The sequence below is a fragment of the Trichomycterus rosablanca genome, chromosome 20 (genome assembly GCF_030014385.1).
Source record: "Trichomycterus rosablanca isolate fTriRos1 chromosome 20, fTriRos1.hap1, whole genome shotgun sequence".
Classification (NCBI taxonomy): Eukaryota; Metazoa; Chordata; class Actinopteri; order Siluriformes; family Trichomycteridae; genus Trichomycterus; species Trichomycterus rosablanca.
Window position 1 is genome coordinate 2091723 of NC_086007.1, and position 60948 is coordinate 2152670.

The 60948-nt window shown below is 43.4% G+C and overlaps 4 protein-coding genes across 7 annotated transcripts in view; all 4 read right to left on the reverse strand.

Annotated features, from left to right (window-relative positions):
- Positions 1-15420, reverse strand: part of ptbp2b (polypyrimidine tract binding protein 2b) — an 18585-nt gene extending 3165 nt beyond the window's left edge. Inside the window, exons 1-11 of the mRNA XM_063016954.1 lie at positions 15336-15420; positions 13800-13830; positions 13165-13225; positions 12893-13065; positions 12583-12726; positions 11456-11617; positions 11234-11344; positions 10010-10208; positions 8764-8823; positions 5812-5927; positions 841-874 (exon numbers count right to left, since the gene is read on the reverse strand). Coding sequence (XP_062873024.1) covers positions 841-874; positions 5812-5927; positions 8764-8823; positions 10010-10208; positions 11234-11344; positions 11456-11617; positions 12583-12726; positions 12893-13065; positions 13165-13225; positions 13800-13830; positions 15336-15343 — 1099 coding nt within the window. The 5' untranslated portion in view covers positions 15344-15420. The remainder of the gene's footprint in view (positions 1-840; positions 875-5811; positions 5928-8763; positions 8824-10009; positions 10209-11233; positions 11345-11455; positions 11618-12582; positions 12727-12892; positions 13066-13164; positions 13226-13799; positions 13831-15335) is intronic.
- A 19484-nt stretch (positions 15421-34904) lies between these two features.
- rwdd3 (RWD domain containing 3) lies at positions 34905-49803 on the reverse strand. 4 transcript variants are annotated; one of them, XR_010015499.1, is made up of 6 exons: positions 49678-49803; positions 47890-48356; positions 47622-47737; positions 41959-42062; positions 36276-36460; positions 34905-35423 (listed from the first exon to the last, which is right to left on the reverse strand). XR_010015499.1 is itself a non-coding variant. In XM_063016948.1 (5 exons), the coding sequence occupies exons 1-5, from the start codon at positions 49760-49762 to the stop codon at positions 36408-36410; spliced, it is 825 nt and encodes a 274-aa protein (XP_062873018.1). In that variant the 5' UTR covers positions 49763-49803; the 3' UTR covers positions 35950-36407. The 4 variants fall into 4 exon arrangements, 3 of the variants coding, with proteins under 3 accessions (XP_062873018.1, XP_062873020.1, XP_062873019.1); XM_063016948.1 differs by lacking the exon at positions 34905-35423 and having other exon boundaries at positions 35950-36460; XM_063016950.1 differs by lacking the exons at positions 34905-35423; positions 41959-42062 and having other exon boundaries at positions 35950-36460; positions 49678-49801.
- A 1205-nt stretch (positions 49804-51008) lies between these two features.
- LOC134334580 (holocytochrome c-type synthase) lies at positions 51009-55749 on the reverse strand. Its single transcript, XM_063016951.1, has 7 exons — positions 55641-55749; positions 54397-54563; positions 54067-54218; positions 52685-52833; positions 51567-51686; positions 51382-51468; positions 51009-51301 (listed from the first exon to the last, which is right to left on the reverse strand). Exons 2-7 carry the CDS (start codon positions 54497-54499, stop codon positions 51103-51105), a joined length of 810 nt encoding a protein of 269 aa, XP_062873021.1. The 5' UTR covers positions 54500-54563; positions 55641-55749; the 3' UTR covers positions 51009-51102.
- A 1377-nt stretch (positions 55750-57126) lies between these two features.
- On the reverse strand, positions 57127-60727 carry si:dkey-10f21.4 (Transmembrane protein 56-B-like). The gene is made up of 6 exons (XM_063016953.1): positions 60573-60727; positions 59653-59742; positions 59515-59573; positions 58583-58677; positions 58401-58474; positions 57127-57721 (listed from the first exon to the last, which is right to left on the reverse strand). The coding sequence occupies exons 1-6, from the start codon at positions 60725-60727 to the stop codon at positions 57418-57420; spliced, it is 777 nt and encodes a 258-aa protein (XP_062873023.1). The 3' UTR covers positions 57127-57417.
- Positions 60728-60948: the final 221 nt, after the last annotated feature.

Consider the following 60948-nt stretch of genomic DNA (forward strand, 5'->3'; position numbering starts at 1 on the left):
TGCGCTGTCATGGCATTTGCTTTTTTTTTTAGCTTGCCAGTGGCAACTAAACACCTACAGGCGATGATGACGCTGCCAGTGTAAACACAGATCGATGAGCAATCAGTGATTTGGGCAACAAGAGATAAAAACGTCGCTGTCGGCGTGAACGCAGGGTTAGTAGTGCTACCAGCTGAGCGGTGTCTAGACAGACATGATTGGCTGATGATGTCTGAGGAGGAGATGTATAGGTGGCCAAAGAACTGCGTTAGATTGGCACCCTGTTTAGGGTGTTCCTGCTTTGCGCCCAGTGTTACCTATCGCGACCCTGACCAGAATAAGTCGGCTGATGATGATGAAATAACACTAACTACACTAACTATTGTAATGATAGCTATGGGGGTATAAGGGGGTACACCCTCATGTTCTGAATGACTGGAGGCCCATTTGCTGTGGAGCGGTTATGAAACCGTGCCCTTCTGCACTGCTGATCAAGGCCAACAGAGGGGGCGTGGAGGAGCGGGTGACTGATGTGTTAATTCCTCCTAACAATGAATGAACAGGAGCAGGTGGAAAGAACTTGAAGTACCTGAACTATACCTCAAGTCCTCAACACAATGACCTGAGGAAAGGTTCGAACCCAGGTCCACGGGACATGTGCTGCTGTAATGTTCAGGTTCTACTCAGACCCTGCTGAGAATCGGCTGCACCAGATATGTTTCATTCATTAAGACGAGATTATTAATGAAATGTTAAACCTAATCCGTGATTTGTCCACCCCAAAAACTGAAAATCATCAAAAAGTAACTTAAAAGACAAAGAATAAATGAAAAAGGAGGTAGATTGCCAACGATAACATACCGAAGAGGGTAAAGAGACTTTGGGGCGTAACCATCTTTAGAAGGAAGAGAAGAGCAAGCAGCGTAAGACAGGAAGAGAGAAGAGTCGAGGTAGAGCGGAGATGAACAGATCATCCATAACGGAGGGTGGTTTCCCGCACGATGGTGAGGTGACCATGGAGCATGGGGTCGGGGAGGTTAATTAGGGCGGGGTTGGTCCGAGGAGGAACATTTGAATCGGATTTTATAGATTTGCGTGTTTTGTTCGGGCACAAAGCATGACGGGGCGGGAGGGCAGGGTGAGCGGGCGTTCGAGAGAGGAGAGAGAGAGAGAAAGAGAGAGAGTTGGTTTGGTTGAGGTAAAGGGTAAAAAGCAAAAAATAAATAAATAAATACACAGATCAGCCATAACATTAAAACCACCTCCTTGTTTCTGCACTCACTGTCTATTTTATCAGCTCCACTTACCATATAGAAGCACTTTGTAGTTCTACAATTACTGACTGTAGTCCATCTGTTTCTCTATATGCTTTGTTTCCCCCTTTCACCCTGTTCTTCAATGGTCAGGACCCCCACAGAGCAGGTATTATTTAGGTGGTGGATCCTTTTTAGCACTGAAGTGACACTGACATGGTGGTGGTGTGTTAGTGTGTGTTGTGCTGGTATGAGTGGATTTTTAAACACCTCACTGTCACTGCTGGACTGAGAATAGTCCACCAACCAAAAATATCCAGCCAACAGCGCCCCGTGGGCAGCGTCCTGTGACCACTGATGAAGGTCTAGAAGATGACCGACTCAAACAGCAGCAATAGATGAGCGATCGTCTCTGACTTTACATCTACAAGGTGGACCGACTAGGTAGGAGTGTCTGATAGAGTGGACAGTGAGTGGACACGGTATTTAAAAACTCCAGCAGCGCTGCTGGGTCTGATCCACTCATACCAGCACAACACACACTAACACACCACCACCATGTCAGTGTCACTGCAGTGCTGAGAATGATCCAGCACCTAAATAATACCTGCTCTGTGGTGGTCCTGTGGGGGTCCTGACCACTGAAGAACAGCATGAAAGCAGGTTAAAAAGGTATGTAGAGAAACAGATGGACTACAGTCAGTAATTGTAGAACTACAAAGTGCTTCTATATGGTAAGTGGAGCTGATAAAATAGACAGTGAGAGTAGAAACAAGGAGGTGGTTTTAATGTTATGGCTGATCAGTGTAAGTCGAAGGGGACAGAAATAATAATAATAATAATAATAATAATATACAGGTCAGTACACAGGAAATGCAGGTCAGAAATGGTAGGGCTGTCCATTTTATTCCAAATGTAGTCTCCAGAGACCAAACATTGAGCCGTTAAGATACATTATCATCAACAGAGAGAGAAAAAAGCGCATGCACAGGATGAGAGAATGAAATGAGGCTGGCTTTGATTAGAAAGGGACGCCGGGCTCTCTCCAAATTTTGTTTAGAGCTGACCAGGCCATGCAGTGGGCACGAAAACCACCTTGAAGAGTTATGGGCATCAAATAGACAAAAAAACACACAAACACACACACACACACACACAAACCCTCAGGATTGTGGAAACGAAAACGTGATGGGAGAAAGAAGACATTACTGGGAATTTTTGAAGGAAAAGAGAAAGAGAGAGAGAGAGAGAGAGTAGAGAGGGTGAGAGAGAGGGGTGAGGCATCAGGTGGTGCTACCACATTTCATACCGACTCTGAATAGCTTAGAGAGAGGCAGTGGAGCGTCAGGAGAGGAAGAGAGGAGGTACAGCTTAGAGAGAAAAGACAGTTAGATATCATTTTAAGGAAGAGCCATATAGAGAGAGAGACACAGCGAGAGAGGAGAGAGAGAGAGAAGAGAGAGCGAGACACTGATCATAAATACAGAACGTAGAGAGAGACTGCACAGCCTCTGTTTTGACATGAGCTTCATCAGAAATGCTTTCAGTATATTTATTCTGTACAGAAACACAGAAAGTCGATGGAACTGCTTCCCCCGTGAACTCGTTTTAAATATACTGAAACATCATTCAGACACAGAAAACAACAAAGACGCTGGAAAACAGACGGATGTGCGAACGCTAAATCAGTGGTGGAGCTGGGAGAGGGGCTGGAAGACGGATTGGGAAATTGATGTTCCGTCAAAGTTCGTAGAAATAACGTATGGGGCGCTCAGTGCTGGGAACTCGAGAAGTTATACCTGGTTCACACTACACGATTTTCGCCCTGATTTTCGGCGCTAGATTTGCCGGCTCGGAAGCGACTCGGCGTTCGCTCGGCGATCGAAACTCGACTCTCGATCGCCATGTTACCCCTTTTCCACCGACGCGGCACGGAGCCCGTTCCGGTTCCCGAACTTGATTTGGAACCGGTTCCGCGTGTTTCCACCGGAAAAAAGAGGTTCCAGACAGCGAACTAGCGGGCCGATCTGGCCCCACAGAATACTGGGTTTTTCAGCCCGAACCGTGACGTCCGTCTGTGGGCGTGTCATGTTGTACAGCATAGCGCGTTAGCAACAACGGCGTCCGCTGGAGTCTCGTATGGAGCTGAACGCTGCATTTTTATCTTTTAAACTTCACCTGATTACATTTTGAACCAGTTTGCCGCTTATATTTTCAAAACGCCTTTAAAAAGGTGAACTGTGTGATATTACGTGATAAAAGTGACCCGGACAGAACGAAACACGCTTAACGCGAAAGATAAAGCGTGAAGCTTTTTCAGCTCCCCGAGCTGCATAAACACACGAGAAGTAAATCCAGCTAAACACAGATACATGTTTTATTTTAGAGTGGATTTGATGTTTATTTCACACAAACGCTCGCACATAATCCACACGCTCCGCCATGTTATTACTTCTCTTAACTCTTAGTAAGTAAAGCCCACCGATGATGACGCTGCTTGGTTCTCAAAAACTGGTGGAAACGCGCGTCGGTTCTCTACAGAACACCAAGGTTCAGAGAAACCTGAACAGAACCGGTTCAAGAACCACGTTTTTTTTTTGGTGGAAAAAGGGGTATCAGTGAACTACTCAACAACTCGATGCGAGCGTAGAAGGTATTTAATGTTTGAGGATTTTCTACATAAAAGCTCAAAAAGATTCTGACCAAAACTATGTAAACACCCCTCCCAATTCTCTAGCGTGTATGAAATCAATGACTTAACGACAATTTCCTCTTCCAGCATGATAGTAGCCCTTCATCATCCCTCCCCCCATCCTTTTTTTGCCCCCTAATTTAATCCTGCCTGATTGGATCTTAATTCCCTATGATCGTTTCCGCCACCCCACCCCCAGTCAAAGGGGTCGAGACTGTCACGCCCTCTCAGTCACACGCTGGCATTCGCGATCAGCCGCCCCCCTGCAGCACCTGCGACGGAAAAACGTTTCCGCACTTTTTAAAACTCTATTTATTTAACATCTGGGCGGCACGGTGGCTCGACCCGGGTCCTTTCTGTGTGGAGTTTGCATGTTCTCCCCGTGTCCGCGTGGGTTTCCTCCGGGAGCTCCGGTTTCCTCCCACAGTCCAAAAACGTGCAAGTGAGGTGAACTGGAGATACCCAATTGTCCATGACTGTGTTCGATATTAAACTTGTGAACTGATGAATCTTGTGTAACGAGTAACTACCGTACAAAGTGTAAAACATGATGTTAAAATCCTAATAAACAACCAAAACACTTAACATCTCTTTTCTACAGTCACCTTCCGAGCGTCGTCCAAACTCTTTAATGGTTGAGCGTATAGCCGCTGCTCTCACATCATCATCACATGAGAATCTTCTTCCCCTTAAAGCTTCTCTGAGCTCATATAAAACAGGGCAGGTGAAATGAAGCGATCAGCTGTGTGTGTGTGTTTAAGAGGGCGTGACAGCCTCGACCCTCTCGATCGAGGGTGGGGTGGCGACAACGATGAGAGAGAAATAAGTTCCAATTAGTCAGGATTTAATTAGGGTGCAAAAGGGGGGGGGGGTCATCTTTTGGTCGGTCAGGTATCCGAATAATTTTGGCCATATAGTGTAGCTGTAATAAACGGTGTCTGAATTCCCAGCTCTACACAGGTGCAATACATTTATCCCGTTCCGTTTGGATATATCCTGGAACGTTTAGGGGGGGTCTGACGTGTGAGCAGCTCCACTCTGGTTGGGACGGATGCATTTATGAGGAATCAAGATGTTCTACCACTTCTCAGCATCGATATCAGCACAAGCAACTGATGTCCAGTGATCTGCTTACAAAAGTGCACCAAGAGAACAGCACAGGTCTGAATGCTCGAGTCCTAAAATGAAATGAATGTTCACTTGGGTGGATTTGGATGGATTTCACATGTTCCTTTACCGCGAGGTTGGGCGCATTTCGCCTGAGGGGTCAGTCTGTGAGGGTTAAAAGGTTCATAGTGACCAGATCTTATTATGTTCAGTGCTCTGATTACATGTGAGTGAGTGCGTGCATGTGTGGCGTGCACCAAGAGAACAGTACAGGCCTGATTGATCGACTCCTGTAAGAAAATAGTTGGGATGGAGTCTCCTATGTGTGGATGGCAAACTTTTTGGCATGTTTTTTTTTTTTTTGTCCTCTTGGTGTGGAGTACACCAAGAGAACAGCACAGGCCTGAATGATCGACTCCTGTAATTGTTTAATGTTGTTTTATTCATTATTTGCCAAATGAAGCTGTTCTGGCACATAAACCTGTGCTGACCACTCGTCTGTCTCAACACTGACCATTTATAACACTGACACTGATCATTTATTACAAAACGTATAAAAACATTCATATTAACACTCCAAAACGCTGTCCGTACGTCTGGATATAGAAATACGGCGCTGAAAAATGGTAGAAGATCTTAATTAAATACAAAATGAACCTGATGATGAGAGAACGACTCCGCTGAAGTCCTGACTGATCAGAGAACAGAGAGAGAGTGGGTGAAGAGGTGTGTGTGTGTGTGTGTGTGTGTGTGTGTGTGTGTGTGTGTGGACACACTGACCTCCTCATTAAGATTGCTGGTCAGCAGCACGCCGCCGCTCACCAGGTGTCCCGACAGAGCCACCCGACCCGCCGCCGCTGCAGCCGCCGCCGCCGCGCTCAGAGGACTGATGGAGCCTACGGCACACAGACGGGAAGAGACAGACAGACAGACAGACAGACAGACAGACAGACAGACAGAACAAAAAGGAAGAGAAGGAGACGAAGGGACGGAGAAAACTTCACGTCAATCAAGCTGTCATCACGACCAGCCAAAACGACAACGGCATGACAACTCGCAGCGCGAAAGCCTTCAGTCCGGCTCACACACACACACACACACACACACACACACACACACACACACACACACACACACACACACACACACAGCCAAGACTCCATACAGCCATCAAACAGCTTTTATTAACGATTCAAACCCGTAATCATTCCTTTGTTTCGATTCTTAATAATATAAGCACATAATACAGTTTCCTTTCGGCTCTGTGAACATGCACATGCGTTTGTTATTAATTTTTACATTATATTCCCTATTTTCCCTCCCAATCTAGTAGTAGCCCACTGGAGCAGCTTGTGACCACTGTGGCTTCGGTTGCAGCCCAATAATGAAAGCATAAAATATTTAATCCATTACAGTATTAATATTAATATTTATGCACTGGTGCATGGGGTGGGGGTGGCGGTGGGGGGGTTTGTCCTGAGGCCTCGCGGTGGATCGGCGTCCTGTGATTCCAGGGAAACCAAACCCACTGCAACCCTGACCGGGATAATGATGTGTTTTAACATGAAAATGAAATGAATACGGCACTTTGTTCAAGTTATTAATACAGATGTAATCAGACAAAATAATTCACAATTTTATACAAATAATCACGTCTGATCCACAATATCATTCTTCGATAAACAAACCTAAAAAATGTGTTTATTATTAAATTTACTCATTTATTTCATTTAAATCATTTATTTAAGTGTTGTGGCCTAGTGGTTAATGTACTAGACTAGTAATCAAACTAAATGTAAAATATTTAAATCATTATTTAATTGCAACACATCTGCAATGTTATAATGGACGAAGTTGATGGATGCAGAGACTCGATTAGCCTTTATCCTTCCAATTAGGGGTGGGCGATATGGCCCTAAAATAATATCACGATATTTCAGGTTATTTTTGCGATAACAATATTTTTGTTTTATTTCGAGAAAACACTATTGCAAAAAAAAAAAATAATGTTCAGTTTTTATTTAGAATTAATATAAGTTAACAATTCGTAAAAAATGTAAGACGTATGTAAGAATTACGTAAGAATTTTCTGTATTTTGTCTTTCCAGTAAAAATAATGTAACATAATGTAATGGCGGAGTCAGACAATTTCCATAGGGGTGGCCAGACTGAGACCATTGCTCACACAGAGGTCGCACAGAGACTGATACCTTTTTTTATGTGGTCACTCACTCATTTACCTATACAGGCAGTGAGAGCCATGTAGAATTACATCACGAAGACCCGCATACTACTAATAAGCTTTTTTTCTCTTCATTTTCCCTGACAAGTAAAAAAAAGCAAAATATAGCCTATAACCTTAACATTATGAGGAAGAATTTCAAATATATTCCTTTGCAATACTTTATAATTTGGCTGCCAACTTGTGTGTAATGATGACACTCAATTGAACCCCAGAACATGCCAGTGTGAATGAATGGAAAACCAATTTTAATTTTCTTTTAACAATATGATACAGACTGACCAACACTATTAAGCCAAATCAGCATTGAAAATTGACTTTACTTTTAATAACCTTCTTCAATGCTGGAGCTTTTTAAAACGGAATATTTTCTTTAAAATAGAAGTGTTATTTAACTGCTATTAAATTGTTTCCCATAACCGCCCAATCTGGCAACACTGGAATGCGCAGAGCCCGGTGGCGCCTTTACTCGAACTACTACTAAGTACAGTAGTAGTAGTACTAAGTAATAGTAGTACTACTTCTGTGTTGGTGGTTGACATTAATGTTAAGAGTATCCCTGAACTGTTTGGTGGAGGTGCGCTGGCAAAGCGGTGGTTGGGGTTTGGGTTGCCAAAGATTAATTTATGGTGGACTTGGAGTCTTTGGAACGAGCTCCTCCACCGCAGAGCCGCTTTCCGCCATACTCGTTGCTGTGCCCAAATGACTCACGTATCGAACGTACGCCATTTCCGTAGCTGTGTGACGTCATTAGGTAAACAATGCAGAATATCGCTATTATTACGATATGGGATTTTTTGTATCGTTTTAAAAATTATACCGGTATTATCGTGAACGATACGATATAGCACACCCCTACTTCCAATAAGAATGTTATGCCCGCCCACAGAAATCCTAAAAGCTACAGGAAGGACAAACGTCTGTAGACGTCTTTTGCGTTCCCGACTGGTATGAACCAGCAGCAGTGGCTGATGGATAACTCCCTCCACCCCCCTTCCACACACAAAGAAAAAAAAACGCGACCACATTTTGGTCTGGGCCAGCGGTTCATAGTGGCATGGCAGGTGGACATGATACTGTAATACACGCCCCCTGCTGGTATTAATGGCAGAAAATAGAAAATACACTTAACTAAACAGGTTGCTTTTTTTGTATAAGGACACATACACAATCACACTGGGGTGAATTAGAGTAGCCAGCTCACCTACTGCATGTTTAAGCGTAATTAAGAATCAACCTGCTGACCACAGGAACCCTGTTGCTGTTTCATCGACGTCGGAAAACGAGCGAGCAACGCAAACCAGCGCATTTCCTGACAGATGCCAAGAACGTCCACGTGAACGCAGGCTTAGCGTCTCCTAACAAGTGCCAACCTCGCCAGCGCTGGCACAGCACTGTTTTTTTTATTTGTTTGTTTTATTTCCAAGAGCCTCAAAGACACAGAACGACGGTTATAAAAAGAAAGTGAGAAACAGACGGTTAGTAGGTACCTAGAGAAGCTGTAACTGTTCCAGCACTAGAGTAGGAGGCTACAGTTCCAGATGGAGAACCTACAGAGGGGGTGAAACAGTCGAAACCTATTAAATAATTGGATGAATAAACTGAATTCTTTCACACATGATTGTAAACCGGGCACAGGAACATGTCACAGATCATTTTTGTATTTATTTATGTCATCTGTAGTACTCAGTAGATGTCTATTATGCTATCTCACGCTTAGTCTGGTAAGGAGGGTGTTTGCGGCATGATGGAACTATAAAAAATAATGATACCACGTCTACGCAGGAGAAGCTTTGTTAACAGAGCCCTTTATATACACCGATCAGGCATAACATTATGACCACCTTCCTAATATTGTGTTGGTCCCCCTTTTGTACGCAACAAACTGTGCTGCTCTGTGTATTCTGACACCTTCCTATCAGAACCAGCATGAACTACATCAGCAGTTTGAGCTACAGGAGCTCGTCTGTTGGATCGGACCACGCGTGCATCAATGAGCCTTGGCCGCCCATGACCCTGTCGCTGGTTTACCACTGTTCCTTCCTTGGAGCACTTTTGATAGATACTGACCACTGCAGACCGGGGACAGCCCACAAGAGCTGCAGTTTTGGAGATGCTCTGACCCAGTCGTCTAGCCATCACAATTTGGCCCTCAGATCCTCACGCTCGCCAATTTTTCCTGCTTCTAACATCGACTTTGAGGATAAAATGTTCACCTGCTGCCTGATATATCCCCCCCACTAACAGGTGCCGTGATGAAGCGATAATCAGTGTTATTCACTTCACCCGTCAGTGGTCATAATGTTATGCCTAGTCGGTGTATTTATTTTTAATACAATACCTACACCAAAGCTTGAAATATCAGCCACTACCAATACTAGACTTAATTAAGCAGCTTTAACCTTTTGCTGGGTTTTTATTCTTTCACCTCTCCAAACAATGACGTTGCAAAGCGTTTCTGTATAAACCAAAACCATTTTAGTGTAAATAAACCGTCAATACGGCCAGTTAATATCAATGGTCGATAGCGTTTCTTATTTCAAGCTTGCCGCTCGGTGGCGCGATTGCAAACATCAAGAACCAATGAATTAAAGTACAAATTATTTCATTAATTATTATTATTAATTTACAGACCGGCTGTGTCTGAGGGGGAGGTTGTCCGAGGGCCCGTGATGGATCGACATCCTGTGATCCTACCATTAGTCTATGGAGCATCTATGAGTGTGAAATCCTCACCCAGCAGAGACGTGGAGTCCTTTCCGAGCGCGGCGGCCATGACGGGATCTACGGCGGGCTGTCCGTCCGCTGCCGGAAGCTCGGGCCTGGTGTAATCCCGACTCTTGTCGTTGTTGTACTTGACGTTCAGGTTGACCAGTTTGGAGAAGTCGATCCGCAGCGTGCAGCAGGAGTTATAGATGTTCTGTCCGTCCAGAGACTGGAGAGAAGAGAGGATCGATTAAGGAATGAAACAGGCTCAGGCGTACTTGATAGGCTCAGGCCTCACTCAGCAGGCTCAAATTCCCACAGACACACTCCACTCCAAGAGTGGAGACGGGTGCAGCCAGTTCGCACTTTATTTCGCTCTCCCGTCTTCTACCAGTATCCCAGACCCTCCCACGCAGTAAAATACAGGTAATACTTCGCAAAATAACAAATAATCTTCCTTCATGACGTCTCGATTGCTTTCCTTGAGTCCTAACTGCTCTAGGATGTAAGGAAACGTCTCCGAATACGACGTCTTTGCTTTGTAAGTGCAGCCATTATTGATAATGTGCTACCAGCTCTGCTGCATTAGAATCATTCACTTTGTTTTTATGTTTTACCACTTCTTTAACCTGGTCAGGGTTGTGGTGGGGCCGGTTTCCCTGGAATTACTAAGCGCAATGCAGTAACGCAACCCGGACAGAATGCCAATCCATCATCCACCCTTAGACATAGACGCCTGACTGGCTGATGAGCTTTTTTACACCCTACTGTCTCAAGTCTATTTAAAAAAAATGAGACACGGGCTAACAGATGTAGGAGTAAAAAATTTGGGAGGGGTCTTACACCGTGCATCTTAAATACTATGTCGATTTGCTCATTAGGCTAAATAATGCCTTTATAACCAGTTCTTTTGGGCACAATTGTATTTCCATTAACGACTTTATCATGGTCAGGGTCCAGATGGACTGCTTCAGCTGGAAACACTGGACATAAGGCAAGGCAGGAATGCCATGGACAGAGCGCCAATCCATTACAGAGCTTCAGACCCCATCCCACCCCCACTTTTCCCAAAACAAAGCCAATCTGTGTAAACTGCTATGATTCAAACCCGAATCAGTGGATCTCAACAGTGATGGGTTTGCATAACAAACCGCTGGGCCACTCAAGCCCTAAAAAAACCGCTGGATCCACCGTGATCCTGACCAGGATCTATAAGAACCACAGACATGACGCGCTCCCTCCCAGTTGACTTACCAGCTTGGCTTGCTGTGCGTTTACAGGATCGCTGAACTGAAGCAGAGCCTGGAACTGGTTGTTTTTGGTGAACGTGATGATCTTCATGACGGTTCCGAACTTGGAGAAGATCTGGAATAAAGCAAACGCACACAGAGCCAGCGATGAGTCGGGTTCTGCCGACCGGACCGTACAGCTCTGGTTCTGTCGCCGTGTGTGTGTGTGTGTGTGGTGGGCGCTGACCTGCTGCAGTACGTCCAGCGTGACCGGGTAGAACATGTTATCGATGATGATGCGCAGGACCGGACTCGGGGCGGGTATCAACACGCTCTCTGCGGCCGAATCTAAGCTCGGTGAGCCGCCCTCCTGGACGGCGCACACGGCCTGCAGGACGGCCTGGGCACGCTGGACGAGCGGATGGAGGAAAAACAGACAGAGTTCTTTTAGAAGTACAACCAATACAAAGTAGATGGAACAGTTGTCCAGGGTGGCCCTGTCACCTCACAGCAAGAAGGGCCCTTGATTCCCTTTCTGTGGAGTTTGCATGTTCTCCCTGTGTCTGTGTGGGTTTCCTCTGGGTCCAAGGTCCAAAGACATGCAGTCAGGTTAAATGAAGTTACTGAATATTACCCTAAATTTGTGTGTGTGTGTGTGTGTGTTTGTGTGGCCTAGCCCCATTTATATGGGCACAGAGAAGTCAGTCATAATCACTAACTCAAAAGTAAGATTCCATGCTTACTCACTCAATTTCTTATGGGGGGGGGGGCTTTTCAATGGGCGCAAGGCACACAGTAACACCCTGGACGGGGCGCCAGTCCATCGCAGGGCAGACACACACACACACACCCATTCACATATAGGGCAATTCAGTGTTTTCAACTGACCTGACTGCATGTTTTTGGACTGTGGGAGGAAACCCACGCAGACACGGGGAGAACATGCAAACTCCACACAGAAAGGACTCGGACGGCCCCGCCTGGGGATCAAACCCAGGACCTTGGATTCCATGCTGCAAAGCCTAATTATAGATATAGAGTTGTTCGTGTGTATTTTTACTGTTTTTATCAACCACTTTATCCTGATCAGGGTCACAGTGGGTCCGGTTTCAATATCTGTGAAGGATTTTTGGACAATATACATTAGCACAAATCAATAAAGTCCAAGGTGGACCCTCGGGTGGCACAGGGGTCTGTTACGCTAGTCCAACACTGACAGGCTGGCTGGCACCCTGTGCATGGTATATTCCAGCCTTCTGCCTTCAGTATTTCCAGGACACTCACAGAGACCCTGACCAGGACAAAGCGTTGGTAGAAATCAATCAAAAACATCATCTGCTTCAGGATCGGGTATATAAAGCTCAATGTGCTGACCTGATTGAGAGCGCTGTCCGTTTTGAGCTCTTTGTGGTTGGAGTACTGGATGCACACGGGAACGTTTCTCACTTGAGGCGTCACTGCTGTGTAGTAGGTAACCATGGTGATCGCCGCTTCCTCCGTCCCCAGTTCCAAAAACGCCTGAGGTTGAGGAATGAAATCTAACGGTAAGCTTAAACAACAGAAACTCTAACCTACAGCAGTCATCATCATGGTTCCATTTCCGCTGCCAGCCATTAGTGGCACAGCAGATAAAAATGATTCTGTGATCCCAACCCCCTGCCAGACAATTCTGACTCCTACACACCTGATTTTTTCCTTTCAGCATGAGGATATTGGTGACTTTTCCAAAGGGCAGCCCAAGAGCGATGACCTCCGTCTCAGAAACTTCGTTTGGAAGCTTACGGATGTGAATGACTCTGGATGGTGGGTTCTCCATGCCGTCCTCCACTCTCAGTTTTTTGCTGTCGCTTCCATTAGCTGTTGAAGTCAAAACGAATTCATACTGGGCTCTGAGTGCTGAATTCATACCGTTATGTGTATTATCAAAACGCATACACGTTCCTATACCCTTCCTACCTGTGAGTGAAGAATTCTGACTGCTGTAAAGACTGCCGACGAGCAAATCATCAGAACCTCTCTGAAATAAAAAATAAAGGTTAGCTTACATGTATATGTAATTAAGAAGTACTTTTGTAATTCTGTGATCACAGTGGAAGACACACAGAATTGGGGTCTCACACTAGTCTCTGTTTTAGTCACCAGCAGAACACATCTACTCACAAATCCAGGCTAAAACTGGCCCAATTTTAAATAAACAAGAAATATTTATGTGCAAATTAGATCAGAGATGTGCTGGGTAGTCGTGATGAGCAGAAGAGACCGATGCATGATCAAGGCAGCTCTGTAAAGTGCGAAAGAACTGTTTCATTAGGTCCATGCCATAATTAGGTATTGATCTTTTTGGTGCACTCTCAGTCCTGGTCCCAAACCCAGACAGATAAAGGAGGGTTGCATCAGGAATGTGCCATGAAATAACATTTTAGGAATTAGAAGCTGTTTACAGTTAGGCGAGTAAACAGTGGTCAAGCTTAAATTCAGCTTAAGTTTAATGGGAAAAATGGGACCGGAGGCTTAATTGTCTCTTGCTACTGTATGTGTGTGTGTGTGTGTGTGTGTGTGTTGGTGGGGGGTTGAAGAGTTTAGCAGCTTACCTTCACACCAACTGCAACATCGCTAACAATGCTGAAGAGAAAATAGAGAAAACAGCAAAACATTATTATTATTTTAAAAGAAAACCAAAACATATGAGTTAATGAGGCTTAGACGTCTTAAAATAGTTTCCTTTATTAAGTTTAATTGTAGTTTTAAACATATTAAACGATATAATAACATTCACATTATTAACTTTATGTAATGTATTTACCAAAGCTACACAGCTACAGTTAATATAGCTATATCAATGAGTGGCCCAGCAGTAAAGACTGTGAGTCCACTGCCCCTGAGATCCAGGGATCCAATCTCAGTGGTGCTATCAGCCTGGTCAAGCATCTGAATGGACAAGATTGGCTAATGTCCGAGAGGAATACAGCCAAAACAGCCTAGTTTGAGAGGTGTACTTGTCAGTGCGCTCACAACGCACTGATAGCTAAGTCAAGCCCGGATAAAATAAGGAGGGTTGCGTCAGGAAGCGGATTCCAACGTAAAATCTGTGCCAAATCAAGTCTACAGTCTAATGTGCTAGGCCACTACTGCTGAAATCCAGGTTTGAATTTCAGCTGGTGCTGTCAGCCAGTTAGGTGCCTACACAGACATCATTTAAAATATTTTATTCACACAGATCCCCTATGCTCACCCACCACTATGATGATTTTAGTAATTGATAGCCACTGAGCCCATGGCGATGTAAAACCCACTTGACTGTGAACAATGGGCCTGTTTTCTGGTGGTTCATACATAGCATCAGACCAACCAGACACATTTCCTGTCAGTATAAGATGACTGATTGAGTTGTCTTATAAACCTTGGCAAAGAGACCACTGTTCCATGTCTTCTGCAATGGGTGCAGTCAACCCTACACACCTGCCAAACCCAATTATATATAATATACTACTATATATACATAGTTATGTATAAATGAGTCTTTCCACTAATTCAACTGAATTTTTTCTTGTTATCAAGCCAATGTCAAGTCATGGTTAGGGCTGAATCCCAAATAGCTCCTCCCACCGTACAAAGTGCACTAGATAGGGTGTATAAATAAAGAGTTTTAGCTCTATGTAGTGAGCTACAGGTCCAAACAGGCTGTCATTTGGGATACAACCAAGTGACCGTTATATCTAGTTAATACAAGATACGTACTTAAAATAAAATGTTTCGTGATATTAAGCTATATTAACGCGTAATATTATTCCTCGAATCGTTATTTAAATAAATAAGAAGTCATAAAAAGGTATTCAGCTCGTTTTCGAACAAAGAAACAACGCCAATGCTAAGCTAGTCGTTGCTTCCCGAATACATACTTTCGTACTAAATAGTATGGTGTACTCATTAGTACACATTAAGCGTCGTTACTATTATGGCATACTGTTTAGTACGGTAGTATGCGCTTTATAACAGAGCTCAGCTACAGCCCTGAAAGGAATAAGCACAGCTAACGTTTGCACTAGCTAGAATTAATGCATTAATCACGATTAATATTCCACTAAAATGTACATTTTAAACGCTGATTTTAAAATCAAAACACTCACCCGTCCATCGCCAAAAACAAAACCTCTTTCAACCTGACACGGCTGTATAAACAGATAGAAGCAAAATGGTGGTGGATCTCTGTCTCTCTCTCAGTCAGTGTGTGTGCTGGACACCATTGTGCATTACAGACCGCATTACCAAAAGTATGTGGACACCCTTCAGTCTACTATATGTGGCTATTTCAGCAACACCAGTTGCCAGCAAGTGTTTAAGATCAACAATTCGCCATTTGCCACTTGTAAAGTGTATGGCAGATGCCATCGGTAACCTATTCCAATACTGTACATGCAGAGAGGACACTTCATAAATTAGCAGTTGTCACTGTGTACAGCCAAGCAAGCTTGGCTTCACCAGTAATTTAGATTCTACCATGCATTAGTAAGAAGTCCCTGGCCCAATCCTAGGGTTGCCAACTGTCCCGTAAAATACGGAATCGTTCCTTATTTGGAAACTAAACGTCGCGTTCCGTATTGAACTGATTCGGGACGCGCTTTGTTCCGTATTTTTATCAATGGGAGAGAAATGCTGCAGATTAGACTGAGACAGGGCGATCTGTATGAAAGAAAGAAAACTGAAAAGAAAACTGCTGCTACCGTGGTAATTAGAAAGTGTTTGGTTATTATTTTAAGTAGTGTTCACGTTTAGTCTTAGTAACGCTGTGTGTGCGCAGGCATATCAGCATAACAACCTATTTAATACACCGTTGTTTGAGTAGCGCAGTGGGCAGAGCGCATCGTGCATATATTTCCGGCTTAGGGCGAAACTAAAGTAACACAAGCAGGGCCGGCGCTATTGCACTATCGAGAAAAAATGTTACCTGTGACGGTGTAAGACCCGTTATATTTTTTATAGGTCCAACCCTAACCGCTCCCGCTCAGGTAAACACCTGACATCCCTCCCCCCACCCTATGCCCTCTGCCAACCCGCCAGCCCAGGGTGTTCCTTATTTCCAGTTCTGAAAGTTGGCAATCTTACCCAATCTAGTCAAGTCAAGTCAATATTATTTATATAGCGCTTTTTACAATGAACATTGTCTCAAAGCAACTTTACGGAATCCAGGACCAACAGACCAAAAACCCCTACTGAGCAAGCCGAGGGCGACAGTGGCAAGGAAAAACTCCCTTAAAATTACAGGAAGCAACCTTGAGAGGAGCAGGGACCCCCGTCCTTCTTGGCTCCCTTAGGCTCAGTTGACCTAACATCATAGCAGACGCAAACCTCGCTGGACTGTGGATATGGTTCCATGCGTGTCTCAACAGCTTCTAATTGGTTCCTTGTATTGTTTTCCTCCTAGCAGTAAGCTAGGTGATAATTTGGGTTGTTTACCTGCTTTGGCAATGTTTTTTATTATTTTGTAATGGGTGTAGTCAGATGAAATTATTGTGGGGTTAACATTGAATGGATGTAAAGGGAAAAGAGAAGATGGCCCAGTACTAAACCTTTTGGGCAAATCAATTTTTAAAAACATTTTCATTTACAATTTTCGGCATTTAGCAGATACTTTTATCCAAAGCAACTTATACTTCTTTGACAGTATATCTAAGCAATTGAGAGTTAAAGGACCCAGCAGTGGCAAGCTGGCAGTGGTGGGGCTTGAACCAGTGACCTTTTGATGACTAGTCCAGTACTGTAACCGCTAAGCTACTACTGCCCGACTAATAGCAGAAGATCCCTGACTGAGGATCGAGTCCGCTCCGCGTCCGTGAGAGTGCAGAATCCTAGCCACTAGACCACCAATACAATGGGTCATACTGAACCTATATACCATTTGCCAGCTGGCCAAGGCCCCCACGATGGATTGCCGTCCTGTCCGTGACGTGTTACTACGTTGCACTCAGCAATTCTGGGGAAATAGTGCCCACTGCGACCCCTACCAGTACAAAGCAGAAAGAGATGATTTGTTGAGTTTAATTGCCTGCATCAGGCGTTTTCTTGAACCACAGCCAACAACTTAAGAATAAATTAGGACTTAACACCCACATCAGTGCACGACCCCACTAATGCTCTTGTGTTTAAATGGAAGCTTTTTTTTAAAAAGTGCCTTTCGCATTAATGCACATTAATTTAGAAACAGATGCTGAACAAGGAGCTGCAGCAGCCAGTGTGGGTGTAGTCCCAAAGCACAGCGCTCCAAAAAACCTGCAGAAGGTGGTTTTGTTGTTGTAAACTACCCTTAGATTTACATTTACGGCATTTAGCAGACACTTTTATCCAAAGTGACTTACAGTTGTGACAGTATACAATCTAACCAATTGAGGGTTACAGCCCTTGCTCAAGGGCCCAACAGTAGCAACCTTGCAGTGGTGGGGCTTAAACTGGCAACCTTCTGATTACTAGTCCAGTATCTTGACCTCTAGGCTACCACTAGGCTTGAACTGGCAACTGTCTGATTACTAGTCCAGTATCTTGACCACTAGGCTACCACTAGGCTTGAACTGGCAACTGTCTGATTACTAGTTTAGTACCTTGACCACTAGGCTACCACTAGGCTTGAACTGGCAACTGTCTGATTACTTGTCCAGTACTTTGACCACTAGGCTACCACTAGGCTTGAACTGACAACTGTCTGATTACTAGTTTAGTACCTTGACCACTAGGCTACCACTAGGCTTGAACTGACAACTGTCTGATTACTAGTTCAGTATTTTGACCACTAGGCTACCACTAGGCTTGAACTGGCAACTGTCTGATTACTAGTTTAGTACCTTGACCACTAGGTTACCACTAGGCTTGAACTGGCAACTGTCTGATTACTAGTTCAGTACCTTGACCACAAGGTTACCACTAGGCTTGAACTGGCAACTGTCTGATTACTAGTTCAGTACCGTGACCACTAGGCTACAGCTGCGGTAGATGTGGGTGAGTGAAGTGGTCAAGTAGTAGCTCAGAGTTGAAAAAAGATACTGGTAGTAATCAGAAGGTAGCCAGGTCAAGCCCACCACCACAAAGTCAGCACTGTTGAACCCCTGATCAAGGCCCTAAAGCCTCAATAGCTATCTATCTATCTATCTATCTATCTATCTATCTATCTATCTATCTATCTATCTATCTATCTATCTATCTATCTATCTATAAATCCACATGAATGAATGAATATGTGTGTTACTAAACTGGCACCATGATGGCACCAACAATAAAGCAAATAAAATTCAACCAACATAAATAAACAAACACGTACCTGGTGGTGTAATTATTGATACCAGTTGTATGTATTAGCTTTAATTGATGCCTAGTTGTTATAACCATGTAGTAAGCTTATTCCTGCTTTGTGCTGCCTCGTACCTCCATCAGACCCTAATTATTATTGTCCCCACCTGCAATCATAGCACTTTCATACAGTCTGGCAGTGCCATTTGGGTAATCTCGTAACTTTCTCACTCGTAGTTGCACCTCAGAGAGGAAAGAGCTTAACAGGAAGTAATAACACCAGTTTTGACACTGTCCAACATGTTGAGCAAAGTGGCCTTTCAGAGTGACTATCTGTGATTTGAGACGTGTCTACAGAAATGCCAGGGGCGTCACATTTTCACCTCGCTTCCTTCAAACAAGAAGCCTCTCATCCTGCGAAAAGGGCACCACCAACCATTATTATTACCTTACCTTTGGTACACTGAGATGTTACAGATAGAAAATGAACATCACGCCAAAAAACAACATTCTGACGTACACCGTTTCTGTTGTTTTAATTAAATTAATGGTGTATATTTGCTAAATAACCACTTCATGGTGTACACAAGGCAGGGCAATCCACTCTTCTAGGGCGATGCCTACATGAAGCCCTACAAGCTGTGACACCAGGGTGAGCAGATCTGATTTAAAGAGTTGCAGGTATGCCAACCGAAGGCGCTGGCAAAGAGGACAGAGAGAAGCCGTGATATGTGGGAAACCTTCACTGTAAATTCTAATTAGTTAACCTTACTTAAAAAAACCATGCAAACCGATTGCCTTAAAAAAACTAAGTAAAGTGTACTAAGATATTGTATGTTGCTGTAACTAATGCTTATTAAGTACAGTTTACTCACACTTGAGTTTAATTAACTAAAAAAACATGTATAGAGTACTTGATAATTTACTTTAGATGTACTTCTGACTTATTATGGACTACTCAAAAGTATTATTTCACACAACTAAATAATTTCAAGTGGAAGCAACTATGTGTGCATTACAAATAACACATTTATTTAAGTTGGACTAACTAATGTGGTATTTTCTGCAACTTAGAATTTGTCGGTTGTATTTACTTGAACAACAGTTTGATTTACTTGACAAAAGCACGCAAACCGATTGCCTTAAAAAGACCAAGTAAGTGTTACTCATGTAACTTAAGTGCTTCAAACATCCAGTACACAATAATGAAAAACAGATTCCATCTTCTTAAAATTATCCCATTTACAATTTTACATAATAAAAAGGTAATGACATGGTTTAAAGTTCTATTATGATTTATTTGTTTTTCAGAAAAACACAAAGGGCTCAGACCAGGGTTGGCTTTGGTTTATATATCGGTGTTGATATATGCCAGTATTACAATAAAACAAAAAGTAATTAAAGTAAAAAATAAAAAAAAATCAATAGAAAAAAATAGGATTTTTTAAAATAAAATCTGTCTGAAAAGTGGTCAGTTCTAAAAGGTTCCACAAAGTGCAACTATTTGACAGATCAATGAGTGGCAGATCTCATAGAAATGAACATAAACTGGCAGCCTTTAAACATAACTTGCTGATGAACCCACCAGCTGTTAATTTGAAAGGAATGCCTTTAGTTAACTAAATTAAAATGTATAATCGACCATCTCAAAATGTGAGATCTAATGCCAAAGATGACTTTTGATCAGTTAATTTTTACTCAACAGGAGATTTTTAAGACTTTGTAGTTTTGGTGAGAGTTTGTTCTCGCCCAAGCCTAGCATCACTCTCTGAATGAAGTTAAAAGTGTTTTTCATTGCTTTAGGGTAGTCCAAGTGTGAAGCATATGACAACCCAAACAAGAGGCACATTGCTTGGGGTAGGTTCTGTAGATTGTCCATTACAACACCTCCTTCAACAATGATGGCAGTAGACACCGGGTCAAGGTGGAGACGATTTGGAGAGAGAGGCACATCCTTACTGATGACTGTCAGCACCCCAACAGACACTTGTGCCCAGGCCTCATTGCTGTCAGAATCCTGTATGAAACCAAACAAAAACAACATTACAAGGAAATATTGATCATTGTCACAATGCCATCTTCTGCCTACACTGCCTTTCAGCCTTGCCCATCATACCCCGTCTTCACGTATCCGGATATTTGTGAAAATATTTTTGTGAAAACTTTTTTTGTTTGTTTGTTTGTTTGTTTGTTTTTGTTTTAAATATCTCTGTTCAGACAAAGACGAAAACAAATACATTACCATACCACCTTGTCAGAAGGCCATGGAGTCATGAAATGATGGATTCTGCAGTAGTACATTATATATTTCCATTTCCATTTGTTCATATTTGGGGATTCATATGTGGGGATCTGAAATGCTGTGTGCAAACATTGTTTTATCACTTATGTAGTTCACTATATAGGGAACATTTAGTTGTTTGAGATTCAGCCAGAAACACGTGTGCTGTGTGATGTCAGCATTTTTAAAAAGCCTCACTTTGCCCATAAATACAAGAACGCTAAAAACAGAGTTTTCACAAATCTCCACCTTGGAATGCATTTTCGAGTCCCACCATTTTCAGAACGTTTTCAGTTCTTAGAATAGTGTATTCAGGTTAACCTTTTTTTAACGTTTCGTTATTTTTTTAATGTTCTTAGAATGTTCTCTGCTAGCTGGGGTAACATTAAGCTCATTACGTGTGAGCCACAGATGCGAGTGTGGAAGGTTTCAAGCATGGACCAACTTTTCAGAGCCACAAGTTTTTCTTTATATTTGGCTAAATAGTTTTTTCTGGCTTTATATCTCGCGTTATACTCTTCAATATGCGATGTAACCATTCATGCTCACACATGTACGACTTAAAGATATGGCAGGACTCAGATACACAAAGTCATACACATATTGTTTGCTTAATAACTTATCCTTAAAAACGAACCAAGACTTGAAATGAACCACACGGTTTCTGTGCCTTTTCTCTTCTTCGACTCCGTTGCTGTGGCCGCCAGTCCTGTCTGGAGAGCGGGTGACTGAACACAGCTACTGCGCATGCTCACAACGCATCCTTCGATACTACTTAACAGTGTTAAGTTATATTCACTCAAAAACAATAATTAAAGTGTTTTTTTCCCCCTATGAGTAATTAAAACTTAATAACAATGAGTAAGAATAGCATTTTGTTGCTAATTGAGTAAAGTTTACTAAGTTAATTTAAGTCAAGACAGCTATTATAATTTACAGTGTTCCACCTGGTGCAGGTGACTGTCAATCAAGAGAGACTGAGAGATGATTGGCACCTGAGCGCTTTAACCATGTCTGCTGGCCAAACTAGGCAGTGAGAGTGGTAGCTCAGTGGTTAAGGTACTGGACTAGTGATTAGAAGGATGCTGGTTCAAGCCCCACATTGCTTGAATTGTGTATTGTGCTTCGGATAAAAGTGTCTGCTTAATGTTAAAATGCTAAAATGTCAAGTGATACAAAGCGCAGGTGACTGCCAAATATGAGAAGTTGACAGATCAGCATGCTGCTACGCCTCCACGTTCCCAGCTGCCGGTCAAACTAGACCATGCAGAGGGACATGACTAGTCATAGTGCGTGCACAGCAGAATGAACCCTGTAAGGGCTGTAAATTTATTACAGGGCACAACATACTGAACCATACACAGTGAGGGGCAATTTAGAGTAGCCAATCCACCTATTTGGCTGGTGGTACCTAGAGAAACCGACACAAAGAGACAGCGACCGAAAACAAGGATCAATCTCAGGTCCTGAGGACCCGTGCTGCTGTGAGATGCCTGTACCTGCTGTGCCATCATGCCGCCCGCTAATATAAATGATATACAATTATGTGTTTATGAAATGTCACAGCAGCAGTATGCTTTTATTGAACTGCGCTGGGATTTGTGTGCGAGCGCTTTATTTAGAAGAACGGCGAATTAACCAAACGTTCGTTTAACAAGAGAACAAACTCCACTTTCCTACAGAGCGAAACGCGGCGTGCCTTCTCTCATAATCTACAATACGGAATCATGTCTTTATGGCCACGCGAGCGTGACACCCAGACTGTTTCCATGGAGACTTTTGGTGGTACAAATCGATCTCATTAACCTCCTCACCCTTGCCCACGTCCCTCAGGAACCGTGCAGCATAAACAAGCGCTCGCTTCCCTAATTTACTTGCGCTGTTACTTTCTAGCACCTCCAGAGCTGACAGGGCACGGAGGGGGACGAGCGCGGTCCGGGGGTCATCTGTTCCCGAGAAAATGAGCGCGCGGCGCTCGCGGTTCTACAGAGCCTGAGCGACGTGATCTCGCTTTAATGGCGACCCATCTGTCTTCGTTTAAATGAAAGCCGTACGTACACAGCTAGCCGCGGCTCAGCGCTCGGCGTGTCCAGATATTTCAGGACTTTGTTTAATTTATTAAGGGCTGTGGGATTAATTCTGTCCCGTCCACGTTTTATAGAACCGCACCAATGGTTCTCTCAGAAAAGTCCAAAAGGAATCATAAAAATAAGGACGTGATTTATGAATGATAAACTACTCGAGGAGGGTTAATTCTGATTATTGGTCATGAGATTTGACAGACGTACTGTTGGTGCTTCTTGCTGGTTTACGTTGTATTTCACAGATCCATGTGTTAGCATTAATAAGTGCCTTAAGGCGTCCCACAAGGTTCAGCTCCAGGCCTCTTTGTACGTAGCTTTTGGGACGTGTAGTTCATACATATTTATTTTGCTGTACAATACACATACATACTGTACGTATTTATCTATCTGTCTGTCTATCTATCTATCTATCTATATATATCTGTCTGTCTATCTATCTATCTGTCTGTCTGTCTATCTATCTGTCTGTCTGTCTGTCTGTCTGTCTGTCTGTCTGTCTGTCTGTCTATCTATCTATCTATCTATCTATCTATCTATCTATCTATCTGTCTGTCTATCTGTTTGTCTGTCTATCTGTCTGTCTGTCTGGCTATCTATCTGTTTGTCTGTCTGTGTATCTATCTGTCTATCTATCTGTCTATCTATCTGTCTGTCTGGCTATCTATCTATCTATCTATCTGTCTGTCTGTCTGTCTGTCTGTGTATCTGTCTGTCTATCTATCTATCTATCTATCTATCACCCTCTTTGTCTGTAAATATATACATGAAAGCATTGATCTGTAATTCGATGGAGGGGCTTCACAGCAAGAAGATCCTGTTTGCAATGGATGTGTGGGTTTTTGCATGTTCTCCCTGTGTCTGTGCGGGTTTCCTCCGGGTGCTCCAGTTTCCTCCCACAGTCCAAAGATGTGCAGTCAGGGCAACTGGAGATACTAAAACTGCTCTGTGTGTGTGTGTGTGTGTAGGTGGGTGTGTTTGGACGGTTGGCACTTTTGGGGCCCTTGAGCAAGGCCCTTAAATCTCAATAGACATGACAAGGCCTGGTCTTTATGTGTGTGTGTGTGTGTGTGTGTGTGTGTGTGCCCCATTCCCCTGCAGGTGTGTTAACAACCTTTTTCTCGAGAGCCTTCTCTGAGCTCGTCTCGTTATCCTGTTGTAGGACACGGTGTATGACAGTCCTTTAATCTGCCGGCGTCGTGGCCCCGGACCCCGACACCACGCTTAATTGTGTTTGCTCTCGGAGGCACAAAGCATCCCGCAACCTCTGCAGTTTCTGGAACAAAGATGCCACAGAGACCAGGGCCATGATGCCAGGCTTTCTAATCTCCCACCAGGCCAAGGGCCCTTTTGTCATAATTCCTCCTGTGATGGCGCGTGACGTTCCATCTTCCAGTCGAGAGGGCAGGCGCTGAACTCAATTCCCTTCAGAGAGCGGCACGGCGAGGGTCTGATGTTCCCCCTGATCCACGCCGGTGAGAAGTAACTCACCTTTTGTAAAGTTTGAAGAGCCGGGCGTGTGTGTGGCGCTGTGTGAGGCGGGCATGCAGATTCAGGCCGTGTTTAAAAATGTATTTATTTACATTATTTTCTTTAGTTTGTCTTTATGTCCACATTAAAATAACACTGTTGATTTCTTTTTGGGGTGGTGAAAGGATGGTGGCAAACACAAACTTACCATGTGATTGGCCACTAATGGTCACATGACCCAGCTCCAATATTTATTATCCATCCCAGCTTTAACAGACACTTTTATCCAAAGCAACTTACAGTAAACAGTCTAAGCAATTGAGGGTTGAGGGCCTTGCTCAAGGGCCCAACAGTGACAACCTGGCTGCGATGGGGTTTGAACCAGCGACCTTCTGATTACTAGTCCAGTTCCTTAACCACTAGGCTACAGCTGCCTACAGCTCACCTCGTCTCATAAGCACAATTATTCATTCATTCACTGTCTGTTTAACCACCGCTTTATCATGGTCAGGGTCACGGTGGGTCTGATTCATTAGGCGAAAGGCAGGAAACACCCCGGACAGGTTGCCAAGTCCATCACAGGGCAGTATTTACACTGAGGGAGGAAACCGGAGCACCCGGAAGAAACCCACACACACACAGGGAGAACATGCAAACTCCACACAGAATGATCAAACCCAGGCCCTTCTTGCTGTGAGCCGACGGTGCTTCCCACAGTGCCACCCATTCTTGGAATCTGTAAGGGCGGCACAGTGGCTCGGTGGGTAGCACTGTGGCCTCACAGCAAGAACATCCTGGGTTCTATTCCTAGGTGGATTGGTCCGGGTCTTTTCTGTGTGGAGTTTGCATGTTCTCCCCGTGTCTGTGTGGGTTTCCTCCAGGAGCTGCGGTTTCCTCCAACAAGTCTAACAAGTTTCTTCAAACTGAGCTTTTCTTCATGTCTTTATAGAGCTTGTCATGCTGGAAGAGAAAAGGACCTTCCCTAAACTGTTGCTGCAAATTTGAATTTGAATCTAATTTCCTTTATATAACTGATTTATTACACCTGTGAGCAACAGTTGTAGCTGAAAGGCACAAATAAAAAAAATTAGACGGGGCGTCCCAATACTTTTGAACAGACTTGAATTTTCTCTGAACGTCCACATCAGTACAGATGCAGGACGGCTTCGGCATCACGCAGCACCTGGACGCGGCGGCAGCACCGCAGCAGAGCTCGGCGGGGTTCCGCTCCGACATCTGGGCTCTAACGAAGCCACAGATGAGCTAAATGTTCATTAAAGTCCCTGTAATAAAAATCCATATGGTCGCCGGCTGATCCGCAGCGCCCTGATTTAATCTGCACGTTTCAATATTCCGGCTCCAGCCTCCTTATTACGCTCCGTCTTTCAGCCGGGAGTCTCGGGCCGTCGGGGGGGAACGAAAACTCCTGCGCGTTATTGCTTCGTTATGAGCGACGGCCCTTTATTTCTGTACGCCTCTGGTTTTTTTTACGTTTGTTCATAAACTAGAGATGCACTCAAGGACATTATGTATTCATTCTAGTTTTAATTTCGGTTTCTCAGCGAGGCGAACGTTTTCTCCTCGTACTTTCAAGGGTTTGAGATGAATCGGGCTGACGCAGATTCGAGAAGTTGATTCAGATGCGGTCAGGAAGACTTTCCTGTCAGTCACAGATACGTAAAGCTGCTCTCATCCTTCAGACGAGGAACATAAAAAAACCCTTCCTGATTTTGTCACTCGTGAGGCTGAAAGTCACTCTGACACGCCGCTGTTCTGTAGGAGGGACGGACAGATTTTGGACTAATTATGACCGAGGTGATAAATCCGTCTGTTTTAGCTCTCAGGACGGGTTTTGGCAGCCGGAAATGCAGCACGGGTCAAGTGGAATTGACTAACAAGGTGTGGATGCAAGGGTGGACAAGTGGGCGCTCCTTGCTTAGCTCAGCAGTTAAGGCACTGATCAAGCAATCATAAGGTTGCTGGATTGAGCCCCACCATCACCACGTGGCCACTGTTGGCCCCTGATCAAGGCCCTTAGGCCTCAATTAAACTTGGTGTTTAAACACCCGATGTTTTAATGGTTTGGCCAGTTTTAATTGGCTGGGGTTTAATTACTGCCACAGATGTGTATTTCACCCCCCACGCACAGTGAGAAGGATGGTTAGAGAGACAAAAATTATTCAGGTGTTACAGCTGGAGATTTCCAGTAGACTGTAGAAGGGGTGTCCCAATACTTTTGTGCATATAGCATATATAAGGGTGCAGGGAGTGTATATGGCACTACAATGATGGGTTATTTTAAGATTTTTACCCACTGACAGCGTCACAAACATTTCAGTGTAATGTGAGGAGAAGTCGGCCGGTCTCGGTTTAAACGATGCATTCTCAAATAATAGGGGTCAACGGGGATCAGGTTTGTGCTCATTCTTGAAAAGTTAAGAGTAAAAAAAACCCGAATTTGGCGCCGGACACGGAGCTCCGGGCTCTGCCGGATAAAGCGCGATGCTAATAGGCTGATTTAGCACAGCTTTATTACCGGGAAGCCAGAAGCGTAGCGAGAGTTCAGTGACTGAATGTAGATCTCGATGACACTTGGCACCTCGTGTTCGCCTGTTTTCACCCGGACCTCTGCAGAGGTGTCAGAGTAGGACCGTGTTGTTTCCTCAAACGCTGCCGAAACGACTCATTAAAAGCGAATGGCGCCGTAGTGACGGGCGGCGCTCGGCTCTCCCGCGATGCCTCGCCGCCGACATCATTAGCAAGGAGGCAGGACGGCGCGAGGGACGAGGGCAGCTGGGTTTCAGGTGGGCAGAGGGACGGCGCTCACTTCGGTTTGCCGGGCGAAGAGAGTAATGAGCACCTTCAACTGGTGTGTGGCCTCTCACACACACACACACACACACATACACACACAATGCAGCATCATTTACTTGTTGATTAAAATAATGTATTATTTATTAATCGCTGTTTCTATCATCAATACTTCACCCGGGACACAGACGCTTCCATACACTCACACATACAGTAAGCAATTTAGAGCAGCTAATCTACCTTCTGCATGTTTGGCAGATTCATTCATTCATTCATTTATTCATTCATTCTTTGTCTGTTTTGCCACTGATTTATCCTGGTCAGGGCCGCAGTGGGTAAGATATGTACACACACACTTAGAGCAATTTTTTAGTAGCTCCAATTGACCTGACCTGACTATATATATATATATATATACTGGTGCTGGTCATAAAATTAGAATATCATGAAAAAGTTGATTTATTTCAGTAATTCCATTCAAAAAGTGAAACTTGTATATTATATTCATTCATTACACACAGACTGATATATTTCAAATGTTTATTTCTTTTAATGTTGGCCAACTGAAAAGTATGAACATGAAAAGTATGAGCATGTACAGCACTCAATACTTAGTTGGGGCTCCTTTTGCCTGGATTACTGCAGCAATGCGGTGTGGCATGGAGTCCATCAGTCTGTGGCACTGCTCAGGTGTTATGAGAGCCCAGGTTGCTCTGATAGTGGCCTTCAGCTCTTCTGAATTGTTGGGTCTGGCGTATCGCATCTTCCTCTTCACAATACCACATAGATTTTCTATGGGGTTAAGGTCAGGCGAGTTTGCTGGCCAATTAAGAACAGGGATACCATGGTCCTTAAACCAGGTACTGGTAGCTTTGGCACTGTGTGCAGGTGCCAAGTCCTGTTGGAAAATGAAATCTGCATCTCCATAAAGTTGGTCAGCAGCAGGAAGCATGAAGTGCTCTAAAACTTCCTAGTAGTAGACGGCTGCGTTGACCTTGGACCTCAGAAAACACAGTGGACCAACACCAGCAGATGACATGTCACTCCATACCATCACTGACTGTGGAAATTTTACACTGGACCTCAAGCAACGTGGATTCTGTGCCTCTCCTCTCTTCCTCCAGACTCTGGGACCTTGATTTCCAAAGGTAATGCAAAATTTACTTTCATCAGAGAACATAACTTTGGACCACTCAGCAGTCCTTTTTGTCTTTAGCCCAGGCGAGACGCTTCTGACGCTGTCTCTTGTTCAAGAGTGGCTTGACACAAGGAATGCGACAGCTGAAACCCATGTCTTGCATACGTCTGTGCGTGGTGGTTCTTGAAGCACTGACTCCAGCTGCAGTCCACTCTTTGTGAATCTCCCCCACATTTTTGAATGGGTTTTGTTTCACAATCCTCTCCAGGGTGCGGTTATCCCTATTGCTTGTACACTTTTTTCTACCACATCTTTTCCTTCCCTTCGCCTCTCTATTAATGTGCTTGGACACAGAGCTCTGTGAACAGCCAGCCTCTTTAGCAATGACCTTTTGTGTCTCGCCCTCCTTGTGCAAGGTGTCGATGGTCGTCTTTTGGACAACTGTCAAGTCAGCAGTCTTCCCCATGATTGTGTAGCCTACAGAACTAGACCGAGAGACCATTTAAAGGCCTTTGCAGGTGTTTTGAGTTAATTAGCTGATTAGAGTGTGGCACCAGGTGTCTTCAATATTGTACCTTGTCACAATATTCTAATTTTCTGAGATACTGAATTTGGGGTATCTCTTTGTTTCTACACTCACTGTCCATTTTATCAGCTCCACTTACCATATAGAAGCACTTTGTAGTTCTACAATTACTGACTGTCGGTCATCTTCTAGACCTTCATCAGTGGTCACAGGACGCTGCCCAAGGGGCGCTGACCATTGAAGAACAGGGTGAAAGCAGTTTAAAAAAGTATGTATAGAAACAGATGGACTACAGTCAGTAATTGTAGAACTACAAAGTGCTTCTATATGGTAAGTGGAGCTGATAAAATGGACAGTAAGTGTAGAAACAAAGAGGTGGTTTTAATGTTATGGCTGATCAGTGTATGTATATATATATACAGTGTATCACAAAAGTGAGTACACCCCTCACATTTCTGCAGATATTTAAGTATATCTTTTTATGGGACAACACTGACAAAATGACACTTTGACACAATGAAAAGTAGTCTGTGTGCAGCTTATATAACAGTGTAAATTTATTCTTCCCTCAAAATAACTCAATATACAGCCATTAATGTCTAAACCACCGGCAACAAAAGTGAGTACACCCCTAAGAGACTACACCCCTAAATGTCCAAATTGAGCACTGCTTGTCATTTTCCCTCCAAAATGTCATGTGATTTGTAAGTGTTACTAGGTCTCAGGTGTGCATAGGGAGCAGGTGTGTTCAATTTAGTAGTGAGAGCTTCACACTCTCTCATACTGGTCACTGAAAGTTCCAACATGGCACCTCATGGCAAAGAACTCTCTGAGGATCTTAAAAGACGAATTGTTGCGCTACATGAAGATGGCCAAGGCTACAAGAAGATTGCCAACACCCTGAAACTGAGCTGCAGCACAGTGGCCAAGATCATCCAGCGTTTTAAAAGAGCAGGGTCCACTCAGAACAGACCTCGCGTTGGTCGTCCAAAGAAGCTGAGTGCACGTGCTCAGCGTCACATCCAACTGCTGTCTTTGAAAGATAGGCGCAGGAGTGCTGTCAGCATTGCTGCAGAGATTGAAAAGGTGGGGGGTCAGCCTGTCAGTGCTCAGACCATATGCCGCACACTACATCAAATTGGTCTGCATGGCTGTCACCCCAGAAGGAAGCCTCTTCTGAAGTCTTTACACAAGAAAGCCCGCAAACAGTTTGCTGAAGACATGTCAACAAAGGACATGGATTACTGGAACCATGTCCTATGGTCTGATGAGACCAAGATTAATTTGTTTGGTTCAGATGGTCTCAAGCATGTGTGGCGGCAATCAGGTGAGGAGTACAAAGATAAGTGTGTCATGCCTACAGTCAAGCATGGTGGTGGGAATGCCATGGTCTGGGGCTGCATGGGTGCAGCAGGTGTTGGGGAGTTACATTTCATTGAGGGACACATGAACTCCAATATGTACTGTGAAATACTGAAGCAGAGCATGATCCCCTCCCTCCAGAAACTGGGTCGCAGGGCAGTGTTCCAGCATGATAATGACCCCAAACACACCTCTAAGACGACCACTGCTTTATTGAAGAGGCTGAGGGTAAAGGTGATGGACTGGCCAAGCATGTCTCCAGACCTAAACCCAATAGAACATCTTTGGGGCATCCTCAAGCGGAAGGTGGAGGAGCGCAAAGTCTCGAATATCCGCCAGCTCCGTGATGTCGTCATGGAGGAGTGGAAAAGCATTCCAGTGGCAACCTGTGAAGCTCTGGTAAACTCCATGCCCAGGAGAGTTAAGGCAGTTCTGGGAAATAATGGTGGCCACACAAAATATTGACACTTCAGGAACTTTCACTAAGGGGTGTACTCACTTTTGTTGCCGGTGGTTTAGACATTAATGGCTGTATATTGAGTTATTTTGAGGAAAGAATAAATTTACACTGTTATATAAGCTGCACACAGACTACTTTTCATTGTGTCAAAGTGTCATTTTGTCAGTGTTGTCCCATGAAAATATATACTTAAATATCTGCAGAAATGTGAGGGGTGTACTCACTTTTGTGATACACTGTATATATATCTCCCTCTGGTCTGTCTGAAATAGAACAGAAACTCGTCATTACTGGCACGTTAACAGAAAGTAATTAAAGCTCAGGCCGGCGTGGAGGCGTCGAATAGAAACGTTCTGTGATTTAAAAAAGCAACACGCACTAATAGTACGATGAACTGAATTAAACTGAAACTGACCCTGATGAAAAGCTGACAGAAAATTAAGTGAATTTATTTCCTTGTTAACTGCACAAATTACCTGCTTAATTAAAATCCACTGACATCCAAGCAAAAATGGTAATTAACACCCGCAAACACACCGATAATTACGGAGCAGCCAGAACAACCTGACATTCGGTGAACCCTCCATGTAGCGACGCCGTTTCCTTCACACTGGAGGGGTGTGGATATTATTTAGCCTGCCTGTGGCTGAAGCGGGTTAACGAATCAGCGGGGGAGTGTTCCGGAGTTATTCCTCCCTTTTTTTTTTTTTACAATGAGCGATTATCACAGACACGGCAATTAAAGATCTTTTTTTTTGTTCAATTCTTTTCAATCGGCGTTAAGTGGGTTGAGAAAAGTGGTTAAGGGCAAAGTGAGACGGTGAGGTGCTTCGGGGAATAGTTTTAATAAGACTGAAACAATTAAAGCCTTGACAATCCAGCTGTAATTCGGTGGGAAACGGCTGTTTTCAGGCAGGAGCAGAAGTTTAGAAGAGACACGTTTGTACCGTCCGGTGTCTCACAACTCTCAGCGTCCACAGAATGCTCGTTCTTAGTAAATAAAACGGCATTTTGCGACGCATGGCACAGATAATGTGGACGCTGGACTGTTTCCTCTGCGGTTTCTTTGTATATTAGTGATTTTATTCATCATCTCTGTGCGGCTGGCGTAGAGCGGCCAGCCGAAGCCACGATTACAGCAGTAATGAGGAGTCACTTCAACCATCCGACCCTGCATTCACACCGACAACGAGGTTTCGCATCCTATCACCAGGATCGCCGACCGCTCGTCACCCTGCGTTCACACCGGCAGCATCGTTATCGTCTGTGGGCGTTTGGTTGCCAAGCAAAAGAAAACAGCAAATGCCATGGTGGTACATCGTAATTTACTGACTAGTGTCTACAGAACGTCTTGATCACAAATCATACATGGACACCCTTTCCAATTCTACTACATGAAAAGGTTATGCTTCCAGCTTTGCAACAACAGTTTAGGGAAGGCTCTTTCCTGTTCCAGCATGACTATATCCCTGTGCTTTCTCGTCCAACCTCACAAACGCTGTTTACATTTCATTTCCTTTTATCGTATCTTCAGTAGAATATTAATCCATATTTTACAAACATATTCAAGACACGAAAACATACATACACACCGCTCAGGTGGCGCAGCAGTAAAACACGCTAGCACACCAGGGCTGGGATTTCGAATGCATCGCATCGAATCTCAGCTCTGCCATACTCTGCTCTGCTTTTGTGTCGGCTGTGCTGTTGTTTCCTATGATTTTTGTGATGATTTTTGTGTTGACCTTTTCAAAGCTCCTCCAATGAGACGAACTGTTTGATATGAGGCCATAAAAGCGGCTCAGGCTGTACGAACAACGCTTGACGTGACTTATTGTACTAAAACAACAAGGGAGGAATTTTAGGCACAACAATTGCTAACAGGTGTAATAAATCAAAAACAATTGAGGCTTTCCTGACCAACATTAGTGCACAAATTCCCACAGACATACTTCAAAGCCTTGTGAGAAGCCTTCTAGATAGATAGACAGACAGACAGACAGACAGACAGACAGACAGACAGACAGACAGACAGACAGATAGACGGATAGTAGATAGATAGATAGATGGATAGACGGATAGACGGATAGTAGATAGATAGATAGATAGATAGATAGATAGATAGACAGACAGACAGACAGACAGACAGACAGACAGACAGACAGATACTTTATTAATCCCGAAGGAAATTAAGGAAATCTAAGAAGCGGCTGTTGTTCAAGCTGAAAAGATCACACAGAGGTCACTCTGTTTACGTCCGACAAGCTCATGGTCAGGTGAACCGGGTTAAACAGGAGCTCTTTTCATTTTAATCCCATGTCAAAGAACAGAAAGGAACCGCAGGAGCGCGTCCCTCAGAGGGCCCCGGAGCACCTGAACCACGGTCACTCCCCACTGAAGCTCTCCTGACCGATCGATTTTATTTTCGGACGTGAGTTTACATAGAGGGACTAAACGGCTCGAAACGAGCACTCGCAGGATCCGTCCTCCCCGCTAAAGCAGGTCTTAATGATCTCTCGTACCAGACACACGGCTCACAATCGATATGTTTGTCTGGAGGAAGAGCTTATGGTGACTGAGAGAAGGCTCAGAACGAGACGACAGGAAGAACTACGAGCGTATTGTAAATAACATGAAATACACGGCTGTGGTTTGCCTACCCAGTGCTTAAGACTTTGAGCTATCAGTTCAATGCTTGAGACTTAAATCGAGGGTTCTTCACCAAGCAGCCATTGTTGGGCCCTTGAGCAAGGCCCTTTACCACCTCACCTATATAATGTACTTTGATTTTCGAGCAATACTTTACTGTATACTGTAACTACCCTCTGACTTAGAGAACATTTTAAAAAAGAACATTTTTAAACAACTTAGTTTATTTACCTTAAGTCTGGCAACCCTGAACACGCTTAGAGATGCTGCAGGAGTTTCATTCAAACATTATTGATATCTTAGCTCGATGTGTGAGATGAGCTACAGCTTTAGTAAAGTGAATGCCAGAAACTGACGTGGTCCACATTAACAGTAATGGAAGCTTACCTGATATGAAGATTGGCAGGAAGCTTGGTTACAGAATCATGTCCTTCTGCCTTGAAGGTGAAGATGACCGACTTGTCGGTTCTTCTTAATAGTCACCGGCACCTCGTTTTGCAATAATTTGCTCCAGGTGGATGTGTTTCTATTTTATCACGGTCTCTTCCTCACAGAGTTGCCAGCTCCTCTTTTGGCAACCTGCTTTCTCTGGAACCGTGATGCCGGTTTTTATATGAACCCAGCAAGCGTTACTGCATTTTTCAAGGAACAAGAACAAGCATGAATTGCGGTCCAAAGCCTGTTCCCTTCTCTGTCCTCTTTTCTGTCCTGTTCTTGGGTTGTCGCAGATGCTCTGGGTCACAATCTAACAACCGGTTTTAATTTCTGTTGTTTCTGTGTTTCGTCCTCTTCCTCTGTTGCATCTGGGGATGTTTTTGTGACTTTTATTTACTACCTGGTTTGTTTCTGTTATTTTTTAGACTGCTTGTCTGTCGGCGCCCCCAGAAAGTGCTCCAGGTCTCTTGTTGGCTCCCCCAGATGGTGCTTCAGGTCTCAAGTCGGCACCCCCAGTTGGTGCCTCAGGCTCCTCGTCGGCGCCCCCAGAAGGCGCTTCAGGTCTCTCGTCTGCACTCCCAGGCGGCGCTTCGGGTCTCCTGTTGGCAACTGGTATTCTAGAACTCTTGTCCTGCCTGCCTCAGAACTTTCTGAATGACTTTAAATTTATCCCTCTAATAAATTTGTTGGTTTGTTGGGGCATGCTGGGAGTCGTGCCTTTAAGAGGGCGCTACTGTCACGGATTCAGCCCTCCGTGCTGCAGTTTAGAGGTGCCACGCCCCTCTCTCACTCTCAGTCCTGAGCCAACGCCCCTTTTATGATTGGTGCCTTTGGTGCCGGGAGTCATGCCTTTAAGAGGGGGCTACTGTCACGGATTCAGCCCTCCGTGCTATAGTGTAGAGGTGCCACGCCCCTCTCTCACTCTCAGTCCTGAGCCAATGCTCCTTTTATGATTGGTCCCCTCTGCTAATTAGCCCCAGATGCCCCTCATCTGAGGACATTTATTTATTTTTATTTATTTTCCTGTTACCCTTTTTGTTTGTGTTGTTCCACCTTGCTTAAGCGTCCTGCATTTCGGGTACGGGGCTACACCTGGCGCCCCATCACAGGATTGATTCCAGGACCCCGGAGCTGTGCGACACCTACACCTAAAAGTCCAGATTCACAATTTTCCAGACGTAAATTCCTCACACAGTCCGACCCGGCCACGCCTCGTATCTTTATTTCATCTGATGTTTGACAGATCACATGAATCACCACAAATCTTTAAATCAATTTTAACAACAGCAGGAACAATAAAACCTGGCGTTAAAGTGACGCTGAACTCTACCGACGTCCCTTACAAACAGCTCGGCGGGGAATTCTGACGGCGAGCGTTCCTCAAGCTTTGTACTGGAATGTTTTTATATACAGTATACGTCTCTCTCAGCTCGAGCCCGCCGGCCTCCCACAGCTCCTTAAATCAAAACATGTCACTGCACTTGATTGCAACAGTCAAGATCTAATGTATGCCACCGGTGGGCGTGCTCCAGGCCCACTAAATTATATCAAGCCTATAAAGAAGGATCAGCCGTGGCGGACCCGCGATGGACTGAAATCATTACGCCGGGTCTCGTTCTGACTGTAAACATCACGGAAGACGGAGAGTCGAGAGGAACAAAGAGCCGATAAAACCTCGGCGGATTCCAGGCGGCTCGAGGAACGTGGATCAGGCGCTGGCGTTCATCCTAGAAACAGTAAATATTACATCATATCATTTTATAGTGGATTTAAACACTAACTTATGAACTTTATGGGTCTGTGTGTAAACCTGGTGAGCTGCCTTGCTGCCTCCTGCTACCTGATCAGCTGCCTCAGTAGAGAGGATTCTAATAAGACGTGGAACTCACGAGACAGATTATTTAGACGTGCTACTTATACGTCACCACAGTTTTAGCTTACTAAGATTCGAACCAACAGGCTGAGGTGGTACAACCCTTCGGACGCTCCGTCGTTATTCAGTCAAATTATCACTCAGAATTAAGGCGCCTCAGTAGGAGCATTTTAAGGGACCTTGGAATTTAGACATGCCCTCTTCTCAGCAGCATCTGTATCATTCGCGTGGGGAACATCCCCATCTTATGTAGAGTTACATGTAGAGTCGCACGATCTTCCAGTTTTATTTGGCAATATTTTATGAAAGACTAATATATATTAAATTTATACATTTTTTAATTCCCTTGACATTTTGCCTCTAAGCCATTCAGCCATTCAGCTATTTATCTTTCTCTCTATATATATAAAACGCTTTTTTACTCTCACCACAGCTCGTTTTATTGTTTTAATGTCATTTAAAAATGAAGCGTATAAAGTAGAAATCAGATTCAATCAAACTTTAAGGTGCAGGTGATATTTTTACGCCTACATCACATTAGTGTCAATTTGCGCTCGCGCCTCCTTTCACTTACATCACTCTAAATATATCACAGACACATTCTCATGCTTTATTTCATTAAACTATCATTATAATAGTGAGAGAAAAATCAAAAACAGGATCGATTACTCTGGAAATACACGAGCGGAGCTTAACCAGGCCCTACCCCACCAACTGGTGCAACCTGCTGGGTCCAAACATGGCGCCTACTATGGAAAAGAGCCGTCACGCCGCCTCTGGGGCAGCTGGTCCATCAGATGTTCACTTGTTCAAATAAATCTGTCTGTACTTAATTTATTCATTCATTTAGTGTCTGTTTTATCCTGGTCAGGGTCGCTGTGGGTCCGGTTCCTAGGACAAAAAATAGGAAACACAGGTTGACAGATTGCCAGGCCATCACAGGGCAAACACACACACACACACACACACACACACACACACACACACCTAGGGACTTTAGTATCACCAGTTGACCTGACTGCATGTAGTTGGACTCTGGGAGGAACATGCAAACTCATACCACTCCAGGAATCGAACCCAGGACCTTCTTGCTACCCACCGAGCCACCATCTCGCCCAATCTTGCTTTAATCATGATTTTTTTTTTTTTTTAGGTTTTGCTGTCGTCTTTGTCACAGTCATGTTTTTATGAGCTCAACAGATGGAGAGGGAAATAAAAATAAACAAAACTTTTCAATGAGTCACGGTCACTTTTTCTCACCGCCGTACGGTGAGTTTTGAGCGAGCTGACGCCTGTATGAGTCCTCCATTACGTTTCCCATAATCCCACTCATTTTCCTTTCCTGTTACTGGAAGTCATTGTGCCGTGCTGGCTGAACGTTCTGCTCGTCCTCGTCTGTTATCGCAGCGATGTGTGATCAAGGATGAGCAGGATGAAGGATGAATACTGATACACGGGACGCTGTGTATAAAAACAGGGACGTATTGAGAAATCAAAGGGGTTCGGATACGTCTAAGGTTGAACAGAGCTAGCGTTTACATTTACATTTACAGTGTTCAGCAGTCACTGCTATTTAAAGCAACTTTTAATTGTGACTGAATACAAGCCAAGCAACTGAGGGTGGAGCGACCATTTGATTATGGGTCCAGTGCCTCAAGTGCTAAGCTACCACAGTATTACACTCTAAATAATAATAATAATAATATGAATGCATTTGTCATGTATACTTATATACATACACGCATTTCCCAGCTTATTTGGAAGCTGGAGTCATTGTGCAGCACCCCTGGAGTCAAATGGGAAAAGGGCCTTGCTCAAGGGCCCAACAGTGGCTGCATAGCAGAGCTGAGATTTGAACTCTCAACCTTCGAATTGACAGCCCAAAGCTCTACCCACTAAGCTACCACTCTCCCAAAGCACAGGGTCAGCCACTATGGAGCTGAGATGGGTAAGGGCCTTTCTCAAGGGCCCAACAAGGGTCCCGGCTGCATGGCAGAGCCAGGATTCAAACCCACAACCTTTCGATAGCAATTATATCATAAAGAGTATCATAAGTAATAATTATAAACATAATTATAAAATTTTATTAATTATGATGTCTTTACTAATATTAATAGACCTCCAGTGCATGTTTCCACTTCAAATCTCTAATGTGGGACTTTGCTTTGTGGCTCAGCTCCCTCCTCCTGCTCCCACTGTGGTTCGGTACAGCGACCGCATCACTACACCGAACTTATGGTCGATCTCACGATCCCTCCTTCCATCGCCCATGAAGACCCCGAGATATTTAAACTCCTTTACTTAAAACCTCCCATACAGTCAGAGACAAAAATGCCTGTGTGTGGCACCCAGCCGGTCGATAGCGCTGCCCGAGCGACCCCACACCTCGACCGCTAGTTTGGGTTGTAAATGTGGACGGTTAACAGGCCGTGGATTTTCTTTTCTCCTAAAACCAGACAAAACGTCGTATAAAATCAAACCGCCGGAGTAATTCACTTTGTTCTGCTCGCCTGCTGAACAAACCAGTTAATCACCGAGCACCGGTGCTGCAGTCGCTCCGTGTTTTTTTTGGACAGGAGTTAAATCTCACAGGCTGTCTGTTGACGGTTATAATTTAGGTTCGCGTCGGCGCCAGTCAAACATGTGGTTAACGCCTCCAGACGTCTGCGCTACCTGCGCCTCCGAACGCCGCGCGTCCCGTCTGAAGGCAGATCATCTGTTCTCTCGCTGAGATCATCTGTTATTCAGATGCGCACCCGCTTCCTGACCCGCAGCTCCGTTCGGGAGGGATGACGCGGCGCTGAGACGGAGCACACAGTGTGTTTTAGCTAACCGGCTGCATGTTTAGCATTCGGATGACAAACGGGTTCCGGAACGCCGCTCAGGATGAGCAACGGATGCAATATGTTCAGGATGTACATGCTGTAAACACTCGCTGATTTCTTCTCCATTAAAGCTTCTTCTTCGAAAGTATGCGGACGCCCAGACTAACGTTGAGCAGGTGCTTCAGTCCCGCCTAATGCTAAAGGGTTCATAAAAAAAAGGCATCAATATTTTATTTATATGTCAGGTTTTTAATATCAAACACAGTCATGGACAATTTTGTATCTCCAGTTCATCTTACTTGCACGTGGTGGTACTGTGGGAGGAAACCGGAGCTACCGGAGGAAACCCACACAGACACAGAGAGGAACTGAACCCAGGACCTTCTTGCTGTGAGGTGACAGTGCTACCCACCCAGCCACAGTTGGTTCTACATTGAGAACAATCTGTGGTCTGCTAGTAGTCTTGACCTCAACCCAACTGAACAACACTGGGATGAATTGGAACATCAGGCATGAGCCAGGGCTTTTCATCCAACATCAGTGCCACAGTCACACTCCAAACTCTTGTGACAAGCCTTCCCAGAAGACCGAAGACTGTTATAGTTGCTAAGGGCCTGACACGGGGAGAACATGCAAACGCCACACAGAAAGGACCTGGACCACTCCACCTGGGGATCAAACCCAGGAACTTCTTGCTGTGAGGCGACAGTGCTACCCACCCAGCCACCGTAAAAGCACAGTTCGATTGTTTTCATGTTGAGAACAAACTGTGGTCTGCTAGTAGTCTTGACCTCAGCCCAACTGAACATCAGTGGGATGAATTGGAACATCAAGCATGAGCCAGGGCTTTTTATCCACTCCAAACTCTTGTGACAAACCTTCCCAGGAGACTGACGACTGTTATGGTCGCTAAGGGCCTGACAAGGGGAGAACATGCAAACTCCACACAGAAAGGACCTGGGCCGCACCACCTGGGAACCGAACCCAAGACCTTGCGTCTTGCATCTTGCTGGCCACCGTGCTACCTAATGGTGTCCATAAAAGCATGCTTTAATTGGTTTCACATTAAGAACAAACTGTGGTCTGTGGTTATAGTCACTAAGGGTCTGACATGGGGAGAACATGCAAACCACACAGAAGGAGACTGAAGACGGTAAGAGCATTGGTTGGTGCAAAGTCCATTTTAATGCCCATATTTTGGAATGGAACGTTCACCAAGCTCATGTTAGGGTGTCCACATACTTTTAGCTATATGATTATGCAGAAACAGTTTAGGGAAGGTCCTTTCCACTTCGAGCATGGCTCTCCATAAAGACGTATAGAAAAGCTGCCCAGGAAATCAGTGCCCAGCCATAACAGTGCTCTTAAGACTGAATGGGCACAAATTCCCACAGACAGGCTTCTCAGAGGTGCGGCTGTTGTCCTAGCTTAATAGATCACACAGAGGTCACTCTATTTTAATACTGGACGTCCAACAAGCTCACGGTCAGGCGTCCGAATACTTTTGGCTGTATAGTGTACCTCTTGAGCATATCAAGTTTAGTTGGTGAGCTAATGTGCGTTGAAACTGGCAGGTGGCCCAATTATCCTCCTCCCAGCAATTAGGCAGGGTACATCATCATCATCATCAGCATCATCATCATCATCATCATCTTCAAGGGCATCGGCAAATGTTTGTGTTCTCGATTTCCAGCAGGATGACTCAGCCACAGCCAGCATCAGATGAGAAACGACTTCTCAAAGTACGTACGAACTCCCGACAACCACACCCGACTCTCGGAAACTCTGCCCCGTCTGTGGTTTGCGTAATTTACAGAATCCAACACACATTGTGTAGGTTTGGCAACCCAGCTTAGAAGGACGTTAAATGAGCGAGGTGCGTCACGCCATCTGGAATTAATGATGCGTCCACAGGAGTGAACGGTCTGGTGATGCTGGTGTTGGTGCTGGACCAAATACAGATACAGCACTGGTTCTGAATCCATGATTTTATATCATGCAGTCAAACATATATAGACTATATGGACAAAAGTGCTGTATATGTTGTATATGTATACACTCACTGTCCATTTTATCAGCTCCACTTACCATATAGAAGCACTTTGTAGTTCTACAATTACTGACTGTAGTCCATCTGTTTCTCTGCATGCTTTGTTACCCCCTTTCACCCTATTCTTCAATGGTCAGGACCCCCACAGAGCAGGTATCATTTAGGTGGTGGATCATTCTCAGCACTGCAGTGACACTGACATGGTGGTGGTGTGTTAGTGTGTGTTGTGCTGGTATGAGTGGATCAGACAGCAGCGCTGCTGAAGTTTTTAAACACCGTGTCCACTCACTGTCCACTCTATTAGACACTCCTACCTAGTTGGTCCACCTTGTAGATGTAAAGTCAGAGACGATCGCTCATCTATTGCTGCTGTTTGAGTCATCTTCTAGATGGCGCTGTTGGCTGGGTATGTTTCGTTGGTGGACTATTCTCAGTCCAGCAGTGACAGTGAGGTGTTTAAAAACTTCAGCAGCACTGCTGTGTCTGATCCACTCATACCAGCACAACACACACTAACACACCACCACCATGTCAGTGTCACTGCAGTGCTGAGAATCATCCACCACCTAAATAATACCTGCTCTGTGGTGGTCCTGTGGGGGTCCTGACCATTGAAGAACAGCATGAAAGGGGGTAACAAAGTATGCAGAGAAACAGATGGACTACAGTCAGTAATTGTAGAACTACAAAGTGCTTCTATATGGTAAGTGGAGCTGAAAAACACCAAGCTGCTCCTCCAGACTGAACCGTAAAGCACAGCAGTGTGAACAGGACGAGAAAATGAGCCTCTAAAAGCCGCCGAAAGAGCCGAGAGACGCTGGAGGTGAAATTAAATCAGAGCCGGTTGCACCTCCATTGACTCCGGGACGTGATCTTCATTACCAGCGTCCACTCGCTTCAACCTGCACAATAATGGCAGCAATCAGCTGGCAGAAAGGACGGGGAGAAGGTCAAGGGCGGGGTGGTCGACTCCTGCGCTGTCCGCTCCTGTCCGCTCCTGCGCTGGACAAATACAGATACGCTCTGTGGCCGAAAGTATTCGGACACCTCACCGTGAGCTTGAGAGTGACCTCTTTGTGATCTTCTGAGAAGGCTTTGTGCCCATTCGGTCAAAAGTTAAAGCATTTATCTGGCTTGGTCAAGGAATCCTCAGTCGATGTTCCGGTTCATCCCAGAGCTGTTCAGTGAGGCTCAGGTGCAGGTTTTTAAATCGAGCTTTTCTTCATGTCTTTATAGAGCTCGCTTTGCTTGAACAGGAATGGACCTTCCCTAAACCGTTGCTGCACATTTGGAAGCATATAATTTCCTAAATATAACTGATTTATTACACCTGAATTCAGTAATTATATGGACAACATATACGGACAACTCATAGTGTAAAAAAAAAAAAATAAGAAGAAAACGTGCCGCCCACCTGCCGACCAATCAGAAACCAGAGTTCCTCCTGGTCATGGTATAAATATATTAGTTATTTATTAGGTAACACGTGTCTTGGCGGCTGATGAACGTCGTACCGAAGAGTCCGCTCATTAGCAGCCCTGAGATGAACAGGAAACCTGCGGCGATAACGAGCTCCATCAGGTCGAGGTCGTCCAGTTTACCTTCAGCTTCATCACTGCTGGAGGAGTCATTATATTCATTCATTCAGTGTCTGTTTAACCACCTGCTTTATCCTGGTCAGGGTCACAGTGGGTCTAATTCATAGGGGAAAAAGATGTAAACACGCCTGACAGGTTGCCAGTCCATCACAAGGCAGCCCCAGTAGTCCTGACTGCATGTGTTTGGACTGTGGAGGGAAACCACACGGACACAAGGAGAACATGCAAACTCCACACAGAAAGGAATCAAACCCGGGCCCTTATTGCCCCCAGTGTTTGCCCCGTGGACCTGTACGTCTAAAATTTTGAAAAGAGGCCTGGTCAGGATATTTACATTTACATTTGCAGCATTTAGCTTGAACTGGCAACCTTCTGATTACTAGTCCAGTACCTTAACCACCAAGCTAGCACTGTCCCATTGATGGATCACCTGCTGGTGTGTGTGTGTATGTGTGGATCTGAGTGAATCTGAACTGGACCTCTGGATCTGATGGATCTCCTCACTTGGCGGCGTGTGGAGAAGCTCAGCTGGATCTCCTCACAACACGACATGTCACACCGTGGAGAAATCCACTCGCTGCTCCACAGGGGCCGAGCTCAAGCACATAATCACCGCGCCATACACGAGATACACTGCGGGTCTGTCTGAAAACCTAGCAATCGTTCTATATACGTAGATCATCCTACACTCCGAGAAGAGGGCGTGTCTAAATTCTTAGCTCCCTTAAAATGCTCCTGCTGAGGCGCCTTAATACTGAATGATGATCTGACTGAATAACATGGACATGTACGTGAATACATTAGGGATTAAAATGCATTAAGACTTACCCCTAATGCTCAAGTCCACTGAGGTGTAGCTGTAGCCTAGTGGTTAGGGTACCGGACCAGTGATCAGAGGATCGCTGGTTCAAGCCCCACCACTGCCAGGTTGCTGCTGTTGGGCCCTTGAGCAAGGCCCTTAACCCTCAATTGCTCAGACTGCATACTGTAACTTTAACGTAAGTCGCTTTGGATAAAGACGTCCACTAAATGCTGAAAACGTGAATGTGTAAGTCCAAAGTCTAAATGTTTGGATTAAACACCTTTGGGATGAATTGGAGCGTAGATTATGAGCCAGATGTGACCTCAGGACTGATGTTTGTACTGAATAAGCACAAAACCCCATACACACACTCTAAAATCCTGTGCTAAGTCTACCTAGAAGAGCTGCATGATAATTATAAAGCCTACATTTTAAAATAGCACGTCTAACCCTCTCCCCGTCAGGCGTCCAGGTACTTTCGGGCACACGCCGCATCTCCTGGACAGTTTATTGGTTTTGTGGATGACTGACTATTCCAGTCTTGGTCTGAATTGCATCATTAGCGGTGACCCTGAAATCCCAGACCCATATTAGTCCAGTTTTAGAAAATCCATCATTTTACTGCGGCGGGTGAAGCATGGTGATGATGTAATATTGATCCGCCACCCGTTCAGCCGGAGTTAAAGTTGCGGTCCTGTTAGATTGGATTGCTCTCTGCGTCTGATGCTCTCGCTCGGCTCTTTTCACGCCGGGATTAGCTCAGAAACCGTCGCCGCCAGAGCAGCTCATTAAAATTCCCAAAACTCAGATATAACTCAGGGTTTCGGGACGTAACGAGCAGATCCGCACCTCCACCGGCGACACATCTTCCTACACACCGGTGTGATTAGCATTTTGTACGAGCGGTGAATACCTACAGTCTCAGTACAAATACCACCAACATGTGGCACTTCTCATACTTCTGGACTGAAAGTGGGGATGAAATGACGATGAATGCTTTTGCAGTACAACAGCGCCATCTACTGTTCACTAACACCATACACAGCTCTGTCTACATGCTGCAAGATGGGGCTGCTCATTTTCCTCAACCACTTCGTTCTGGTCAGGGTCACAGCGGCTCCGATTCCACCCAGAAACACTGGGCTCAAGGCAGGAATACCTAGGACAGGGATCCCCACATCATGCACACGCACACATATATAGCACATATAGGGCAGTTGCAGCCTAGTGGTTAAGGTACCGGATTAGTAATTGACAGGTTGCTTGTTCAAGCCCCACGACTGCCAGGTTGCCACTGTTGGGCCCTTGAACAAGGCCCTTAATCCTCAATTGCTTAGACTATATAATGTCACAGTAGTGTAAGTCGCTTTTGTATAAAAGCGTCTCTTGAATGCTGAAAATGTAAATGTAAAATATAGCTAGTAACGTGTGTGTAGATGTCCAGCTGGCCGATAGCACCCCTGAGATTCAAACCCGCATTCTCAGAGTTGGCAGGCTAGCGTGACAGACCGCCGTGCCACCTAAGCCAAATGTTTACCTGCTTACATATGTAAAGATGTAGAGACTGGGTATAAATAAAAAGTCATTCTTCTCATATGGAGGACAATATCTGAAAACTACTCCTACTGATACCAGACCCACCACAACCCTGACCAGACTCAAGCAGTGGTAAAAAATGAAAATACAATGAATTAATTACGTGACGTGTAAAAATGGCAACTGTATAACTTTAAAATCAAAATCAAACAACAACAAAGTAAATATCCTCTGATCAATCAGAGCAGAGGATTTATTGATTAATGATTTAATGTCCCAAATTTAGACTTTATACTTAATTACCCTATACTTACACATACAGACCTCGCTTTTTGCACAGGGGCACATCCTGGAACAGGAAAGGGCCTTCCCTAAACTGTTTCTGCAAAGCTGGAAGCATATCATTTCCTTATAATATAATTTATTTATTACATATTTATAAGCAGTCAGTGTTGAAAAAGAAAGAGTGTCGCAATACTGTCCATACAGTGTGTGTGTGTGTGTGTGTGTGTGTGGGCCCACTGTTTCCTGGACCTGCTGCAACCCTGACCACGATAAAATGGTTGATTGAAGTTTAAGTTTAACAGATTTTTCCTTGAAAGTGTAGTAAGCTTAGTGTTCGGCTTAATGCAGAGCTTCCAAGGTACAGATCGAAAGAATGTAATAATTACACTCGACGTCCCTGCAGCTCAGTTAAAATAATTCTGGCACTTAAAAAACAAAAACTGTGATCAGATTATTTAAAACCACAAGGTTTGGAGGAAATCCAGGCGAACTGAGCATCTCAAAGTGAAAGAACATTTACTAAGCATAGATAAGGCCGTTCAGCTCATTAACCCAAACACTTAAACCTGGTGAAACCTGTTCCCATCGACCGAGACCCAGTCGTTACTGCAAATTAAATTCTAAATTAAAGCTCGACTCGGGTTCGCACCGTCTGCTCAGAGCTCATCACGAGAAATCTCAGTTCTCAGATAACTTCATTTACACGCCCATCTCTCACCTACAACCCTCCAGAGCACCGGCTATATTTGGATGCTAAGAAATCGCATCTCTCCGCTGCCACGATGACAAAATTTAGCGCCCAAAGGAGACGCAACACCATCGTCGAGAGACTTGCTTCTAGCGGCAGCCAACTTAACACCATCGAAAGAAATTTAAGGTAGAAAAGTGAGCAATTATGTGTATTAGGGGTTCTGTGCACCAATTTTTTCTTATTAGAGTCAGTCCTAGGTGCAAACCTACAATAGCGTTCCAGTTCAATAACATTAAATAATGCTGCTCAGGTGGCGCAGCGGTAAAAAACACACATGGTATCGAATCCATCTCTGCCTTACCGGCTCGAGGCTAAGTGGCTATGCATGAGACGAGGAAGGAGTGCTCTTAGGGTGTGTCTCTCCGCATGCAACGCTAGGTGGCGCAACACTCGTCAATGTGTAGGTGAAAAAATGCAAGCGGCTGTTGCTCATGTTTCGGAGGGGATGGGGGTTAGCTTCGATCTCCTCGGTCAGGGCAGAGTTCGGCATGGGCAGAGAGGAAGAACGATGCAAATTAGATAAAAAAATGGGAGAAAATAATAAATAAATAACATTAAATAATTATCCTCCTCCACCTTCAGTCAGTAACTCGTCCTGTCTTGCGACCGGCTCACATCTAGAAGACTTTACTGTATCTTCATTCTTTTTCTTTGATAAAACAAAACGCACAGACCAGACCGTAAGTCGTCCAGACATGAGACTTGGTCGTCTGTCCCCCGGCTACTCGGACGCTTGTGCTCAGCCTGATTGGTCTGATGGTGGCGCTATAGTGTACCATAAAACTTCAAGGTCCATATCTCCATATCTCCATATCTCTTACCATATCTCTTATCTCACGTCTTACAAAAAAACCTCAAGAAGCATGTAGCCCCGCCCACTTTTTAGGCTAATTTGCTTAATATGCGAAATCACACACATTTCTGAGTGAACTGATGCTTGGATTTTCACCACACACACACACACACACACACACACAGTATCAAAGAAACCCCGAGAACTTAAAATTTAATCATTATTAAAAAATGTTGGAATTTCTATACAGTGTCGTCATTAGATGCCAGGCATTAAGCACACGTATACCGTCATCAAACTTCAGACGCACAGAGCACAGGCTGCGGAAAATATAACATGTAAGATAACGTTATGCAAACACAGATTTGGCACATTGCTTGTGTCCAGTCCTCCCTCAGGAATGGTCAGTACTCACGTATTGGGCCACTTTGGTCGCCTGTGGCTATACTGTGTATTTTAGGGCTTCAGAAGGTGACGCTACATAAAATCCTTGGTGAGAGATGTGGAGACTCGTTACTGGACTGACAACTACGGACAATGTATAGCAAGTATGTTCCAACAATATCCATCTAACAACTGATCAAACACACTGGTAATTAAGCATGTGCTTTCACTTATAATGAATTATTAGTACCACAAGGGGGGTCAATACTGTATTAATGTCCCTGGGCCTTAAATAAAAAGCCCAACAAACTCATAGCTGGGTGTCCACATACTTTTGGCCGCTGTTCTTGTTAAAAGTGCAATCCTGATATCAGTGTTTACCGAAGCTGAAGTATTAATGCTGATACCAGAACGATATTTGTGCTACATCAGTGTAAACACACTCATTCAGCTCCCAATACCAGTGGAAACGTGTCAGAGCGTCCAGTCGGGTCCAGAGCCGATAACTGACCACATGTTTACAGCAGAAAAGGAACAAACTGGTGGTAAAGCTTTAAAGATCCAACTAGATCAAACTCCTTCTGAAGTTCCTCTAAAGTCGGAACCTGTTTAACCTCAAACGCTGATATTCTGCAACAGAGAGGGGAGAGAAAAATAAGGGGAGTGGTTTCTGCAGCATGGATGGATTATATATAGTATACGGACAAAAGTATTGGGACACCCCTTCTAATCATTGAATTCATGTGTTTTAGACACAACAATTGCTAACAGGTGTAATGTAGTACGTCGATTATATAAAGGAAATTAGAACTTCCAACTTTGCAGCATCAGTTTAGGTGAACAAAGCAAGCTTGAATAAGAAGCTCTCTCAGAAAAGCAGCTGTTGTTTTAGCTTAGATCCCACAGCGGTCACTCTTTATTAACACCATTTGTATTTGAAATGGGACGCCCAACAGACTCGTGGTCGGGTGTCCGAATACTTTTGGCCGTGTAGTGTGTGTGTGTAATAAAAGACTGGACGCTCTTACTTTGTGAAATCGTCAGTGAGAGGGACTTCACATAAAACCTTCATCATCCTCTCTTTGCACCGTTTTCCTGACGAGTCGACGTCCACTTTGACCGTCCTCTGTAGGTGGACGTATTCCTGTAGAGAAGGATTTTGATTGGTCAGTTTGGTCACCTGTTTTTTAAATCAAGGACTGGACTCTTAGATCTGACCATGTGAAAATCATAATGCTGGACAGATAATAATTAAAATCCTAAGTTTACATAAAGCGTAGCTGTATCTTTATTGACCTTAATGCTCTTCTTGGTTCCCTGCAGAAGAATCAGCGTAGGTTTCCCCATAAACAGTCTCCCGGTCAGATCCAACTCTGACGTCCACTTTTCGATCAGTCTGACGTATCTCGCTTTGGATCTCATGTGATCCAAGTGCAGCAGGGTGATCCAGGTCTCCTCGGCCGTACCGTCTGGTGTACGTGAGCGGTCCTGCCAGTCTGGGGCTGCGATCAGACCGGTGAAGCTTTGTTGAAGCCACGTCACTAGCTGGTGCACCATGGGTTCAGGTGGAAGACCGTGAGCTTCACTGAGCAGCGCTTTCCTCAGATCCTGGCACTGGGTTCTCGAGAGGTCACTGGAGGTCACGCTGATGTCTGGAGGGGTTTGGGGATATTCTGGAGAGACGTGGAACACAAGATCCAGGACTTTACAACCACTTTTGGTTTCTACTGCAGTTCGGATGCGATACACAAGTCCAGTTTGAGCTGCATTTAAAGTAAAAATGACAGATATTTAGTCATATGATGGTAGAGCTAAATGATATGACAGTATAATAATCATTATGTATTAAATAAAAGATGATAGGGTGTGCCATCATCAGATCATGCCAAGAATGATCCATCCACCCAAAAATATTGCCCTCTCAATGACTTAAATAACCCTTTTTGCATTCTTTACCTTTTACTTACCCAATCTAATCATTGCTGCAATTCTTTTGTCGAATGTACCACCCCCATTCTGGGCCCAGCTTTTCATTGGGCACAAAGCACACAGTAACACCCTGGATGGGGTACCAGTCCATCGCAGACACACACACACACACACATTCACCTATAGGGCAATTCAGTGTCTCCACTTAACCTGACTGCATGTTTTTGGACTGTGGGGGGAAACCAGAGCTACCGGAGGAAACCCACGCAGACACGTGGAGAACATGCAAACTCTGCACAGAAAGGACCCAGACCTCCCTGTCTGGTGATCGAACCCAAGACCTTCTTGCTGTGAGGCGACAGTGCTAGCCACCGAGCCACCGTGCCACCCTCAAAGTTAATAGTTATACAATAATAGTATAATACTATTAACTACCTAAAAATCTTATTAAATCTGTTGCTTTTTAAAGTGAGGGGAAAAGCCAAAAGTATTTGGACACCTGACCATGAACTTGTTGGTCATCCCTTTCACAAGCTTTTCACAAGACTTGTGACACGTTGTATGGACGTTGTAGCCTAGTGGTTAAGATAGAAGAAGGTTGCTAGTTCAAGCCCCACCACTGCCAGGTTGCTGCCGTTGGGCCCTTGAGCAAGGCTCTTAACTTTCAATTGCTTACACTGTATACTGTCACGGTAATGTAAGTCGCTTTGGATGAAAGCTGCTAAAATGTAAACGTATGTCTGTGGGAATTCAGTGTCCATTTAGTCAAAGGAGCATTTGTAAGGTAATAGACTAGTTTAATTCATGGCTGAGCTGTTTGTTTGCTTTTTGTGGTATTTTAAATCATCTGAACACAGTTCCCTTTAGGATTACCAGGTAACAATATGGGGTTTCCTCTTGACCTTGACAAAGAGACCAGTGTTCCATCTTTCCATGTGATTTTAATGGGTGCTGTAGATGAAATCTCTTTATTTATGCAGAGGGAAACCTGAAAGCGTTGCGAAATTAAATGTTTATCGTATTTTCACTGTATTTTCAGGAATTCTGTCTGATAAAGCACACAACTGGTGTCATTATAAAACACATCTGCACATAATGACACATTTACAGCATGTAAACAATATCATAATAAACAACAAAACAATTTAACTTCACCTGAATGCTCAATTAGCTCAAACTCGTCTTTTCCACAGTAGATCGCAGACAGAACCGACATCTCATCCAGCGCTTCTTCACACATTTTATTTACATTAATATTAAAATAAATAACACTAACTTTAAGTCTGCCGTTTATTTTTCCCAACCCGTATTCAGGTAAGTCCCGCCTTCTTGCTGTGATTGGCCAGCTCGTTAGAAATCAACGATGATCTGTCGGCCAATCCCAGTGCGCGCTTTTCGAAAACGGGTGTGGATAAAACACTGTTCCGTATGTTCAGATTGTACAACGGTTTAAAATGTGTGTAGCAACACGGATGCTCTACACTTAGTTCCGCTTAGTTTCTCTTCTTCTAGTCTTCAGCTAGAAGTAAAAAGTTGAGGGTTTTTTATATATTCTGTTTGAATAAAGGGGAATTAGGATTTTTTGGCCGTATAAGCTATAGAGGCATTTATTATTGGTCTTGTTTAAAGACATAATTAAGGTTTATCAACATTTTCTAATAGTAAATAGTCACAGGACGGTCAGAATCAATCAAACAAACCCCTGTCAGAACTGGACAAGCAATTTAAGCATTTAATAAACGTTGCCTAGTCTGACAAACCCCTGTGTCTGTGTGTTATTTATCTGGGATGCATCAGGATGCATTGTATTATGATCCACCTTACAACGTCTAGGAGTTGAAGGATCTGCTGGTAATGTCCTGCTCCCAGATACCACTGGACACCTTAAGAGGTTTTATTGAGTCTGTGCCTCAGCAGATTTCAGCTATTTATACAGCAAATTTGTCAGGTGGTATTCAAAATGTCGCTGGTTCAAGCCCCACCACTGCAAGGTTGCCAGAGTTGGGCCCTTCAGCACGGCCCTTAACCCTCTATTGCTTAGACAGTATACTGTCACAGTACTGTAAATCGCTTTGGATAAAACCGTCTGCTAAATGCCGAAAATGTAAGTGTATTAAAACAGAGTGACCGCTTTGTGATCTTTTCAGGCTTCTCACAAGACCTTAAAGTGTGTCTGTGGGAATTTGTGCTTATTCCGTCTAAAGATGAGAGCATTTGTATGGCTGGACACTGATGTTGATGTTCCGGTTCATTCCAGAGCTGTTGAGTGGAGCTGAGGTCAGGGCTCTGTGCAGGACACTGGAGTTTCTTTAAACCGAGCTATTCTTAAGCCTAAGCCTTCCCTAAACTGTTGCTGCAAAGTTGAAAGCATATAATTTCCTCTATTTAATTAATTTATTACACCTGTTAGCAACTGTTGTGGGTGTCCCAATACTTCTGTCCATATAGTGATGAATGTGTGTATGTGCACCTGAGATGCAACGAAGTTTCAGGCCAACAAGACAAAGTTTATTAGGAAATAAAATCATGAATAAATACAATATGTACTAATATACATCTTGTGTACAGCTCCTGTACTCATCAGCTCGACGAGGACGTCCATCTCCACCACGCCACCTTCATCCGATCCCACACGGCACCCAAAGAGTCGAAGGCCGGGCGCACGTCGAGGACGGTGTGATTCGGCCCCAGACCTCCGTCGTAGTAATCGATCACGTATCTGACCTCTTTACCGCACCGATTCACAATCCAGTCGTGTCTGTCGAACGGCAGCTCGTGTCTAGAGCAAGGGGAAGCATGTTAAATATCTGTATTCCACACTATTAAAACCCCATCAGTCCAATTTTAAACGAAACTCACCCCATCCAGTGGCGGAATCGAGCTCTCGGTGTGAACTCCTTGGCCTTGCCACCGAATTTCAGTAGAGCGGGTCCACACGGGCACTCCCTGTACGAGACCCACACAGTCGGGTGTGAGAGATGCCATCTGTACCCGCTTTACACACTCACATCACTAACGTACGTTCAATGAGAAGTCATTCCTACTTTGAATGGAGAGCCTCCCACTTCAGGATCTCCGTCCAGGCGCGCTCGTTGTTCAGATTGTGGATCTTGATGATGTTGGTCATGTCACCCTGAGATATATCCCGCTCCCCCCAGCGCCACCTAACGTCGGGTAATTTAACATGCTTTACTGTCATGTGATTGTATTCAGTTAGAGTATTCACAAAGCATCAACACACAAGAAACACGGTAATAATGATAATAGTAATAACAATAATAAAATAATATTAAAATGAACATTTAGAACATCAAAAAGAACATTAAGAACATCAGAAAGAACATTTAGAACAGCAGAAAGAACATTTAGAACAGCAGAAAGAACATTTAGAACATTAGAAGGAACATTTAGAACATTAGAAGGAACATTTAGAACAGCAGAAAGAACATTTAGAACAGCAAAAAGAACATTTAGAACAGCAGAAAGAACATTTAGAACAGCAGAAAGAACATTTAGAACAGCAGAAAGAACATTTAGAACATTAAAAAGAACATTTAGAACAGCAGAAAGAACATTTAGAACAGCAGAAAGAACATTTAGAAAAGCAGAAAGAACATTTAGAACAGCAGAAAGAACATTTAGAACATTAAAAAGAACATTTAGAACAGCAGAAAGAACATTTAGAACAGCAGAAAGAACATTTAGAACAGCAGAAAGAACATTTAGAACAGCAGAAAGAACATTTAGAACAGCAGAAAGAACATTTAGAACATTAAAAAGAACATTTAGAACAGCAGAAAGAACATTTAGAACAGCAGAAAGAACATTTAGAACAGCAGAAAGAACATTTAGAACATTAAAAAGAACATTTAGAACAGCAGAAAGAACATTTAGAACAGCAGAAAGAACATTTAGAACAGCAGAAAGAACATTTAGAACAGCAGAAAGAACATTTAGAACATTAAAAAGAACATTTAGAACAGCAGAAAGAACATTTAGAACAGCAGAAAGAACATTTAGAACAGCAGAAAGAACACTTAAACACTCAAGGGCGGTTCTCTCATATCTGGTGTGTGTGGTAAGCATGTGGACTATTTAAATAAAGGCGGATGAATATTTCTGCACTGTTAAATCACTGAGATTGATAAGCAGTCTCACTCACCCTTTCCGGAGCATGGCGTTCCAGAACATCTGCTCGGAGGGGTAAACCCAGTTCTGATCGAACCCTGCACGAGGGATGTGGGACTCCTCTCTCACCACAGACAGAGAGAACGGCTGACCGGGGGACGGCTGCTGGTTCGGCGGAGGCATCTGAGATCAACAGCACAATTAAAATGAGCACATTTACTCAGCAACAGCATAAATAAGACCCGCGTTAGTCCTACATCATACTGAACACTAGCACAGGTGCTGTGATAACGTCTACATCAGACTCTCCTGTCTAACAGTTTCTGTTAATGAGCTCTAGCTAAACCCGGGTTCTAAAAAGAAAACGTCTGCTGGTCTGATGCGACTGTTATTGTAATTCATTCATGTTACTCACTAATCTTACAGCTGGAACTGAGTTTGTATGTTTTATTTCGTCCTGATCGTCCTCCTCCATCACCCCGAACAGCTACATGTCCTCCCTCACATAAATATAAGTATAGTAAATAAATAATACAGACACCTAAATGCACAAAGGTAATAATTATAATAAACAAATAAATAAAAAAGACTATAGTAAATAAATACAATTATAGTAAATAAATAAATATAATAATAGAAAATAAATAAATATAATTATGATAAATAAATATTATACTAAATAAATAAATATTATACTAAATAAATAAATATTATACTAAATAAATAAATAAAATTATAGTACATAAATAATAAAATAGTAAATAAATAAAAGTATAGTAAATAAAATTATAGTAAATAAATAAATATAATTATAGTAAATAAATACATTTGACTATAATAAATAAATAAATATAATGATGGTAAATAAATAATATAGAGATCTAAATGCACACAGGTAATACTTATGTTAAATAAATAAAATTTAAATAAGCCACTCTACGCCACCTGCTCCACCCCGCCTGCACTTCTCTTCTTCACCTCTCTACCACACTCCACCCCATGAGCACTACATGGCCACCAGTAAGTAAATAGCCAAGGAGCTTGTTGGACAACTATGCAGCTCAATCAGCCTCCACCTCTCTGTTAAAGTTTTCCACAAGATTTTGGAGTGCGTCTATGAAAAACTTTTGTAAGGTCAGGGACTGATGTGGAACGTAAAGGCTTGGCCTGCAATCTACGCTCCAATTGCACCTAGCTTGGTGCATGCCACTGGAGTTCCTACACACCAAACTTAACAAACCGTATGTTTATGAACCGTACTTCATGCACAGAGCCAAACTTGAGAGCTTTCTTAAGCCACAAAGTTGCTAGCAATAACATTTTTTTTGCATGGTTGATTTTTCGTACCTTTTATAAACATAACTTGTTGCTACGTGATAATAAAAGTGTTTGAAGTGAGAGAACATCTGAACGTACCATGTTGGCGGGGTCGATATCAGACGCTGCCGCTCTCATCGGACACTGTACGAAATCATAAGCTTTGTCCTGATGTGCTGGAACATCTGGTCCACTCTTCTGCTCTTCTGTAGCAGACGTCCGGTGCATGGGGCACTCAGCTGGGGGGGCAGCTATCAACAACGGCACAAAAGTAAAGCCGACATGTTCAGTGGAAACAACAAGTGGTTCAAGCTGTTGCTGCTTCATTTCCAGCGCTGTCCCAAGACTTATGACGCTAGTACTCTGTACTCTGTCCAGTGGGGACAAGGAACCACTCATTTAAAAGATTCTGACCACCTCTGACCTCACCTTTTTTGGTTTCCTGATGCATGGGACAACCTGGCGGAGGAGCTCGGGCTGGATCAGACGTTCCGACGCCCTCGGCTCTGACGGCGCCTAAAGGACTCGACATCGCCTCTGCAAGAGGTTCCTTAAAGACGTGGTGGAGGCTGCAGACAATCGGCACAGGAAAATATCTGTAAAATAATTTAAAACATTTAATACTCACAATAACTAATGAACCAAAACAGACACCAGGACTGACACACTTTTTTATTAGCTCCGTCCAATAGCTGCAGTCTGAGCAGCATTTTATATAGAATTATTAGAAGGAATTAGGAGGCCATGCAAACTAACAATCCAAGCTGCTGTACGTATATTTTTGACCCAGCAGATTATCAGAAAACCCATAATAAACCTATAAAAGAATTCAGATTTGTGAACCTTTTTTGTGAGTTAGAATTCAGTATCAGATGGTGAATCTAAATGCACACCAAAAAATTTAATAAGTAAATAAATATAATTATAATAAATTATAGATCTAAATAAATACAGATAATAATTATAAATATAATAAATAAATAATAGAGATTTAAATGCACACAGATAATTAATTATAATAATTTAAAAAAAAACTAATTACAATAAATAAATAATATAGAGATCTAAATGGACACATGTAATAGTTAAAATAAATAAAATATAAACATAATTATAGTAAATAAATCGATATGACTATAATAAATAAACACATAATTATAGTAAATAAATAATATACATATCTAAATACACAGGCAATAATTATAGTAAATAAATACATATGACTAAAATAAATACATTTAATTATAGTAAATAAATACATGACTACAGTAGATATAATTATAGTAAATAAATATATATGACTAAAATAAATACATATAATTATAGTGAATAAATATATATGACTAAAATAAATACATATAATTATAGTAAATAAATACATATTACTAAAATAAATACATATAAGTATAGTAAATAAATACATGACTACAGTAGATATAATTATAGTAAATAAATATATATGACTAAAATAAATACATATAATTATAGTGAATAAATACATATTACTAAAATAAATACATATAAGTATAGTAAATAAATAATATTATAGTAAATAAATAATAAACAGTAACAGGTTTATATGAATGACATACTGGAGTCCTTCATTGCATTCCTATACACTCTTATACAGTATAACATCACAGAGAACGAAATAATTAGTAAATAAACGTTACCTGATTATAAAGAGCACTTTTACACCGCAGATCTGTATTATAATAGTTTATTATTCCTTTATTATAAATATAAATCCATTTAAACCTTCTCAATGTCGAACACGTTACATAGCAGAAGCGCTGCTTCATTCACTCCAACACTGAAACACCGGAGCTTCTATCGCCGCCTGCTGGAGAGGAGGAGAAGAACTTCCATCCATTCATTCAGTCATTCATTCATTCATCCATTCATTCAGTTCAACCAACTGGTCAGGGTCGCAAAATAAAACGGTGATAAAACAGACACAGTGAATTAATGAATGGAACAGTCTGACTCAGTTTTTTTGTTTTGTTTTAATAGTGAAGTGAATACTGTACACTTGACGTTTGAATAAGGATCTGTATGTATTCGGATTGGTTGGTGTGAGTTGACTGTATATTTATTAGATCTGTATATTTTGGTTGTGTTTTTGTTTTATTCTTTCTTTGTATTAGTAATATTGTAGCGTCAGTGGGAGGAGCCGTGGTATCCAGGCTTACCGTCAGCGTGTATCCCAGTGTGGGAGACTGGGTGGCTGCGGTGAGAGCTGGATAGGTAGCTTATATGTTTGTCTGTTGTATGGATGTATGTGTGCATGAATGAGTGTACGTCCTAAACCACTGAGAGATCTGCCAAGGGCAGCTCACTCGAGGTCCCGACGCTCGCCTTCCTGCTCGCCGGCGCCACAATATGTTTACCTTCCCAGGCACTGTGGATGGAAATGAGCTTGTTTTCTAACTCTTTTCTTTTGAGATGAATGTATTTTGTGTATGATCCCTGACAATTAAAATAATAAAAAAAAATTATTTTATGTTGATATCTGACATACAATGTAATGAATTATTGAATTTATGTAAATCAAACTCACATTACACATAACATAACTCATTGCTGCAGTTTCCCTGTTTACCACTAGATCGCCAAAACATTTGTTGTTTCTTTAATTGGATTAATTCATCTTATTGCTGGCCGTCCTCTTCCTCTTTTACCTTCAACTCTTCCAAGCTTATTTATTTGTCTTGGTTGTTGGTAAACATCTATTTCTAAAACATCCTTGCTCATAAAGGAGTAGGTTGTTTCAGAATGTTCCCTTTTTATATGGGTGTAATGTTCCAGATCTTCAAGTACACTAACCCACTACTGCTGACATCTGGGGATCCAGGGTTTGAATCTCAGCAGTGATATTGACCAATAGGGCATTTGCATGGACACAATTGGCTAACAATTGACCAGTGGGGCACCCTAGCCATTGGGAGGTGCACTTGTCAGCGTGCTCCCAGTACCAGATAATTCAGTTTTGGAATTAATTCTAGAACAAAATTAGAATTATATTTGTTATTTATGAAAACACAAGGTAAAACATAACAGTTATATAGCTGTTATCCTCTTTTTTGTTTAATTACAGATCAAGAGGGAATTTAAAATAACTTTCCTTTTATTTATTTGCATTTTACACACTATGCCAAGGTTTGTAAATGAATATTTCATGTAATATTACAGAGTACATGTATGTGTAATGCTAGAAATGCTTTAAATCCAGAATAATTTACATTTAAAATCATTTCACAGGCATGCATGGTCCCTGGTATATAATATTTATGTCCTAAGCTATCAGGCTGTTTAGTTCCCTTTAGGTTAAATGTGCTGTTCTTGTGCTGGGTTTATTGCATCTGTTACAATGAAGGCAAATGTGGTTTCACTTTATAGCAGCTTAGCATTTTTGGTTTTGATTGTCCAGATATTTATGTTTAACTCGTTTTAATCCATTTTCCTGCTCTCCATTGTCATTCTTCTGGAGCTCAGGACCTTGAGGCAGCCCCGAAGAATCCTGCGCATCCACATGATGTTCATGACGTCCAGACAGACGCTGGAGATGATCCAGGCACATCGAGCTCCCGGTGTGAGTCTGTAAAACGCCTCTGTACCGAACACACTGTACATCTGGCTGTAATAGACTGGAATGACCGCGATCCTGACCAGGAAGAACGTGAATGCCATGGCTACTCCGTTAACCAGGTTGGGTCTGGAGACCTTGTGGTAGCCCAGCGTCTGAAGGAACCACCTGTAACACATCATGTGGTCCTTAAAAACTGATATTTATTCATTCATTCATCCCCATTCTAATCATAGTAACCTGTTCAGGGTTGCAGTGGGTCTGGAGCCTACCCTGGAACCATTGAGTATAAAGCAGGTGTAGATCCTGGACTGCAACAAGTCTATTACAAAGCATTATACAGTACATTCACTCATTCATTCACACCATCTCACATTAATGGAAAACTTTGGATTTTTTACACTTTTTTAAACATACCAGTAGTTGGATTTAATGCACATTGGTTTCCAAGATCCTCAGCAGTGAGGCATACACTGATTTTACCATTTTACTGACTATAACAGGACCAATTAACCCCTTCACCCTGACAGCCCTCAGTTGGTAAACAAAGGCTTAGCAGTATTTGTATTTATATTTATATTGCATTTATACTGCATTTAAAATGTTAAAAACAAAGACGTTCATTTTTTAGTATACATTATTCCAACATTGTGCTTTATGGAGGACAAGAAATTACTTTAGTATGAATAAATAAATCCACAATAAATAAATACACTGATATAACTCCATAAAGTTCGGGTGTTGGAGCACAATGATCCACTGTAGTGACCTCTAGTAGGAGCGATCCAAAGAGCAATAATAATAATAATAATAAGATGATGATGATGATGATGATGATGATTCTCACCGTTGGTTCACAAACGGGGTGGAAAATTCAGCAAGCAGACGGAAATTAGCAAAATACGGTAAGATTCCCTGACTCTGAAACACAAAACACAGTGTTAGAGAGATCTACACTACAGTCACATACATATAATTCCATATACTGTATAAATATAATACAATTAGAAGGGGTGTCCCAATACTTACTAGTACATAGTAATACGCATAAAGAGCAGCGAGGTGGTGTATCACAAAATATTTCTCTCCTATAAACTCCCAGAAGTAAATCATCAGCAGCAGATCTGAAGAACAAACACACCACAGCGTCACAAATCTGGAGAGAAGCGGTTGGTTGTCTGGCAAATAAACCAATCTTTTGTCTTTTGGCCACTTTTGGCCACTTCCTGATGCAATCCGGGGTTGGGACCTGCACTGAGAGTACACTGACAAGTGCACCTCCTCATGGCCTGACTGTTTTGGACACCCAGACATTAGTCAATCATGTCCATGCAGATGCCCAACTGGCCTGAAATTTCTCCCCAGTAGTACAGAACACCAGTTTTAATATTCATATACAGGTTTTACATGATATACTGTATTTACAGATCTATTTACGTTGTTCATTTTACTGTTGATCATATGTGCATATTTAGCACTTTGTGGACCTTAGTGCTGCATTTGTGTATTTTCAACCCCCCCTGGAAAAAAAACCTCAATGTTTCGGACAATCACATTTTACAGACCAGTGCACCCCCGTTTAGTCGGTTAAATCGAGGTTCCTCTGTATTAAGACCAGCGGTAACGTCGTATATATGCTGTGTAGGGAACGGAGTGCAGTTTGGGACGCAGTCAGAAATTCAGGTGCTTGTGCTTTGCAAACAAAGTCTGTCTGACTAAAAAAAATCACCTCATAGCAAATCATGTAAGTTTAAAGTTGTGTGTCACGCAATAACAGTGCAGTATAACTATCTACAGATCAGAGGGAACGGAATCAAATGGTAGGCCTATTTCTAAAATAGCCTATTTCTTTTTTTTGTGGCGCTGTGATGAGGGATCATCAGGCTCATGGTCAGGCGACCCAATACTTTTGGCCATATAGTGTGTGTATTTCAGGGTTAGATGGTTGTGATGACCCTCACCTGAGATGAGGTAGCCTGTGGTCATGGCCACGTTCACTTTAACCAGAGTTGGATCCCCCCTGTCAGAAGAGAAGGTGAACAGACGTAAATGCACATGCAATCTAATCATTACGAATAAAAATAAATAGGTACACTTACCAGATGGGATCTTTTTTAGTTGCTTCATCAAAAACTAATATGTAGAGACACAGGAATCCAACAACCAAAGCGTGGACTGTAGAGACGAGCCTGATCCAAGCCAGATCACAGCACAACACAAGACAAGGATTATGAGCAAACACTGTTTTTCATTCATTCATTCAGTGTCTGTTTTATCATCGATTTATCCTGGTCAGGGTCACGGTGGGCGGGGAACACCCCGGACAGGGCGCCAGTCCATCACAAAGCAGACACAAAAATAGACTCACACGTAGGGCATTTTTAGTAGCTCCAGTTCACCTGACTGCATGCATTTGGACTGTGAGAGGAAACAGGAGCACCCAGAGGAAACCCACACAGACACAAAGAGAACATGCAAACCACACAGAAAGGATGCTAGAGAATCAAACCCAGGCACCTCTTTCTGTAAAGCAACAGCGCATACTGCTCAACAGTTTAACTACTAGCCTAGTACTAGACTAGTATTCAGAAGGGTGCAGGTTCAAGCCCCACCACTGTCAAGTTGCCACTGTTTCAAGAGTTTACATACACCTTTATTTTATGTGAAAATAACTGCTGCAGTTACGACCTCTACTGGCTGATTGGTGGCACTGCACAGAGACGGGGGATAATGGAGATCGGCACATGGTTCTCCATGCGCGATACGGATCTCCGTATGAACCCAGTTAGTGCAGGTGAAAAGAAGTGGTCAGCGTGTTCTAGTCACGGCTCTCCTCGGTCAGGAGTGAAGGTCAGCAGCAGGAGAGGTGAAATATGGTCGGGTAATTGGATACGACTAAACTTACGTAAACTTTTGACCTCTCCTGTACATGATTGCATCTACAGATACACAGTATTTGTTCAGCATTCGTGCTATCAAAGCTCATCCAAATAATTTAAGACATCATGATGTTTTTCACCTGGAGCTCCATTCTGCCCTCTGCTTAGGCGTGAACGTGACGAAAGCTGAAACCAGACGGCGGGACAGACGGGGACCCGCGGCGTGGAAGATCCACTGAGAGACGAGGTAACTGCCGAGCGAAACCACCAGCACGGAGAAGCTTATGAGATCCATCCCAGCTTCATCCTGGACAGGCGGCGAGAGGAAAAGCACGAGGGTGAGAGGAGGAGAGGAGCAGCTCTACACAAATCCATACAGAAATCCATACGTACCAGCGCCGAGCAGACAGCGAGCTCCTCACTCTGCTACATCCTGCCACTGAACTGGTATCCTGGGCTCAGACTGGCTGAGGAGCGTCGCCCGTCCCGCGTGTCGCAGTCCCACTCAGCTGCCAA

Coding starts and splice junctions, on each gene's coding strand:
- rwdd3 (XM_063016948.1), bottom strand. CDS start 49,762: ATGTGTGAAGAAGCGCTGGATGAGATGTCGGTTCTGTCTGCGATCTAC. Junction 47,738..47,889: donor GAACCAAGAAGAGCATTAAG/GTCAATAAAGAT, acceptor CCTTCTCTACAG/GAATACGTCCACCTACAGAG. Junction 36,461..41,958: donor GCTAATGAGCGGACTCTTCG/GTACGACGTTCA, acceptor TTTTTGTCCTAG/GAACCGGACCCACAGCGACC.
- LOC134334580 (XM_063016951.1), bottom strand. CDS start 54,499: ATGTCGAGTCCTTTAGGCGCCGTCAGAGCCGAGGGCGTCGGAACGTCT. Junction 52,834..54,066: donor ATATCGACCCCGCCAACATG/GTACGTTCAGAT, acceptor TGTTGATCTCAG/ATGCCTCCGCCGAACCAGCA. Junction 51,302..51,381: donor CGATTCCGCCACTGGATGGG/GTGAGTTTCGTT, acceptor CCCTTGCTCTAG/ACACGAGCTGCCGTTCGACA.
- si:dkey-10f21.4 (XM_063016953.1), bottom strand. CDS start 60,727: ATGGATCTCATAAGCTTCTCCGTGCTGGTGGTTTCGCTCGGCAGTTAC. Junction 59,574..59,652: donor ACTAAAAAAGATCCCATCTG/GTAAGTGTACCT, acceptor CTCTTCTGACAG/GGGGGATCCAACTCTGGTTA. Junction 57,722..58,400: donor ACCCCGTTTGTGAACCAACG/GTGAGAATCATC, acceptor GATGTGTTACAG/GTGGTTCCTTCAGACGCTGG.